Here is a 68,765-nt window from a genome sequence, read left to right on the forward strand (position 1 = left end):
TGATTTAATTTAGTTATCATTTTTGTTTATCTTATTTAATGTATTTAATTTTTACCTACGTGACTTTATCGAAAGAACCAAAGAGTATGGACCCTTGCAGTCACGAAAACTTCAAATCAAGAAGAATTACAATGAGTTAAAAAAAACCGCGCTAAATCGCTCATGTAGCTTAATACTGTACACATGTGCAGCCGTGAATAGTTTGTAAATGAGGCCAACCCCAGAGAGAAATGCTAACATTACATATTCCTGGGCATTCTCTCTGCCGCAATGACTCTAAAAACAACCTGTAAATAACGTTTATCCTGAGCTATCTCTCCCTGCCCAAAAACTGAAAAACTAAAATCTGATCACAACACACATGAACCCGTACTGTACCTTTACAATAAATCTCATCAGAAATCACTTAACCAAGACGCACCTGTTTATTTTGGAAAACACCATAACCTGTTCACCAATTTTTCAAAGTTACTAAATACCACTCATGTAAAACTAACTTCATCCTGAAGTGTCTGAAAACATTAATATACTTATTTAAGGACTATGATCCGGATGCATGGCTCATGTGTGCCCTCCTGCATAACGCAACAAAGACATATATAAAAAATACTCCTGTGCCCGTACGTTTCCCTCTCAAACGACTCAACACTCGAAAACGTTTGTTTGGGGGGCTGCTATGTAAAACTACACCACCCACCCCCTACCACCCCCCCCCCCATCACCACCCTCCCCACCTCCCCCTCCCGTATACCAGGCGAGGTCGTTGACATATCCTACGTGGTGTTGCATCTGTGTTGGTCCCAGGAAGCGTGCTGCTCGCTGACGCCGGTGTGTCTACATGTTTGCGATGCTCTCTACAAGCTACCAACACCGGAGCACACTACGGTACTGAGAATGTGGAACGGGAAGCGGCGGTGTGGGCCCATTGGGGGCCCTGAGCAGATACATTTTATTTTGGGTGCATCACGTGACTACAAGCGTTATGCGCTGGAGCAGTTGAAATTTACTTTCTCTTCCCCACATTCAGGACCTCCTTCAGACATTGAATCAAGATCATTAAAATTCTCAGACTGTGCATTGCTCATTGTCCCATGGTCTAGGCGTCACACTTTGGTGGTGACGGTGCCTTGGCAATTGCGGCACCTAAACTCTGGAACTCGTTCCTTCGAGATCAGGACTTCCAAGACAAAACATTTCAAATTTGGACTAAAAACGCATCTGTTTAAAATGTCTTTCTCACTTTTCCTTGGTTGACATTAAACTATGTTCCAGCTTCCCATGCATAGCGCCCTGAGAACGATTGTTTAAGGGCGCTTTATAAATTTAAATTATTAATAACTCAGTTTACAGGATAGTACAAAGTTTCACGAAACAAATGCTTAAATACGTTGTGACTTGTTTTGCACAGTGCCATTGTAATGGTGAGCTTTTGAATTGTTATCAGGATGTGAATTGAGATATTTGGCACAGCTCTGCTATTATTTTTTTTCCATATGCATCCAGGACCCCTTGAGCTGTTTGGAGCCATACACTTTTTAGTTGCTGAACCCTCATCACAATCCTACGCTGTGAACGCATGTAAATTAAATGTTTCTGAAAATTGTTTTCCTGATGATCTGTCCTGACAATTCTGTCAATAAACACGTTTTCAGAAACGCGATGTAATAAACGGACCAATGGAACACTTTGTGGCACTGTTGACCAGAAATGTTGGCCTGATTAAATTCTGCGACAAAGCGTTCATAACGGAATTAGTACATTTTACAAGTTTGACGCGAATACGTTACATTTTAAGTTAAATAAACAAGGCGTAGGCCTGGTACATGTGTAGCGTGGTGACACCCACTTTTATTAGGTTTTACGGAGGAAGGTACTCGTACAGGCTACAATTATGATTGCGAAGATAATATGAATCATGAAACATGTCTCACAGCGTGAAAAACAAAACTGTAAGATGGTTTTAGCAGTGACAGCTGTGGTGACGACATGTCAACTACCTCGTATGCTATGCAAGGAGGTCGTGGATTTTATCACAACCCTGATCTGTTGCTCCACCCAAAGCTTCGGGTCTTTTCAGCCATAGTCATGCCCTCCCTTCTCTATGCTTGTGAAACATGGACCCCTCTAATGGAACATCTGCGCCGATTTTGAAACATTCAGGCCTGCTTGCCTACGATCCCAAATGGGCTTAACCAGGCATCTATTCACAGGATAAAGGGGGCTAAACAGGCGTGGTACGGGTTAGAGAAGAGATGGAATGATGCGGTACAGGAGGTTATGGAGCTGGGTTGACTTGCCAAAGACTGGTACGAGTGGTGTCAAGATCGGCCTCTATGGAGACTCGTGAAGGATGCCACTGGGCAGTTGGAGGTCGTCGCCTTCCAACAACAACAGAGGGAAAAGGAGCGACGCTTACGACGAACGGAGAGCCAGGCGGCTAAAACACAGCAAGATGGCACAGCAGGGGGCACAGGAGGTGCATCTGTCAGTCATCTCAGTCAACCCATTGCACCTGGGTCTATCCCTTGACCCACTGTCAGTGAGCCTTCGATACTCCACGTGGACTCAATGCACCTGGCCTACCATAGGTGGCGTGGTGACATCACCTCACTCAGTGGCGAATGGCGGGTATTTGTACCCGCGTGCCTCGTCTATGTCTTTGTGTGTCTGTGTGCATGCCTGCCCCGTGTGTAGAATTGTGTTGACTGATTGCACCCCTTCCAACAATAAAGCCAGCATCAGGACTCGCGGTGAGTCATAATCAGAATATTTATTGTCATTCGCAGCACGCAGTACCTCAATAAAAATGTACATTAAAATCTTAACTCTTGATACATTACGAAAAATACTTACCAATCAGATTTACATTTCCGATGCGAACAGGTCTCTGGAAAAATTATATTTATCAGCGGAAGAATGTCCTAGGTCGCTTCCAGAGGCCTTTCTTCTTATGGATCTTCGCTGCGACTGGCTCCTGTGCCGGCTCCTGTGCCGACTGCTGTCTCAAAACGCTGCGCTGAATATGCTGCTGCTGATGATGACAATGCTCTGGTGCATATTCTTTGATCTTCTCCTGTTGCTCCAGGACTGCACGGCTGCTCTTGTACAGTCGGTGGCTTTGGGGAGTCCACCTGGAGGTCGGCGTGTGCAGCTTCCGAGGGGACACTGTGGGAGACAGCAGAGAGGGATGAAACGGACAGTGGTCAGTATTAAAAACACGAGGACAGGGCGATGATTGCATCGATGTTCAAAATTTATTTTGGTAAACGTTGGAATTTTCATTGGTAAGGTCACCGAATTCCTGCCCCCAACCCTGCTCAATGCGTTCCACCACGAAGCACTTTGTTTGATTGATGCTGCGATGCTCATTGATTCCGACCAGCCATCCTGTCATTCATTGGCTTCCCCATCACTAATGTATAGTATTACCACGGCCATAGTTCTTATAAATTTAATATCTTGATACCTCTACTAATGCCAAGGACTCAATTTACTAGGTTGACCGTTTCCTGAGCTCTACCATGCACACACATTATATTAGAGGACAAACTATTTATGTTCCTCCTTTCCATACTCTGACTATCTTATGATCTTGTGTTTAAGTGTTGAGATAATAACAAATATACAGCCCTTTGTCAATCTATTACTAAGTGGAAAATGCCTCCGCCCTGCCACGAAAGTCATGGGAAGTGTTTTACCATTCGTCACTGTTCTTGTCACTACGGGTGGGTGCACAAGGCTACCTGGGATCTGTTCTAAATATCACTCGCCACTCATGTTAGCCGTGGCAGAAAATTCACAGTGCAGCAAAGAAACAATTGTGTGACTGGTTCCGTCATATAAGTGTTTAAAACGTTTCATCATTGAATTCTGGCTGCCACCTCCTCCCCCGTGTTGGCAATGCCGTCTGCTACTTTTCATCAGCGAGTCGTGGAACTCCCTGGGCTGTGGGCACGTGCTTGCTCTGGTGGCGAGGTCATTATCCGGAGCAGCGGCGGTGACATTTGTGGTGGTGGCTGTGCTCACGGCAGTCATGGTGGCATCTTCCTTGCTGTGAACACAAGAAACAAAAAGCGGCAAAATGTCAAAAGGCTGAACTCTGCAATAGAATGCAGAATAAGGGGCAAGTAGCTAGTCGTAATCAACTATTTATCACAGTTGATTATAGTGGAATAAATTATGTTCACCATAATTTGTGTTTACAATGTGAGAAAGGCTATCGCAATTGTTACAGCAAAGAACCATAGCTAGCCACAACCACTCAATAACCTCCACTATCCACAACAACCATGCCACAACCATACAGCCCTTTCACGATTGTTTATCCCTGTGTTGTGTTCATCACTCGTTACTTAACTTGCACTTCGGCCTGACTCCAGGGTTTCTGGCAACGTCATGGCTCACCAACCACCCCCTTTTGATCAAGGGTTTAAGCCGTTATTGTGCCGATCATGTCGGATCTTCACCAATTTCTCTCTTCTCTGAGAAAACCAGACCATTATCGCTCGCTCGACGGGCTACGGATGAAAACTCAATGGGAGGGTTGGTCTGATTCCGGGATGACGTCTCAAATCGCCTCTGTCTTAGGTGAGCACAGCCTTGGTGTCAAAAGGGATACGTCAATCCCAGCTCACTCTCAGCACCATTCATGTCCCTGTCGCTGCTGCTGGAACGGCTGTCCGAGTTGTCCCAGCTCACGGCATCCCACGGTGGACCAACGGCCAGCTCGTCCGTTTGGACAGCGGCGTCGACCTACCCCTTGATTGTGCCGTGCTAGCATCCCGCTCCGCTAGCCGCGTGTCTGCTGATTGTGCGTTTGTGCAGCTACAGTGACAACTCATCTGCAGATTGTTCACTGCGCTTGCTTTTACTCACTCCGAGAGGACTTTCTTCTTCCGGGACTGCACCGTGACCGCCTCCTTTTCCACCTCCTGTCCCAAGCAGGTGCCCTGAGTCGACCCCGCCCTGGACTCTGGTATGTCAATTTCCAGAGTCCGTTCGTAGCCAATGCGCATGAATTTAAGTTTAATTGTTTTTTGCTGATGTGGCTGCTGCACCTGCAAGTCTTTAACTGCTCCTTTTTATTGTCGTCTACACAGGTTTTCCTGTGAAGTACCGCGTTGCTGTGAGTTCGACGATCCAATGGTCGCATGTACAGCTTCCTAGGGGACACTGGGATACAGAGGAGAGAGATTAAACGGACAGTGGTCAGTATTGGAAACATAAGCAAAGCGATGATTGCATCGATGTTCAAAATACCTTTTGTTAAACGTTAGAATTTTCTTTGTTATGGTCACCTAATTCCTGCCCCAAACCCAGCTCAATGGACCCACCACGAAGCAATTTATTTGATTGCTGCGACGATCATTGATTCATTCCAGCCATCCTGTTGTTCATTGGCTTCCTCATCAATAATGGATAGTTATTACCACGGCCATAGTTCTAATAAATTTTATATCTTGATACCTCTGCTAATGTCAAGGACTCAATTCACTAGGTTGACCGTTACGTACATGTTATGTATATCGTTTATTGTTAAATTTGAATCGCAGTTCCTTTGATTACTGTTGTTAGATTGTTTTTACAGCTTTATTTTGGTGTTTTTGAAAACATGGTTAAGCCATGTTTCTTGCGGAAGTGCGGAGTTGGCCTGATAACTTTAATCTAAATTGTCTTATGGTTGTTATTGTTTGACTTGCATCACACTGGGATTTTTGCACACAGCGTTGTAATACAGTGGGTTTTTTTTCTGGAAGATTTGCTGGTTTATCAAGGATGTTTCTGTTGCGTGTCGTCGCTTTTAGATGTTCTCTTCATATTTTGTTTGTTGCGGTTGCACCCGACTCAAGAGCCGCATGGCTCACAGGGCTATACCTAAAAAATGAAACTTGAACCTGAGCTCTACCACACACACTCATATTACACGACAAACTATGCATCTTCCTCCTTTCCACACTCTGACTATCTCATGATCTTGTGTTTAAGTCTGTTGTAAGATTATAAATAATAAGGAATATACAGCCCTTTGTCAATCCATTGATGAATAAAAAACCGTCATACCCGGAAGTCATGGGAAGTGTTTTACCATTTGTGACCGTGCTCGACACTACGGATTGATTCACGAGGCGACCTGGAATCTATTCTAAATATCACTCACCACTCATGTTAGCTGCGGCTGATAATTCACAGTGTAGCAGACAAACGACTGTGCGACTGTTTCCGTCATATAATTGTTTCCAACGTTTAATGAATACTTGTTGGCTACCCCCTCCTCCCCCGAGTTGGCAATGCCGTCTGTTACTTACCCTTCGCCAGCGGGTCTTGGGACTCCCTGGACCCGCGGGCACGTTGTTGCCCTGGTCGCACGGGCCAGCATCCGGAGCATCAGCAGCAGTGGCAATGGTGGTGCTATGAACACAAGAAACAAAAGTGACATAATTTTTAAAAGGCTAAACTTTGCAATAGAATGGAGAAAACAGGCACTTAGATAAATAAAATAATGAAGTGAATGAAAACACTAATGTAGACTGTAGCTTGGTTCTTAATTGGAGTGAGTGTACTGGTAGTCTATAATGTAGACTGTAGCAATGGTTAAGCTGGGTGAGTGTACTGGTAGTCTATAATGTAGACTGTAGCCTGGTTCTTAACCTGAGTGAGCGTACTGGCAGTCTATAATGTAGACTTATTATTGGTTCTTTCAGTAATATAAATAAATAAACTATGACATTTCGATCGCAACACAAAAGGTCATCGGTAAAACGGGTTAGCCTCTAAAGGCAAACTTTATATAAGGGTTTAAAGCTTTCGTGACTGCAATGATTCATCTTCTTTGGTTCTTTCGGTAAAGTCACGTAGAATGAGAATAAAATAATAAATTGTTATTTTATTTTATCAATTTATTATTTTATTCTCATTCTACGTGACTTTACCGAAAGAACCAAAGAAGGTTTATATAAGGGTTTAGAGATGGGCGTAGCCCAAGTGTGCCAGCAGCATGGGTGGGGCAGCTAATGTTAATGTAGGAAAAGACAAGCAACTACACCAATCAAAGGCCCACCAGGCAATTATTGGTGTAGCGTTTTGATGAGGGAATTCTTTTGGAATGGATGGTGCTGAGAATCAAGTTTTAGGTAGGCGTCAGGATGGGTTATTTTCCTGTAGACAATGACTCATTGAGCCATCTGTTCTGTTTTTGAATAGGACATCCAAGAAAGGTAGCATGCCATCCTTTTCTACCTCCATGGTGAATTTGATGGATGGGTGTATGGAATTGATGTGGTTGAGGAATTGGTTCAGAGCTGGTCAGCCATGTGGCCAGATGACAAACGTGTCATCCACGTACCTCATCCACAAGGACGGGTGTAGAGTGGATGCCTGGATGGCGTCCGTCTCATTTCTTAAAATGAAAATATTGGCTACAACCGGAGATAAGGGAGAACCCATTGAGGTGCCTTCAGTTTGTAGGATGTTTCATTTCAGGTGAAGTATGTATTGGTGAGGCAGTGTCTCACCAGGGCCGGTACATCAGCATTCAATACTTGTTGGACCAAATCTTCAATTATTGCAATGGTATCGGACACAGGAACTCTGGTGAACAAAGAAACTACATCGAAACTAACAAGCACATCACCTGGGGACAGTGAGATGTCTTTTATTGACGATACCAGGTGATAAGAATAGGGTTTTTCCCCTTTTTTCTGGCAACAAAACTGAAACCTTTTTACAAGGATTCATGTCTGCATTAACCACAATACCTGCAGTCAAAATGCAAACAAAAACATACTATGATAATATATGCATTGTCCTTGAAACTGATTGGTCCACACCAAGGGACGACTTTCTTTTGAGCCTCGACCCTTATGGTGCTCGACCAGATGACGCCAAAAGGCGTACAGCTCAAAGACAATGCACTATCAAAGTAATGAGGGCTCGGGGTGAGCATCTACATTTTTAGACCTTTGCCAGTACCAAAATATAATAATAGAGTTTTTCCCCTTTTTTCTGGCAACAATACTGAAATCTTTTTACAAGCATTCATGTCTGCATTAACCAGACATAATTATATAATTATAATACCCCCCTCCGCCTCAAATCACTGCACCTGAAATGAGTTGAATGATGACGTCACCCTGCTGCTCTATTTAAGACCGGGAGCAAGCGAGGGCTTTACCATTCTGGCGAATTGCCCAATGATGCTGGATGTAATTACCAGCGAAACGTCGTACTCAAATTGTAAATGTTGTGGATTCACTCTTCAACACACCGGTGGGCTAAAGTAGTGAACTATTTGTCTTTTGTCAACGTGACACTTTTTTGCTGATTGGCTGTGTCGGGTGGTGGAGGGTTACGACACATTTATAAATAACGCGATCTAACCCAAAAACCTTTATTATGAATAATATTGGTCGCGAAAGCCTACGTGTTTAACTATATTCCGTTTATATAACCTTGCAAACACCAAGGAATACGAATTCCCAGGATCAAGAAACTTACCTCTTAACCCAGGATATCGGAAATAAAATGATAAAGCATACACACGTATGACGAAAATTAATAAAAACTGAGGAAGGGCCAGGATAACGGGGTGAATCACAATCTTGTTGAACATAAAACAAATGATATTTTAGCGATGGTAAACCGAGGGCAACGGAGAGAGAGCCTCCCGGCCGTCTTTGTCTTCCCGCAGAACGTGATAAGAATATGCATACGCTCAAGAGAGCACTTTCCCTTGAAATAAAATGAAAATCCACGATGGAAAACTAACACAACAGACCTTGAGTCACATACAGAATCATAACTGCAAGTGGTACGATACCAAACTATGATGGAATAAAATGTTAACTTTAAAAACCTTAACCCAACCTTTGTGTGTAGGAAAAGGTCATACAGGGGGGGAACTGGCCCTCCCTCTCGCACAGGCAGACAGAGAGACGCCTTCGAGACGACTTGTAACATCTGTTTTTTTATGGTTTATGGAAAGAGGAGGGCAACAGAACCATGCCATAAATGACACACACACTGACACATACGGACACACACACTCCAGACCACGACACACAGCTAAATCACGGAGCTCCGCCCTTGTAAGGAGGAGCCATCAGCCAGCGGACAAGCTCAGCAACCAGCCGACCAGCTCAACTCATCCCTGCAGAAGAAGATCAACCATCAGAAGATCAACCACCACCGACGCAGAAGTAGTCTCTACAGCTCACCATAATGGCGAGCCTCGCTGTTTAGCGACAGGCTACGCGGTGCGAGTCAGCACCATCAAAAGGAGCATCGCAACGAACGTGTATCGCCAGCGCCAGACAGCGCAACCAGTAATCATCACGTCAACGACACAACCGTGAGCCAGCCACAATGCCGACGGCGCACAACCGCCACTACGAGCAAGCTGTGATCGCCATCTACCGACGACCATCGCAACTACAGAGGGAAAAAAGTATTTGATCCCCTGCTGATTTTGTACGTTTGCCCACTGACAAACAAATGATCAGTCTATAATTTTAATGGTAGGTTTATTTGAACAGTGAGAGACAGAATAACAACAACAAAATCCAGAAAAACGCATGTCAAAAATATTATAAATTGATTTGCATTTTAATGAGGGAAATAAGTATTTGACCCCCTCTCAATAGAGAGATTTCTGGCTCCCAGGTGTCTTTTATACAGGTAACAAGCTGAGATTAGGAGCACTCCCTTTAAGAGTGTGCTCCTAATCTCAGCTTGTTACCTGTATAAAAGACACCTATCCACAGAAGCAATCAATCAGATTCCAAACTCTCCACCATGGCCAAGACCAAAGAGCTCTCCAAGGATGTCAGGGACAAGATTGTAGACCTACACAAGGCTGGAATGGGCTACAAGACCATTGCCAAGCAGCTTGGTGAGAAGGTGGCAACAGTTGGTGCGATTATTCGCAAATGGAAGAAACACAAAAGAACTGTCAATCTCCCTCGGCCTGGAGCTCCATGCAAGATCTCACCTCGTGGAGTTGCAATGATCATGAGAACGGTGAGGAATCAGCCCAGAACGACACGGGAGGATCTTGTCAATGATCTCAAGGCAGCTGGGACCATAGTCACCAAGAAAACAATTGGTAACACACTACGCTATGAAGGACTGAAATCCTGCAGTGCCCGCAAGGTCCCCCTGCTCAAGAAAGCAAGTATACATGCCCGTCTGAAGTTTGCCAATGAACATCTGAATGATTCAGAGGACAACTGGGTGAAAGTGTTGTGGTCAGATGAGACCAAAATGGAGCTCTTTGGCATCAACTCAACTCGCCGTGTTTGGAGGAGGAGGAATGCTGCTTATGACCCCAAGAACACCATCACCACCGTCAAACATGGAGGTGGAAACATTATGCTTTGGGGTGTTTTTCTACTAAGGGGACAGGACAACTTCACCGCATCAAAGGGACGATGGACGGGGCCATGTACCGTCAAATCTTGCGTGAGAACCCCCTTGCCTCAGCCAGGGCATTGAAAATGGGTCGTGGATGGGTATTCCAGCATGACAATGACCCAAAACACACGGCCAAGGCAACAAAGGAGTGGCTCAAGAACGAGCACATTAAGGTCCTGGAGTGGCCTAGCAAGTCTCCAGACCTTAATCCCATAGAAAATCTGTGGAGGGAGCTGAAGGTTCGAGTTGCCAAACGTCATCCTCGAAACCTTAATGACTTGGAGAAGATCTGCAAAGAGAAGACAAAATCCCTCCTGAGATGTGTGCAAACCTGGTGGCCAACTACAAGAAACGTCTGACCTCTGTGATTGCCAACAAGGGTTTTGCCACCAAGTACTAAGTCATGTTTTGCAGAGGGGTCAAATACTTATTTCCCTCATTAAAATGCAAATCAATTTCCAACATTTTGATATGCGTTTTTCTGGATTTTGTTGTTGTTATTCTGTCTCTCACTGTTCAAATAAACCTACCATTAAAATTATAGATTGATCATTTCTTTGTCAGTGGGCAAACGTACAAAATCAGCAGGGGATCAAGTACTTTTTTCCCTCACTGTACAACAACGTGTTAACTCGTCAACCTACGTCAGCCGAACCCGAACCGACTACTGTGAGAGAAGAATCAACTAAAACGTATGACGCACACTGCCCCCCACCACACAGCAAACCAGGCGTCTGCTTGACGCAAAGAATCAACTCCAAACACTGACTACTCATCACAATCCATATCCCTCACACATACACGAGTCAGGAACAAAAAGCCTAATCCTCAAGACGTGAACCATCAGTGGCCTTGAAAACATCGCGACAGATCAAGTGATAACAATCCGTCGTTATAAGTATATTCATAATTTTTCCCTCAAATCTTTTGTTTGGGTTGTACTTCTAATCGCATAAATTACCAATAGATCCATCAATACGAATTAATCCTTGACACCTTCACCACGGAGCTACGCTCACGGGGGGGGGGGGGGGGGTGGAATAGCGTGTCCAACCAGGTTTCCTTATCAGGCGATTTGGTCCACAATTAATTAAAATTTGGCCCAAGATAAGGATCTCAGGGGAGGACGCGCACCCCATCGCCCACCCTCACTCCAAGCCATATCTGTAATCATATAATCTTGCCGATGGATCTATCAATATATTTGTGCCTTTGGGAATAATAGCTGTCTTTGACTGCCTTTTCCTATGAATACCGTCGCATAATATTAAGGACATATTTTCCACATGCTCGTGTAGTAATAATTAATTGCTCTGCTACAAAGTGAAACAACGTGATAAGAATTGCCTGGAGGGTTGCTTATGGATCTATGAATGAACCCGGTACTGTGTGTGCAAATTCCAGTATAATCATTCATAATAGAGTATTCAGGTTTTGTTTAGAATAGCGTATGCATGTTTTTTAAACGACTCTCTCTCACCAACTGAGCTCGCGTTACGCGGTGAAATTAATAATATGTGCCGTTGCCAAAGGGAAACAATGCAATCGTGATGGTTACTGCGATGGTACTGTATTGATAATCCCAAGTCGAGAGTTGCATCTTCTAGAGTTAAGGTTTAGTTAGAAAATAAAATTGATTAATGCAGAAGTGATTGTGTGTTCTTTCCGGAATTCTGCATAAGAACTGTTCTGCATTGAGATATGAACTTGGAGACCTTACATAACACACTAATACACTCAGTAATTGTTAAAGTGAGAATAATTGTATTACCGATCGATAATACGAAGTTAAACAACGAAGTGGAGCTTACTCTGGCATACATGCATCACACTAGCATAACTTCATATGATTAATTGTCTCATCCCGATTGAAAACTGACCCTCATCAACGAGGTGGGGCTTGATTATCATAACGGCTGGCATTAGCATAATCACCACCACTCGCATACATTAATACGATTATCTCTCGAATTAGCATAATTTATACGCATAATTATATCAATTAACATAATTTAGGATAATTACGCATTGTCAAAAATTTCATTTAATTTTTATTATTTTCATCAAATTTTCATAACCTACATATATAACACTCGATCGAGGTGCTCGTCAAAAGTCTGGCTAAAGACGATAATATTGTCTAGATAGATCAGGCAAGCATCCCACTGGAGCTCAGCGAGGACCAGCTCCATCAAGCACTGGAAAGTCGCTGGGGCCGAGTGAAGACCCATAGGCAGCCGGTTAAATTCGAAGAGGCCCTGCGGTGTGCGGAAGGCGGTCTTAGACTTGGACGCTTTGTCAAGAGGCAATTGCCAGAATCCTGACAAAACGTCCAGCATTAAAAAATAACGCGCACCTGCCAGGGCATCGAGCGACTCGTCCATCCTGGGGAGCGGATATGCATTGGCCATGGAGATTTTATTTAGCTGCCGAAAATCCACGCAAAATCGGAGGCTGCCGTCATGTTTTTTAACGAGGACAATCGGTGCCCCCCAATTATGCCCAACGAATTCCCGTTAGTGGCGAAACACGGTACATCAACTGGCCGCAATGAACGACAGTTTCTGGGTAGAATGTAAAAAATGAGGTCCGAGATGATGGTTGCCGATGCGCCGGTGTTGACCATCATCCGGACCTCAACCCCCTCTATGAAGCCAATTACAGTGGAGAAACCTGCAGCCGCGACAACCACCCTGTGGGTCAACTGGGACCACTGACCCGGTCCAAGCACCCGATCGTTACCCCAATTACTCAGCTCCTCACCGCCTGACGCATGCCCGTCCCGAAGAAAGTGATGGTGTGCGTGTGTGGTGCGTGAGGTGCCACGACTTGCCTGAGCCTGAGGGCGATCGCTATTCTTGTGTCCGTGGTCCGAGGTTGCCGCGACGGGGAGCTTGGCAGCCGGATGATACGTGGCCCCACAGGTCGCATTTGTAGCAGGTGAAAGACGACCCGGCAAAGCGTGGAGTCGTCCGTTCCTGCTGGTGTGGGTCCCTCCGAGGTCGGCGGTCATTGGACCTCCAGGCACTTGCCGAGGATGAAGCGAAGGCGTGGTCGGGAAGTTGCCCCTCCTCGGAGCTGCAGGCGTCGGCCGGGCCAATATCGTCGGCCGACGGCATAACAATGCAAAGCTCCTAAGCCAAGCTCAGGAGCTTCTGCAGCACCAGCAAGTCGATGGCCTCTTGGTCCATGTGAGGGTAAGCGGCCCTTCCCAGAGCCAGCAGCGCGCTGCGGAACGCCAGCGCCGACTCTGAGTCTGCTCTCCTCCGGATGTCGAAATGGTAGCGGGAGTCGGATGGCAGTCCGTAAATCGCCTGCATGTGCCGGAGGGTGCCTTGCAACGTAGACCAGTCTGCTGGCGGGATTGTGATGAACGTGGTGAGGGGGTCATCGTCCAGCGTGGCCATGAGGGCGCGGAGCGCCTCTGCCTCCGACCAGCCGGTCATCTCCAGGTGGGAGGTGAACCGGCGCTGAAAGGCCGACCAGTCGCAGCAGCTGAAAAGACTTGGAGTGGCGGCAGGCGTTGCTGCACGGGCTGCAGCCGACCTCCCAGCAGCGCTCTGGGCCCCGTTGGTGTGGTTGCGGCATCACCGGCGGCGGCCAAGATGGCACCCTTGGACGGCAGTTGTTCCGATGATGACGGGGTGGCTGCTGATGGCCACCCCCTTCGGGCAGGACATGACATCCGTCCCATGGTGCACCGCGAGGCCGGTGGAAGCTCTGAACCAATTTCTCAACCACATAAATTCCATACACCCATCCATCAAATTCACCATGGAGGTAGAAAAGGATGGCATGCTACCTTTCTTGGATGTCCTAATCAAAAAGAGACCAGATGGCTCAATGAGCCATTCTGTCTACAGCAAAGTAACCTATACTGACGCCTACCTAAAACTGATTCCCACCACCATCCAACCAAGAAAAATTCCTTCATCAAAAAGCTACACCATAGAGCTCAATGTATCTCCGACCATGAACACCTAACCAGTGAACTCAAACACGTACACCAAGCTCTCAGGGCGAATGGATATTATGACTACACAATCCGCAAAGCCATCACCCGAACCGTGAGGAAGGAGCCATCTGAGGATCCAATCAAAACCACCACCTTGCCATACATAGGGGTAACCAAAAAGATTTCCAAAATCATGAACAAACACAAGATCCAGGTCCGATTTAACACAGTACATTACATTTGTGATCTGATCCCATCTGTCAAGGACAAGATTCCTAACATGCAATATCCCGGCGTCTACAAACTAAGCTGTATCTGTGGCAGCAGTTACATTGGGGAAGCTAAACGACATGTCTCCGACCGTGTTCGTGAGCATAAGGCAGATTTGAAACACGGTAGGACCAATACTTCTGCCGTGGCTGATCATTATTTTAATGCAGCTGGCTCAGACGATTTCTCTAAGATGATGGTACTTTGCAAGCCTACTGGCTATCGACAAAGATTTGTTCATGAAGCCATCCATATGTAGTGGGTTCAAGGAGACTTGAGACGGCTTGTAGAGGGAACACGTTTATTCCAATAACAGTAACGATCCCTAACACAAAGGGGTAGTGGCCCCACCACCTGATACCTGGGGAGGTATAGCCTCTGAGCTAGCGTGCCCTATAAACTGGGGCTACGTACTCTCAGCCCTCCGGCTAAGGGGTCCTAGAGGAGGCTAGCTGACCCGACCCAGCCAAGGTCCTCGGGTCCCAACCACTGGCCCACTCGGTCCCGGCCCTTAGAAGGACGTCGGGTTCGGGGGTTCCCAGGGTCCTCGCCTAAGCAGGTCTTCAGTCTTTAGCTTGACGATGACTGCCGGACCTGTCCAGAGGTCCGGCTTTTATACCCGTTTCAGGGTCTCTCCGCCCCTAGCCACGCCTTCTTTTTGGAACTCTCTAGGGGGCTCTGGAATACCCCCCCCCAGCCCCTCTCATTGGGTCTGGGAGCCCTATTTTCCCAATGGGCCGACTCATCTTACCCATTCAGTATACCACCCCCTATTGACACATGCCTGCTACTACAGGTAAGGATGAATGGGAAATGTACACAGTGCCCAACCATGCTACTACACATACATACAGACACAATTTCAACCGAGAGGATGGTTATGAACTCAGCAATCATTGGAAAGATGTCGTCAACCACTTTGGGTCATGACTTGATTTGTGTTTTCTTGTAAACCTCCACAGTCAGCAGTATGAGTGTGTGGAGTGAGGTGCAATGATTGCCTGGCGGCCCTTTGATTGGTGTAGTTGCTTGTCGTCTTCTACATTAACATTAACTGCCCCCGCCCATGCTGCCGACACACTTGGGCTATGCCCATTTCTAAACCTTTATAGACAGTTTGCCTTTAGAGGCTAACCCCCCTTTTCCTGATTACGACCGCTTGTGTTGTGATCAAAACGTTGTGGTTTTTGTTTTTATTTTATTTTTATTACTGAACTAATAATAAATCTACATTATAGACTGTCAGGATGCTCAATCAGGTTTAGAACCAGGCTACAGTCTACATTATAAACTGCCAAGTACGCTCACCGAGGTTAAGAACCAGGCTATAGTCTACATTATAGACTACCAGTACACTCACCAAACTTAATAACCAGACTAGTCTACATTATAGATTTCCAGTACACTCACTCCAATTAAGAACCAGGCTACAGTCTAAATTAGTGTTATTTTTGTTTTATTATTATTATTTTTTAAAATCATTTTTTCACTTTATTTTTGCTTATTGTTTTTCTACGTGATTTCACTGAAAGAACCAAAGAATATAAAAATAGACAGGCGGTATGAGACCTCCCAATACGCTACCTTTAATCCCAACCCTACCTTTAATCCCAACCGCACCTTTGGTACTTGGCTATGTCCGCTTTTCAGGAAATGCCCACCTTTCAGTTTTGGTGCTCATGGTGCAAGGGAGGATTATCTTGGATGGACAATCAAGAGACAAGGATTTTACATCTATGCCAAATATTAAAAAACCTCCACTGGGCAGTGCTACGATTATTTCAAATTCAAATATACTAAACAGGTGAGCATGGGAAGGAAATGCACGAGTTAGTGTTTATTTGCAAAAAGATGAAGAGAAACATTCTAAGGGTAAGGCAAAAACACCACTGACATCATCTGAAATCACAAGCCAATTGTGGATGGTGAAATCCCATGCTACTGCAGTTAATGTGCAATTCAATACTGGGGCTGCTAGGTGCATAACATGTCTGCATAGCGTGGTGATACAGTTAAAAGGCGACTATGTCTTTCCCACAATGCTCATTTGTTAAAATTTGGGAGTGGGTTTCCTTTTTCTTGGTATATCTGTATCCTTGTTATTTCAAGAAAATACAAATATAACGGACACAGGGTTCTGTCTGATGTCATGGATCATACGTACCATTCCCCCAGCATTGGGATGAGGTTCCTGTACATAGTGACGGGTATAACAGTACCAGTCTTTATCGAGTTCAGCATGGACGAAATTTGGAAGAGTTTGTAGCCCAGCAATTTGGCCTTCCCCACCTTGAACAGCACATCTGTAGTGACTGTACTTGTCACTGTGTGGTGTCGGGACTTGCGAAGTCACGGCCGGTAATGTTGTCATTTGCGGGCAGCCCGGATTGCGGGCTGCAGTACCAACACTAGCGGTGGTTGTGTGAGCGCTGGTTAGCATGAAGGCACCGTGAGCAGTGTGGGGTGCCGGCTCCCAGCGAGGGAGCTAGAGCGAGCGTCAGCCAGCCAGGCTTACTCTGGGGCCCCAGCCCAGTAGGATATAACAGGAGCTCCGTGAGGAGCTCGGGGTTCTTTAAGTGTTGGTGTTCGAAGATCCACATCCGCCGCCTTAGTCTCCCCAGTGGCGATGTTCACACAACACAGCAGTTACTCGTTTGATGCTGAGTCGACCTAGGGGAGGACCGGTAAAAATAATCGTCACCGGTGGTGGCCGTGAGCGGTAATCGAACTTTGGTCGCCGGGTTCGTAGCACGGTGCGCTAACCACTACACTACAATGCGTTACGCTTTCACATGCGTGGGTCACATGACAGATTTGACTGCACAGCTCACTTGCCGTGCAAAAAATATAAATGCATTATTGAGCCCCCCCCCCCCCCAAAAAGTTTATTTTTATAATGTTTGCATGGTGTACAGTCTGTAAAGTACCCACATGGCAAATTTCAAGTTTGTTGCATGTCGGGAAGTGCGCTAAACATTTTGAACAGACACACATTCACAACTGTGCCTTTTATATATATGGAGATTTGTAATGCAATTAGTCATTACTGATATCTGTGAAAACTACTGGACATCTGTAAAAATGAGCTTCATAGCTCATCGGATTCCTCCAGTATAAATAGATATTCTGATTATTAACAAGCAGATTACAGTCCTTTTGTCTATCCACTGCTTGATTGACACCCTCCCCATCCTATGTTGATCATGGAGGCTTATTAGACCATACAATGCCACGCTGGTCAGTACAGATTGCTGAATGGGAGGTGGGGAGGGGATTGATTTAGACCGGCTCAGATGTCATTCACCACTGATGTTAACCGTGGCCAGGAATTGGACTCGGGTGACTAGGTTCATAGCACAGAGCCACTACCGCCGTTCTCCTTTGCACTTGCCAACTTGATAACCAGATTATGTGTTTGGGAAGTCTGCCTGCCTGCAACTGAGATGTATGCATCACATTTGTTAAAATCTGATACATTTTCACGTGAGGCCCATATGCTTATGAGCTCAGTCCGTTAAACCTGTTTACGACGCATAAACAAAATATCACATGACGCCAGGTCGTTATGGGGGCAACTTAATAATCTAAGTCAGCTGAACGCAATGAAAGTGCTGTGGGTGCAGCAGTCCATCCAAGCGTCGGTATCACCTCTGGGTTCGGAGGTCGTCACTCAGTGCAGCACCTTCACTCCGCCACAATCTCTCATAATGTTCCCCGTGCCCAGCTGGGTTTGCCACCTCAACGCAGTGATGTCATCCCACCAGCAGTGGGAAGGGAAGCTGCAGCTAATGGCAATAATTGCACACATGCCTCACTCACGTGGACGGGCAGGAATGTTGACATGCAGGTGTGTTTTGTTGTCCCAAAGGGGAGCAGATAGATTACTGTGGCTATGCCGTGCTGCCCATGGCCATTGAGCAAGACATCGTGACAGCGGTGGCTGAAAATACCTCTGGAATTGTCAACCTGGCCAACAAAAACTCTGTCTATCCGTAAGCTGCATGACATTGCTTTAGACTCGCGGTGGGGAACCCTTTCTTTACTGTGGGCCAAATCGGACTTTCAAATACCTGTGGCGAGCAACACATGAACACACCGTCTCAGTTAATTGCAGACGCTCTTGAAGTGACTGAACATATTCTTGGGTCTTTCTTTCTTCTTGGGTCAGCTTTCCCGCTATTTTTAACTCCTGATGGCGATTGCTTGTGTTGCGATCAAAACGTCGTAGTTGTTTTGTTATTTTTGGTTTTTTTCTTTGAACCTATCTACGTGGCCTTACCGAAATACCCAAGAATATGAATTCCTGCAGTCCCCGAAAGCTTTAAGTCAAGTTTGAGTGAATGTGCAAAAATTATCCGAGTCAAACACATGGCCCTCTAGTTCTAGATCAATGCAGCTAAGATGCTTGCTATGGTGGATAGATATAATTTCGAAATTGTAGGCCCCAAGTGGCAGTGGCCTATGAATGTTAAGTCGTAAACTGGATACGTTCCCCACCGAAGTTTGTACACGTGGTCACGTGCTAACCCCCGAAATAAATCATGCAGTGCCACCTTGTGTTAAAAAAAGTTTTTATTGTATTTTTGTAACCACTAGATGACAGTGCAGATTAAGAAATGTGAAAACTATGAAAGTGATATTTTTTGCTTCAGTAAATTTCAGTCGAATAGAATCATTACTTTAACTTTCAAGTAAGAATTACCAAGGCAAAAAGCCATTTACTTTGTTAAAGGTGATTATAGGAGTCAAAGGAACCCCCCCTCCGAATGTGTATATATAAATACATCATAGCAGTCCACCAGAGTGGACATGTGCAAAAAGCTGAAGCAGATACCGAAGTGTTGGGTGCAATTAACGTTGATGCGCCTTCTTTCTTGCAGCGATTACAATGTTGCTGTGGATAAAGTTGTGATAGACATAAGCCAGCCACATTGGTACTACTATTTCCTCTGCGGATTTCTGGGATTGAAGGTACGACGCGCATCGCATTGCTGGTTTAAATAATGCACTGCCCCTTGGCGAATCCACTGCCAGATTAATGCCTCCACGTGACACATGGGTCTTGGTGGTTGTTTTGACCACACTCCACCTCACCAGTCAGTGCTGGTGAACAGGGGAGAGCGTGCAGGAACCAAGTCAGATATCATTCACCAATGATATTAACCCTGGCTCGCAATTGAGCTCTGACGCAAGTTTCATAATGCAAGGCGCGCTAACCACTGCTTTCCCCAGTTAGACTATAACACAATATCGGGTTTTTCTACGTGACTTCACTGAAAGAACCAAAGAATATAAAAATAGACAGGCGGTATAAGACCTCCCAATACCCTACCTTTAATCCCAACCCTACCTTTAATCCCAACCGCACCTTTGGTACTTGGCTATGCCCGCTTTTCAGGAAATGCCCACCTTTCAGTTTTGATGCTCATGGTGCAAGGGAGGATTCTCTTGGATGGACAATCAAGAGATAAGAATTTTATATCTATGCCAAATATTTTAAAAACCTCCTCTGGGTAGTGCTAGGATTATTTCAAATTCAAATATACTAAACAGGTGAGCATGGGAACGAAATGCACGAGTTAGTGTTTATTTGCAAAAAGATGAAGAGAAACATTCTAAGGGTAAGGCAAAAACACCACTGACATCATCTGAAATCACAAGCCAATTGTGGATGGTGAAATTCCATACTACTGCAGTTAATGTGCAATTCAATACTGGGGCTGCTTGGTGCATAACATGTCTGCATAGCGTGGTGATACAGTTAAAAGGCGAGTATGTCTTCCCGCAATGCTCATTTGTTAAAATTTGGGAGTGGGTTTCCTTTTCTTGGTATATCTGTATCCTTGTTATTTCAAGAAAATACAAATATAACGGACACAGGGTTCTGTCTGTTGGCATGGATCATACGTACCATTCCCCCAGCATTGGGATGAGGTTCCTGTACATATTGACGGGTATAACAGTACCAGTCTTTATCGAGTTCAGCATGGACGAAATTTGGAAGAGTTTGTAGCCCAGCAATTTGGCCTTCCCCACCTTGAACAGCACATCTGTAGTGACTGTACTTGTCACTGTGTGGTGTCGGGACTTGCGAAGTCACGGCCGGTAATGTTGTCATTTGCGGGCAGCCCGGATTGCGGGCTGCAGTACCAACACTAGCGGTGGTTGGGTGAGCGCTGGTTAGCATGAAGGCCCGTGAGCAGTGTGGTGTGCCGGCTCCCAGCGAGGGAGCTAGAGCGAGCGTCAGCCAGCCAGGCTTACTCTGGGGCATGAAACGCTGACTGACCTGTTGTCACGTGACCGGACGATACTGGAGGGGAGGGGGGGGGCACCGGTGGACAGGGGCCAAGGAGTGGTCACGTGGTCCCGGAGAGCTCTCAGGAACATTCGAGAAGGGGCCCAAGAAGCCTGGAAGGTGGGCGGGGCTAAGGGCGGAGCCAGCCCCAGCCCAGGAGGATATAACAGGAGCTCCGTGAGGAGCTCGGGGTTCTTTAAATGTTGGTGTTCGAAGATGCACATCCACGTCGGGGAGAAGAAGCCTCTAGCCACGCGGTCCGGAACCCAGCTTGTGGTCCGAACCGGGATAGCAAACCGTGTCTAGTTCTGCCGTAACAAGGCTAGATGGGCATTCAAGACCTGAGCGTAGGTTATGTTATGTTGCTGCTGTTGTGTTGAATAAACAGTGTTTCTCCCAAGTTAATGTCTGCGACTCAGTTGGACCCACTATACATCTACTGTAGGGTGAAACGGACACAACGGTCATCTGCTATTAGCTCATTTTTTTGCATGCGCTTGTATGTACGTCTTTGTACACATCTACTGTAGGGTGAAACGGACACAACGTTCATCTGCTAATTAGCTCATGTTTGTGAATGGACTTGTATGTACGTCTTTGTATGGACATGTGTGTGCGAGGGGCTGCTAACCGTTCCACCTGGCACTTGTTCTACCAAGCACCACGGTGGAAACGCTGAAATAAGCTCATGCTGGTGGCCCCAGAGGACAAGTGTTTATGACGCCTACTGGCCAAACTCCATTTAGCAGAGACGGAATGAACCCCCCATTTTGGGGTTCCTGCAGGAATAGGTTATTGCTGCGATTGGCTGCATGAAATGTACAAACTCTCGTTGTGGAGGAGAGGCTGCAACTCCTCTGTCAGGATATGGACGGGTACCACCTGGACCTCTATGGAATACAGGAGGTCCAGTGGATCGGTTCTGGCTCCAGTCATGAGGAGTGAACACTTCTCCACTCGGGGCAGTAAACTGCCAAACAACAAGGAGTGGCACTTCCTTTGAACAAAAGAATGAAGGCGGTGGGGGAGTGTGGTGGTGAGGTATGGGAAGCTCTTAAGTTCCAGGCTGTCGTGGGTAATTGCTGCTCACTCAGAGGAGGAGTTGGAGGCACTGCTGCTGTACCTGGAGTGCGCCACTAAGAGGTGGCGTCTTACCATCAGTCTCACCAAAACTAAGCATCTGCCTGGGTATTTTGTTCCATCTAACAATCCACTCCATCAACTCCCCACTGGTGATGGAGTAGTTTTGGAGAGAGTGGAGAGTTTTCCAGACCTGGGCAGTATGCTTATGACTAGCTCTGGTTTGACAGGTGAGGTCTCACTCCGAATCAGTTAGGTGGCATTCTCTTCTCATTGTCTGCATACTGCTGTGTGGAAGTGTCCTGGTCTATCGCTCTACACAAAGCTTCACGTCTTCTCTTCTAGTCATGCCCTCCCTTACCTATGCTGCTTGTGAAACATGGATCCCTCTAATGGAACATCTATGCCAGGTAGAAAATTCAGACTGGCCTGGCTATGATCCATCCTGCGTGTAACCAAGTTGTATTGTGTGAGGATCTCATAAATCCACGAAAGATCTGGAAACATTCCCATCAGTGAGCTCCTGTGGCAAGCAAGGCTGCGTTAGCTGGGTCACGTAGCCGGCATGTCCAGCCACTGTATGCCTAAGCATCTTCCGTTTGGTCAGGTAGAGGGGGCTAAACGGGCACAATACTGGCTGGAAAATAGATGGGCTGATGTGTTACAGGAGGGTGTGGAGCTGAGTGGATTCGCCAAAGACTTGTACCAGCGGTGTCAAAAGGAGCGACGCTCACAATGACGAGCGGAATGCCGAGCGGCTAAAATACAGCAAGTTGGCACAGCAGGGGGGATCAGCTGGTGCATCTGCCAGTCATCTCAGTCAAACCATGGCACCTGGTTGTGTCAGGTGACCTGTCAGCGAACCTTCGACACTTTACATGGCCTCAAAGTGCACCTGGTCTGGCACAGGCGCCGTGGTTATGTCACTCCACATAGTGGCGAATAGCGAGTGATGTGTGGCTTTTTGACACATCACGTGACCTTGAAATACCTATAGCCTCACACAAGTGCCGTGGTGAATGGCAATTGCCACGTGTTTGGAGCAGTGGTGCAGGGATTTCCGCACTGCACTATGAATCCAGTGACCTCATCTGTAATGAATGATATCTGAACGGTATCTTGGGCCTTTCCTATGTCGATTCCACCTTAAATGAGCACCTGGTGCATTGTGTAAACATCAGTATTTAGAATACAAATGTGGCTGGTTGAGGCGCTCACCACGCCAATATACAACTCTTCATAAGTGCCCACTATAGGTGCCCACCCACACCCCCACACCCATCCATTTATCCCACCCACCCCACCGCCTCCCCCACCCCACTCACCCCCTATCTCCCCCTGTAGAAGATGCCCACCCCCCTTGTAGAAGATGGAGCGCCATCCCTCCTCACCCCTCCTTTCGCGTTTTTTTCCTTCTCTATCAATCTCTCGGCAGTCCGGCGTCAAGTTTCTCGATGCACCAGCAGCACCCAATGAGGGTGCATGGTTAGAGGCACCCGCCTCCTTGTGTTCCACAGCCACACCACGCTGCTCCACGCCGGCTTCTATCTCCCTCCTGGCTCCCTCCTGTCACTCAACAGGGGGGCTCCTTTCCCCTCCTGTCAATCTCCCCATCCTCTCACGAGGTCACCCCCCCCCCGGCATTATACAGTGCCGAACTGGGGGGAGGGGCTGAACGAAAGGGTGGGGGTGAGAACGAGGGGCGACTCACAATGGCCACTCGCTACAACGTCGATCTGCACGATTGCTGCAGATGCAGACTTAAGCTTTGGTTCTTTCGGTAAAGTCACGTAGATAGAAAATTAATAGATCACGACGTTTCGATAGCAACACAAGCAACCGTCATCAGGTGAGACAAAAACAGCAGGAGAACTGTGGTGCCGCCGCAGCGGAGCAGCTCCGTCGGGGGCCGTACCCACCGCAGTGACACCACCACCGGGGGGTGACAACGCCGACGCGGCGCACCCTCGCCGCCCCCCCCCCCCCCGCACGAACGCACACACACCCCACGTAGAGCCGGGAGGGAAGGTCACCTGGCCGACGGGTTTTTATCCAGAAGCCCCTAATGGGATCAAGCTTCATGGTTTTCTGCGGCCAGGAAATTGGGCGACCTGCCACCGATGCTGGCCCGCACCGCGGCACCGTGACCCAATATTATAATGACATGGTTACGGCAGGGTCAGTAAAGCCACCGCGGATGAAATCACACACACGGCACGGGGCGTGGGAACAGCGATACGCCTTTGTTATAGGTAGAATTAGGACCCCAATAACAACGGGACAGGAGCATTCCGAAATCTGAATGGACAAGGCAGCACGGGGTGTGGGAACAGCGGAACGCTTTTGTTACAGGTAAGATTTCGGATCCGAATGTGAAAGAGACGAGAATAACTCGGCCTCTGAATGGACAGGGCAGGCATGGGTGCGGAAGCATCTGAATGCCTTTTGTTCTAGGTAAGGTCATGAATCCGAATATTAAAGAGCACGGGTGGGCAAGCGCGAGAGCAACGGAATGCCTTAAGGGTGGATAAATGCGCGGAGGCTTAGGGTAGCGGGACCAGAGTTCTTCAAAAATCATCGCGGTCCACGGAGCATTGGAGTCAGCCGTTCGAGTCGTCTGTGTGACGAGCTTCAGCGCAGCCAGGCTCAATCCTCTACGGATCGCCCTTCTACAGCTTCCAGCGCAGCAGAGTGGAAGTAAGCGTGAGTAAGAGAGAGAGAGGTAAGTTTGGGTTATTTATTCGAGGGTAGAAAGTGGAGCTATAGGCAGGGTGAATTGAGCCTAGGTTTCCCGAAGGATAGGCTAGGGGGGCCTGCTGACTCACAATCACGCGTAGTTAAACGGGTTACTCGCGGTAAATAAAATGACTAGTAGGGGGATAAACTGTGTCGTATGGTCTTTGTGAGTGTGAAGAGGAGGGGGGAGCGTGCTTGGTGTTCGCGTGCATGCGCGGTTGTTTACTACGAGGCGGAGTGTTCAGCGTGCGCGCGCCTACGCGACTGTTTTTGGTGGTGCTTAACGCTCGCGTACCTGTGCGACTATTTTGCGGTCACGTGCATGCGCGGCTGCTGTCTATAGCGAGGTAGAGAGCTAAGCGCCGGGTGTGCGCGTATATGCGCGGCTGTTTAAAGGCCCCTTTAAATCAGAGCGGAGTCACGCGTCGGCGTACCCGGTTGTTCACGTGCGGGACGGAGTCGTGCTTCGCGAGCACGCTCACCGCAGCACGCCGCCAGTGAACCCGCGTAGCGCCTGGGTACGTAGAGTGTGCATAAACGTAAAGCCGTCGGCCCTACCGGTTGAGGCATGCCTACGCAAGCATCCACAAAGGCGGGAGCACAGGGGGACGAGGAGTCAGGAGGCGTTAGCCCAAACCCGACAGAGCAGTCGGGTAGCAGTATGAATGATACGGAGGAGGCAGGGGGCAGCAGCCCCCGCAGAACTGCTGACGCATGAGAAAGAGCTGCTGCAACAAGAGGTTATATAGGCTCTAGGTGGGCTTCACCCAAGGGTGCGTGGCCGGAGCTAGAGATGGAATTTGTATGTAAATGTAGGTGATTAGCATGTCAATGTGAGACGGCTCCAGCAACCGGGGGTTGTGCCAATGAGAAGATTAGCATGTCAATGTCAGAGCCGGGCAGGAGCAACTACGAGGAGAGACCAGCATATCAACGAGAGAGATACACATGGAGAGAGACACACACAGAGAGATACACACAGAGGGACAACCCACAAACAGAGAGAGACATCCACATAGAGAGAGACACACACAAAGATACACAGAGAGGGAGACACACATAAAGAGACACAAACACATAGAGAGGGACAGAGAGAGTGACCCACTTAGAGAGAGAGACCCACACAGAGAGAGAAACATACGGAGACACACACAGAGACACACACAGAGAGACACACACACAGAGAGACAACCCCCACAGAGAGATACTCACACAGAGACACACAGAGAGAGAGATACACACACAGAGACACAGAGAGAGAGACACACATAGAGACACATACAGAGAGAGAGAGACACAGAGAGACACAAACAGAGAGACACAAAAAGAGAGACACACAGAGAGACAGACAACCACAGAGAGAGACACACAGAGACAACCCCCACACAGAGAGACACACAGAGACGCAGAGGGAGAGACAGAGAGACACAAAGAGAGATACACAGAGACGCAATAAAGAGAGAGATACACACAGAGAGACAAACAGAGAGACACAAACATAGAGAGAGACACATACACGGATACATAACAGCCAGTTATAGTCTGTTAAAAAACGAGAGCTCCCGCCACATCGAGGGAGAGGGGCAATGGTAGCTGTGTTAGTGAAACACTTAGCCCGTTAATGTGAAGACATTTAACCTGGTGATGTACTCAGAGAGTCTGAAATAACAGCTGACATCGGCAGGTAGGATGGAAACATCACAGTCAGTTAAGACTTTACCTGGTTAATAATGTCCTTCCAATGATTGCTCAGTTTATAACCATCTTACCGGTTGAAGTTCTGTCTGTGTTTATATATGGTGAGGGAAAAACGTATTTGATCCCCTGCTGATTTTGTACGTTGCCCACTGACAAAGAAATGATCAGTCTATAATTTTAATGGTAGGTTTATTTGAACAGTGAAAGACAGAATAGCAACAACAAAAAATAAAAAACGCATGTCAAAAATGTTATAAATTGATTTGCATTTTAATGAGCGAAATAAGTATTTGACCCCTCTGCAAAACATGACTTAGTACTTGGTGGCAAAACCCTTGTTGGCAATCACAGAGGTCAGACGTTTCTTGTAGTTGGCCACCAGGTTTGCACACATCTCAGGAGGGATTTTGTCCCACTCATTTTTGCAGATCTTCTCCAAGCCATTAAGGTTTCGAGGCTGACGTTTGGCAACTCGAACCTTCAGCTCCCTCCACAGATTTTCTATGGGATTAAGGTCTGGAGACTGGCTTGGCCACTCCAGGACCTTAATGTGCTTCTTCTTGAGCCACTCCTTGCTTGCCTTGGCCGTGTGTTTTGGGTCATTGTCATGCTGGAATACCCATCCACGACCCATTTTCAATGACCTGGCTGAGGGAAGGAGGTTCTCACCCAAGATTTGACGGTACATGGCCCCGTTCATCGTCCCGTTGATGCGGTGAAGTTGCCCTGTCCCCTTAGCAGAAAAACACCCCCAAAGCATGATGTTTCCACCTCCATGTTTGACGGTGGTGATGGTGTTCTTGGGGTCATAGGCAGCATTCCTTCTCCTCCAAACACGGCGAGTTGAGTTGATGCCAAAGAGCTCCATTTTGGTCTCATCTGACCACAACACTTTCACCGAGTTGTCCTCTGAATCATTCAGATGTTCATTTGCAAACTTCAGACAGGCATGTATATGTGCTTTCTTGAGCAGGGGGACCTTGCGGGCGCTGCAGGATTTCAGTCCTTCACGACATAGTGTGTTACCAATTGTTTTCTTGGTGACTATGGTCCTAGCTGCCTTGAGATCATTGACAAGATCCTCCCGTGTAGTTCTGGGCTGATTCCTCACCGTTCTCATGACCATTGCAACTCCACGAGGTGAGATCTTGCATGGAGCCCCAGGCCGAGGGAGATTGACAGTTCTTTTGTGTTTCTTCCATTTGCGAATAATCGTACCAACTGTTGTCACCTTCTCACCAAGCTGCTTGGCAATGTTCTTGTAGCCCATTGCAGCCTTGTGTATGTCTACAATCTTGTCCCTGACATCCTTGGATAGCTCTTTGGTCTTGGCCATGGTGGAGAGTTTGGAATCTGATTGATTGCTTCTGTGGACAGGTGTCTTTTATACAGGTAACGAGCTGAGATTAGGAGCACACTCTTAAAGGGAGTGCTCCTAATCTCAGCTTGTTACCTGTATAAAAGACACCTGGGAGCCAGAAATCTTTTTGATTGAGAGGGGGTCAAATACTTATTTCCCTCATTAAAATGCAAATCAATTTATAATATTTTTGACATGCGTTTTTCTGGATTTTGTTGTTGTTATTCTGTCTCTCACTGTTCAAATAAACTTAGCATTAAAATTATAGACTGATCATTTCTTTGTCAGTGGGCAAACGTACAAAATCAGCAGGGGATCAAATACTTTTTTCCCTCACTGTATCTGGATGGCTTCATGAACAAATCTCTGATGATAGCCGGTGGGTTTGCAGAGTACCTTCGTTTTGGAAAAATCAATTTCGTGTGAGCCCACAGCGTTAAAACAATGATCAGCAACGGCAGATGTATTGGTCCTACCGTGTTTCAGATCTGCCTTATGTTCATGAACGCGGTCCGAGACATGTCGTTTCGTTTCCCCAATGTCACTGCTGCCACAACCACAACTCAGTTTGTAGACACCAGGGTATTGCATGTCAGGAATCACATCCTTTAGAGGTGTGATTAAATCACGGATTTTGTGTACTGTGTTGAAACGAACCTGGATCTTACGTTTGTTTAAGATTTTGGAAATATTTTTGGTAACCCCTGCTATGTATGGTAAAGTGATGGTTTTGGTTGGATCCTCAGAAGGTTGTCTCCCCATGGCTGGGGAGGCAGCTTTGCGGATTGTAGGGTCCGAGTATCCATTCATCCTAAGGGCTTGGTGTGCGTGCTCCAACTCACTAGCTAGGTGGTGCTGGTCGGAGATGCAACGGGCCCTATGGTGTAGTGTTTTGATGAGGGAATTCTTCTGGGCTTGATGGTGGTGGGAGTCAGGCTTTAGATAGGCATCCGTGTGGGTGGCTTTCCTATAGACCGAATGTCCCAAAGAGCCATCAGGTCTCTTCTCGATCAAAACATCCAGGAATGGTAGCTTGCCATCCTTTTCCACTTCCATGGTGAATTTGATAGACGGGTGTATGGAATTAATGTGGTTGAGAAATTGGTTCAGTGCTGGCAGGCCATGTGGCCAGATGACGAACGTGTCATTTACGCATCTCTTCCACAAGGAAGGACGTAGGGTGGATGTCTGGATGGCATCTGTCTCACATTTCTCCATGAAAACATTCGCTACCACTGGCGATAAGGGAGAACCCATTGGGGTACCCTCATTTTGTTTGTAGAATGTTTGTTTGAGGGGTTCCTATGTAAAACTACACTCTCGACCATCACCAAAAACCTCAGCAGACTCGCGTGATGCCGACATCCCCAGATGGCGCATCTGTGGGGGCTACCGTCCCCCGCCATCACCGAATTGTCGGGGACGTTGGCCCCCGACTCCCCCGTTAAAGTCATACCACTACCACAACTGCAACACCCGGTGTATGATTATGCCCGTGGGTGCCCGTGTACCTCACGGCGCAGCTCTACTCACGCGGTAACCACCGCCAGCAGCATCGCGTGCTTGAATTGTGTAATCTTGCTTCATTTACCGTCGCAGGCGTTCGGAAGCAACTAATTAGGCTGCGCTGCGGAATACCCGCTCCCCAATTTATCTCTACGCGCTACACGCGTGGCGAGTGCCGTGAGCGCCGCTGCTTCTGCACGCCCCCGTACTGGCGCGGGCGAACTACAATCAGTACCACACGATGCATAGGCTCACCACACCACGCACTAGTGAATTTAATGATCGAAGGACCCGTACTTTAATTCCCAGGGTAATAGCACATTACTGCTGCCCCGGCATGCGCGTCAAGCCCCGAGTGAAAACACCCGTGCGAGCGTAAACACGTGGGTAAAATTATTCACTCACGCGCAAACAAAAGAATCACCGCGGGCAGGCTCGCCACACCACGAACCGCCCCTCCGTACTCACAGAGACAACACGACGCGGTTTATACCCTACTGACGGTTTATTCCCCACGAATAAACGAACTAGACTGCGCGTGTCAGTACGGACCAGCAGGACAGGTCTAACCTATCTGTCTACTGCCTGATACTTAATCGACCTGTCTGTCCTCTATTTTTTCTCCGAATTTCGTCCCTTTGTCTTACCTCTCTCCCTCGTACTTACGGTCCGACCTCGCAGCGATGGAGGTCGCAGATAGATGATCCTGTAAACAGAATCTGGCTGTTCTCTGCCCCGTCTCACAGACGTGCGAGTAACAGTGAGGTGACGGCTCCTCGATCCTCCCTCCTGTTGATCTCCAGTAGAAAAAAAGTGGCCCTGTGCTTCCCCAAAGCGTCCATTTTTATGCTCCTTTCACAGCCCTCGCACCGCCCATCCGCGGTGCATCACGGTTGGGGCCGTTAATCCGCAGTGCATCATGGGTAGGGCCGTTAATTCGCGGTGCATCATGGGTAGGGCCGTTAATCTGCAGTGCATCAAGGGTAGAGACGCTAACCCGCGGTGCACCATAGGTAGAGACGCTTAACCCGCGCTGCCCCGCTCCCCACCTGTCTGCTGGTCCGCGTGTGTCCTGGGCATCTCCTCACTGTGGTTCTCAGTGAGTTCGCCGTGGTCATTTAATTCTAAGTTAAGCCACGGCGCCGCAGTGCCATTTGGCCTGGGGGGCGGGGCTGCCAATTCCCTGACCCTGAGAAACCGTGGAGCACCCCCACGAAGAGGCTTCTCGGGTAAAAACTCAGGGCAGTTGCCCCCCCCTCCCCATGAGGCCCTACTTGAGTGTGTGTGTGTTTAGGGGGGGGGGAGGGTGGCGGGGGAAGTGCTGTGACGGGAGGCAGGTGGCTTCTTGGTCGCAGCAGCACAGCGGCGGCCCCGGTTTCGACGGAGCGGCTTCGCTGTTGTGGCACCACACATCCCCACTGTAGATGGCGCTCCCCCACCACTCACCCACCCCCCACCAACCACGAATCACCCCCCCCACCACCTACCCACCACCCATGATGCATCCAGGACCCCTTGAGCTGTTTGGGGCCATACACTTTTTAGTTACTGAACCCTCATCACAATCCTGCGCTGTGAAGACATAAAATAAATGTTTCTTAACAATGTTTTCCTTATGATCTGTCCTGACAATTCTGTCAATAAACACGTTTTCAGAAACGCGATGTAATAAACGGACCAATGGAACACTTTGTGGCACTGTTGACCAGAAATGTTGGCCCAATAAACTCCGCGACAAAGCGTTCATAACGAAATTGGTGCATTTTACAAGTTTGATGCGAATACGTTACATTTTAAGTAAAATAAACAAGCCGTAGGCCTGGTACACGTGTAGCGTGGTTACACCCACTTTTAATAGTTTTACAGATGCAGGTACTCGTACAGGCAACAACTATGTTTGCGAAGATAACATTAATCATGAAACATGTCTCACAGCATGAAAAACAAAACCGTAAAATGGTGTTTAGCAGTTCCAGCTGTGGTGACGACATGTCAACTACCTCGTCTGCTATGCAAAAAGGTCGTGGGTTTGATCCCAACCCTGATCTGTCGCTGCACACGAAGCTTTGGGTCTTCTCTGCCACAGTCATTCCATCCCTTCTCTATGCTTGTGAAACGTGGACCCCTCTAATAGAACATCTGCGCTGATTAGAAAGATTCAGGATGGCCTGCCTATGATCCATCATGGGCTTAACCAGGCTTCTTTTTGCTGGATAAAGGGGGATTAACGGTCATGGTACGGGTTAGAGAAGAGATGGACCGATGTAGTACAGGAAGTTTTGGAGCTGAGTGGACTTGTCAAGATCGGCCTCTGGAGGAGGCTCGTGAAGGACGCCACTGGGCAGTTGGATGCAGTCGCCTTCCAACAACAAGAGAGGGAAAAGGAGCGACGCTCACGACGAGTGGAGAGCCAGGCGGCTAAAACACAGAAAGATGGCACAGCAGGGGGCACAGGTGGTGCATCTGCCAGTCATCTCAGTCAACCCATTGTACCTGAGTCTATACCATGACCCACTTGTCAGTGAGCCTTCGACACTTCACGTGGACTCAAAATGCACCTGGCATACCACAGGCAGCGTGGTGACATCACCGTCACTTAGTGGCGAATGGCGGGTATTTGTACGCGCGTGCCCCGTGTATCTCTTTATGTGTGCGTGTGCATGCCTGCCCCGTGTGTACAATTGTGTTGACTGATTGCACCCTTTCCGACAATAAAGCCAGCATCAGGACTCACGGTAAGTCAGAATCAGAATATTTATTTACATTCGCAACAAACAGTACCTCAATAAAAAAATGTACATTATAATCTTAACTCTTGATACATTATGAAAAATATTTACAAATCACATCGACAAATGTGGCTGTATCCACATCCATTTCAGATGCGAAGAGGTCTCTGTAAAAAATTATATTCAACAGCAGAAGAATGTCCTAAGTCGCTTCCAGAGGCCTCTCTTCTTGTGGATCTTGGCGGCGATCGGCTCCTGTGCCCGCTCCTGCGCCGGCTCCTGCGCCCGCTCCTGTGTCCGCTCCTGTGTCCGCTCCTGCGACGGCTCCTGCGCCGGCTCCTGCGATGGCTCCTGTGTCCGCTCCTGCGATGGCTCCTGCGCCCGCTCCTGCGCCCGCTCCTGTGCCCGCTCCTGCGCCCGCTTCTGCGCCCGCTCCTGCGCCCGCTCCTGTGCCCGCTCCTGTCTCAAAGAGCTGCGCTGAATATGCTCCTGCTGCTGCTGATATTGCCACTGTGCATATTCTTTGAGATCCTGTTGCTCGAGGACTGCACGGCTGCTCTTGTACAGTAGGTGGCTTTGGAGAGTCCACCTGCTGGTTGGTGCGTACAGCTTCACAGCGGGCACTGTGGTAGACAGAGCAGAGAGGGAAGAAACCGACAGGGGTCAATATTGGAAACACAAGCGCCGAGCGTTGATTGCATCGATGTTCAAAATAGCTTTTGGTAAACGTTGGAATTTTCTTTGGTAAAGTTACCTAATTCCTACACAACCCTGCTCAATGGATCCACCATGAAGCACTTTGATTGAGTGATTGATGCTGCGGCGCTCATTGATTCATGCAAGCCATCCTGTCATTCATTGGCTTCCTCATCACTAATGCATAGTTATTACCATGGCCATAGTTGTCATAAATGTTACATCTGGATACATCTGCTAATGTCAAGGACTCAATTTACTTGGTTGACCGTTTCCTGAGCTCGACCATACACACTCATCATATTAGAGGACAAACTACCTTCATCCTTCTTTGCACACTCTGTTGCACTATCTTATGATCTTGTGCTTAAGTGTTGTAAGATAAGTAATAAGAAATATACAGCCCTTTGTCAATCCATTACTTATTGAAAAATACCTCCCCCATGCCACGAAAGTCATGGGAAGGGTTATACTCTTCGTCACTGTGCTTTTCACTGCAGGTGGGTGCACAACGCAACCCAGGATCTGTCCTAAATATCACTCACCACTCATGTTAGCTGTGGCTCAATTCACAGTGCAGCACAGAAACAACTTTGCAACTGTTTCCATCATATTGTTTCAAACGATTAATTAATTCAGTCTGGCTGCCCCCTCCCCCCCCCCCCGAGTTGGCAATGCCGACTGCTACTTACTCTCTATCAGCGAGTCGTGAAACTCCCTGGGATGTGGGCACGTGCATGCCCTGATGGCGGGGTCATTATCACGAGCAGCGGCGGTGACATTGGTGGTGGTGGTGGCGGCGCTCACGGCAGTCGTGGTGGCATCTTCCTTGCTGTGAACACAAGAAACAACAAGCGGCAAGAATGTCAAAAGGCTGAACTCTGCAATAGAATGCAGAATAAGGGGCAAGTAGCTAGTCGTAATAAACTATTAGTTTATCATAGTTGATTATAGTGGAATAAATAATGTTTACCATAAATTATGTTTACCATGTGAGAAAGGCTATCGCAATTCTAACAACAAAGAAGCATAGCTACAACCACTCAATAACCTCCACTATCCACAACAACCATGCCACAACCGTACACAACTGTTATTCATATGTAGCTGGAGGTCTTCCCAAGCTGTAATCATGACGCAAGTGGACCTCTGTTCCTCAAAACACTTTGCAGCAGCCCTTTAACCATTGTTTATCCTTGCGTTGTGTTCATCACTCATTACTTCACCTACACTGCGGCCTGACTCTCCAGGGTATCTGGCAATGTCATGGCTCACCAACCACCCCCTTTTGATCAAGGGTTTAAGGTGTTATTGTGCCCATCATGTCAGATCTTCACCAATTTCTCTCTCCTCTGAGAAAACCCAGACCATTATCACTCGCTCGAAGGGCTAGGGATGAAAACTCAATAGGAGGGTTGGTCTGATTCCGGCATGACGTCTCAAATTCGCCTCTGTGTCTGCTGAGGTGAGCACAGCCTTGCTTTCAAAAGATACGTCAATCCCAGCTCACTCTCAGCACCATTATGTCCCTGTCACTGCTGCTGGAACGGCTGTCCGAGTTCTCCCAGCTCACGGCATCCCACGGTGGATCAATGGCCAACTCGTCCGTTTGGACAGCGGCGTCGACCTGCCCCTTGATTGTGCCGTGCTAGCATCCCGCTCCGCTAGCCGTGTGTCTGCTGATTGTGCGTTTGTTCAGCTGCAGTGGCAAAGCATCTGCAGATTTTTCACTGTGCTTGCTTTTACTCACTGCGAGAGGACTTCCTTCTTCCGGGACTGCACCGTGACCGCCTCCTTTTCCATCTTCTGTCCCTGAGTTGACCCCACCATGGACTCTGGAATGTCAATTTCCACAGTCCGCTCGTAGCCAACGCGCATGAATTCAAGCTGAATTGTTTTTTTCTGCTTTAGCTGATGCGGCTGCTGCTGCTCCTGCAAGTCTTTCCCAGGGGACACTGTGGGAGACAGAGCAGAGAGAGATTAAACGGACAGTGGTCAGTATTGGAAACACAAGCACAGAGCGATGATTACATCGATGTTCAAAATACCTTTTGGCAAACGTTGAAATTTTCTTTGGTAAGGTCACCTAATTCCTGCCCCCAACCCTGCTCAAAAGATCCACGACGAAGCACTTTGATTGATTGATGCTGTGACGATCATTGATTCATGCCAGCCATCCTGTTGTTCATTGGCTTCCTCATCAATAATGGATAGTTATTACCACAGCCATAGTCATAAATTTAATATCTTGATACCTCTGCTAATGTCAAGGACTCAATTTACTAGGTTGACCGTTTTCTGAGCTCTACCATACACACACACTATATTAGAGGACAAACTACGTATCTTCCTCCTTCTTTCCACACTCTGCTTGACTATCTTTTGATCTTGTGTTTAAGTGTTGTAAGATCATAAATAATAACAAATATATATAAAATTGTTTCAGACGATTAATTAATTCATTCTGGCTGCCCCCTTTTCCCCTCAGTTGGCAAAGCCGTCTGCTTCTTACTCTTTATCAGCGAGTCGTGGAACTTCCTGGGCTGTTGGCACGTGCATGCTCTGATGGCGGGGTCATTATCCCGAGCAGCGGCGGTGACATTGGTGGTGGTGGTGGTGGCGGTGCTCACGGCAGTCGTGGTGGTATCTTCCTTGCTGTGAACACAAGAAACAACAAGCGGCAAGAATGTCAAAAGGCTGAACTCTGCATTAGAATGCAGAATAAGGGGCAAGTAGCTAGTCGTAATCAACTATTAGTTTATCATAGTTGATTATAGTGGAATAAATTATATTCACCATAAATTATGTTTACCATGTGAGAAAGGCTATCGCAATTCTTACAACAAAGAACCATAGCCACAACCACTCAATAACCTTCACTATCCACAAGAACCATGCCACAACCGTACACAACTGTTATTCATATGTAGCTGAATGTCTTCCCAAGCTGTAATCACGATGCAAGTGGACTGCTATTCCTCAAAACACTTTGCAGCAGCCCTTTAACGATTGCTTATCCCTGCGTTGTGTTCATCACTCGTTACTTAACCTGCACTGCGGCCTGACTCCAGGGTTTCTGGCAATGTCATGGCTCACCAACCACCCCCGTTTGATTAAGGGTTTAAGGCGTTATTGTGCCCATCATGCCAGATCTTCACCAATTTCTCTCTCCTCTGAGAAAACCCAGACCATTATCACTCGCTAGACAGGCTAGGGATGAAAACTCAATGAGAGGGTTGGTCTGATTCCGGGATGACATCTCGAATTCGCCTCTGTGTCTGCTGAGGTGAGCACAGCCTAGCTTTCAAAAGAGATACGTCAATCCCAGCTCACTCTCAGCACCATTCATGTCCCTGTCACTGCTGCTGGAACGGCTGTCTGAGTTGTCCCAGCTCACGGCATCCCACGGTGGATCACCGGCCAGCTCGTCCGTTTGGACAGCGGCGTCGACCTGCCCCTTGATTGTGCCGTGCTAGCATCCCGCTCCGCTAGCCGTGTGTCTGCTGATTGTGCGTTTGTTCAGCTGCAGTGGCAAAGCATCTGCAGATTTTTCACTGTGCTTGCTTTTACTCACTGCGAGAGGACTTCCTTCTTCCGGGACTGCACCGTGACCGCCTCCTTTTCCACCTTCTGTCCCTGAGTCGACCCCACCATGGACTCTGGAATGTCAATTTCCACAGTCCGCTCGTAGCCAACGCGCATGAATTCAAGCTGAATTGTTTTTTTCTGCTTGAGCTGATGCGGCTGCTGCTGCTCCTGCAAGTCTTTCCCAGGGGACACTGTGGGAGACAGAGCAGAGAGAGATTAAACGGACAGTGGTCAGTATTGGAAACAAGCACAGAGCGATGAATGCATCGATGTTCAAAATACCTTTTGGCAAACGTTGAAATTTTCTTTGGTAAGGTCACCTAATTCCTGCCCCCAACCCTGCTCAATAGATCCACGACGAAGCACTTTGATTGATAGATGTTGCGGCGCTCATTGATTTTTGCCAGCAATCCTGTCGTTCATTGGCTTCCTCATCAATAATGGATAGTTATTACCATGGCCATAGTTATCATAAATTTAATATCTTGATCTATCTGCTAATGTCAAGGACTCAATTTACTAGGTTGACCCTTTCCTGAACTCTACCATGCACACACATTATATTAGAGGACAAACTATCTTCCTCTTTCTTTCCACACTCTGTTTGACTATCTTATGATCTTGTGTTTAAGTCTGTTGTAAGATCATAAATAATTAGAAATATATAGCCCTTTGTCAATCCATTACCAACACCTCCCCCATGCCACGAAAGTCATGGGAAGTATTTTACCATTCGTCACTGTGCTCGTCACTGCAGGTGGGTGCAAAATACAACCTGGAATCTGTTCTAAATATAACTCACCACTCATGTTAGCCGCAGCTCATAATTCGCAGTGCAGCACAGAAACAACTTTGAAACTGTTTCAGTCAAATCATTGTTTCAAACGTTTAATCAATTAATTCTGGCTGCCCCATCCTCCCCCGAGTTGGCAATGCCGTTTGCTACTTACTCTTCATCAGCGAGTTATGGGACTCCCTGGCCTGTGGGGATGTGCTTGCTCTGGTGGTGAGGCCATTATCCGGAGCAGCAGCAGTGACATTGGTGGTGGTGCTCACGGCTGTCATGGTAGCATGTTCCTTGCTGTGAACACAAGAAACAATAAGCGGCAAGAATGTCAAAAGGCTGAACTCCACAATAGAATACAGAATAAGGGCAAAGTAGCTAGTTGTAATCAACTATCAGTTTATCATAGTTTAATAGAGTGTAATAAATTATGTTCACCATAAATTACGTTTACTATGTGAGAAAGGCTATCGCAATTCTTACAGTAAAGAACCATAGCTAGCCACAACCACTCAATAACCTACACTATCCACAACAACCATGACACAACCGTACACAACTGCTATTCATATGGAGCTGGAGGTTTTCCCAAGTTATAATCACTATGCAAGCTAACCTATTCCTCAAAACACTTTGTAGCAGCCCTTTGACGATTTTTTATCCCTACGTTGTGTTCATCACTCGTTACTTCACCTACAATGCGGCCTGACTCTCCAGGGTTTCTGGCAATGTCATGGCTCACCAACCACCCCCTTTTGATCAAGGGTTTAAGGTGTTATTGTGCCCATCATGTCAGATCTTCACCAATTTCTCTCTCCTCTGAGAAAACCAACCATTATCGCTCGCTAGATGGGCTAGGGATGAAAACTCAATGGGAGGGTTGGTCTGATTCTGGCATGACGTCTCGAATTTTCCTCTGTGTCTGCTGGAACGGCTGTCCGAGTTGTCCCAGCTCACGGCATCCCACAGTGGATCAACGGCCAGCTCGTCCGTTTGGACAGCGGCGTCGACCTGCCCCTTGATTGTGCCGTGCTAGAATCCCTCTCCGCTAGCCGTGTGTCTGCTGATTGTGCGTTTGTGCAGCTGCAGTGGCAACGCATCTGCAGACTGTTTACTGTGCTTGCTTTTACTCACTTTTTCTGCTTTTGCTGATGTGGCTGCTGCTCCTCCTGTAAGTCTTTTTTAAACTGTTCCTTTTTATTATGGTCTGCACAAGTGTTCCCGTGAAGTACCACTTTGCTGTGAGCAGACGGTCCAGTGGTCTGCATGGACAGTTTCCGTGGGGACACTGTGGGGGAAAGAGTGGAGAGATATTAAACGGACAGTGGTCAGTATTGGAAACACAAGCACAGAGCAATGATTGCATCGATGTTCAAAATACCTTTTGGTAAAAGTTGGAATTTTCTTTGGGAAGGTCACCTAATTCCTGCCCCCAACCCTGCTCAATGGATCCACCACGAAGCACTTTGATTGATTGATGTTGCGGCGCTCATTTATTCATGCCAGCAATCCTCTGTCATTCATTCGTTTCCTCATTATTAATGTATAGGTACTACCACGGCCATAGTTCTCATAAATTTCACATCTTGATACTTGTGCTCATATCAAGGACTCAATTCACAAGGTTGACCGTTACCTGAGCTCTACCATCCACACTCATCATATTACAAGACAAACTATGTATCTTCCTCCTTCTTTCCGCACTATGATTGACTATATTTTGATATTGTGTTTAAGTGAGGTAAGATAATAAATAATAATAAGAAATATATTAAATTGTTTCCAACGTTTAATGAATACATTTTGGCTACCCCCTCCTCCCCCGAGTGGGCAATGCTGTCTGCTACTTACCCTTCCCCAGCGGGTAGTGGGACGCCCTGCACCGCGAGCACGTTGTTGCCCTGGTCGCATGGCCAGCATCCGGAGCAGCAACAGCAGCAGTGGTATTGGTGGTGCTGTGAACACACGACAAAAAAAAGTGGCAAGAATGTCAAAAGGCTGAACTTTGCAATAGAATGGAGAAAACGGGCAAGTAGCTAGTCACAATCAACTAGCCAAGCAGCCACGAGGACTTGTCTACCCAATGAACCTAACCAATTTCCTAAATCGACAGGAGGTATGAGACCTCCCAATACCCTACCTTTAATCCAAACCACACATTTGGCACTTGGCTATGCCCGCTTTTCAGGAAATGCCCACCTTTCAGTTTTGGTGTTCATGGTGCAAGGGAGGATTATCTTGCGTGGAAAATCAACAGAAAAGGATTTTATATCTATGCCAAATAATATTTAAAAACCTCCACTAGTGCTACGATAATTTCAAATTCAAATATACTAAACAGGTGAGCATGGGAATGAAATGCATAAGTTAGTGATTATATGCATCGAACGTACCATTGCCCCAGCAGTGGGATGAAGTTCCTGTACACAGTGACGCGTATAGCAGTACCAGTCTTTATCGCGTTCACCATGGATGAGATGTGTAAGAGTCTGAAGCCAAGCAATTTTGCCTTCCCCACCTTGAACAGCACATCTCCTGTGGAGTGAAACAGACACAACGTTCATCTGCTAATTAGCTCATGTTTGTGCATGTGCTTGTATGTACGTCTTTGTATGGACATGTGTGTGCGAGGGGCTGCACTTGTTCTACCAAGCACCACGGTGGAAACACTGAAATAAGCTCATGCTGGAGGCCCCAGAGGACAAGTGTTTATGACGCCTACTGGCCAAACTTCATTTGGCAGAGATGGAATGAACCCCACCCCCCCCCCCCCCCCATCTTGGGGTTCCTCCAGGAACAGGTTATTGCTGCGATTGGCCACGTGGAATGTTCAAATTATCATTGCAGAGGTGAGGCTGCAACTCCTTTGGCAGGATATGGACGGGTACCACCTGGACCTCTGTGGAATACACGAGGTCCAGTATATCGGTTCTGGCTCCAGTTATCATGAGTGAACTGTTTTCCACTCGGGGCAGTAAACTGCCAAACCACAAGGAGTGGCACTTTCTTTGAACAAAATAATGAAGGCGGTGGGGGAGTGTGGCGGTGAGGTATGGGAAGCTCTTAAGTTCCAGGCTGTCGTGGGTAATTGCTGTTCACTCAGAGGAGTTGGAGACACTGCTGCTATATCTGGAGTGTGCCACTAAGAGGTGACGTCTTACCATCAGCCTCACCGAAACTAAGCATCTGCCTGGGTATTTTGTGCCATCAAACAATTCAGCCCATCAACTTCCCACTGGTGATGGAGTAGTTGTGGAGAGAGTGGAGAGTTTTCCATACCTGGGAAGTATGCTTATGACTAGCTCTGGTTTGACAGGTGAGGTCTCACTCCGAATCAGTTAGGCGGCATTATCTTTTAATTGCCTGCATACTGTTGTGTGGAAGTGTCCTGGTCTATCGCTCTACACAAAGCTTGACGGCTAGTCATGCCCTCCCTTATCTATGCTTGTGAAACGTGGATCCCTCTAATGGAACATCTATGCCAGGTAGAAAATTCAGGCTGGCCTGCCTATGATCCATCCTGCGTTTAACCAAGCTGTATTGCGTGAGGAGCTTACAAATTCTATCAGTGAGCTCCTCTGGAAGGTAAGGCTGCGTTAGCTGGGTCATGTAGCTGACATGTCCAGCCACTGTATGCCTAAGCATCTTCTGTTTGGCCAGATAGAGGGGGCTAAACGGGCACAACACGGGCTGGAAAATAGATGGGCTGATGTGGAGCTGAGTGGATTCGCCAAAGACTGGTACCAGCGGTGTCAAGATCGTCCTCTTTGGAGGAAGCTCATGAAGGACGCTACCCAGGCAGTTGGAGGCAGTCGCCCTCCAACAACAACGGAGGGCAGAGGAGCGACGCTCACAATGACTAGCAGAGTGCCAGGCAGCTAAAATGCGGTAAGTTGGCACAGGAGGGAGGTCAGCTGGTGCATCTGCCAGGTATCTCAGTCAAACCATGGCACCTGGTTGTGTCAGGTGACCTCCAGTCAGCGAACCTTCGACACTTTACATGGCCTCAAAGTGCATCTGGCCTGGCACAGGCGCCGTGGTGATGTCACTGCCACTTAGTGGTGAATACCGGGTGATGTTGTGTGGACACAACAACGACCTTGAAATATATATAGCCTCACACAAGTGTCGTGGTGAATGGAAATTGCCACGTGTTTGGAGCAGTGGTGCAGGGATTTACGCACTGCACCATAAATCCAGTGACATCAACTGTAATGAATGATATCTAAATGGTGTCCTGGGCCTTTCCGAGATCAATTCCATCTTAAATGAGCACCTGGTGCATTGTGTAAACATCAGCATTGGGAATACAAATGTGGCTGGGTGAGGTGCTCACCACGCCAATGTACAACTCTTCATAGGTGCCCACTATTAGAACTTGCCTCATCAGTCTCTGTGCTCGAATTTCATCAGAATAATTTTAACACCAAATTTCACGTGATGTTACCAAACATGTCATCATTGTTGACCGAGCTGAGACCAAACCTGTTTTAGTCACAGGCAGCTGAAACCCAGATCTGAATTCAGGATCTCAAAGGCTCTCAGTTCAGTGTTCTGACCTCTGAACCACTTGGCCACGTCTGATGTACTGTTGTTTTAAAAAAACATCAAAAACATAATGGGCATCCCTACACCTCATATCGCAGTACTTGCTTGGCCCGTGCATGTGTGCAGTGTCTTACCTGGCTGCAGTATTCCGTTTCGTTGAGCATAACTTCCAGGAGTAAGTGAAACCAGTTGTATATATTCTCCGCGCTGTACGAAATGCAGCCCCCAGCCGATATATTGCTCCATAATTACATATGTCTTAACAATGTGCACATTCTTTGGTTCCAGTTCCCTGCTAAGCGGGAATCCTGCAGCCATAAAGAAGGAAAGGATAGGGTTAGTTATAAAAAAGTGGTGAGTAGCATAAATACAGCAGTTTTTTTTGCGACATAGTTTTTAGGTGGTTATTTTTCAAAATAACATCTCTGAGAATGAGAAATGTTGGGCCAAACTGAGTTCCTGCTAAAATGAGAATTGGGGCAGTGATCATCTCCCGTTTACAGCCCTGAGCCAAAGGAGGCTATTACACATTCTTATGACGAGATGGTTTATATTTTCTCCATTAATAAAAACAATAGAAGCCCTCTTAACGACGGTAATTGGTTCTATGAAACCGGTTGTTAAGTGATTTGGTCGTGAAGCGAGTATAGGAAAATAAAGTACACCAAGAATTCAAAAGATATGTTTCCACTTCAAAGGCAGCCAACACCAAATGTAAACAATTCCCAATGCTCATGAATAGACATCACTGATTGGCCGAGGCCTGGTCAGATCACTTTGAAGCTTGCCGATTGGCCGAAATGAGCAGTCGCGTGCTCGTCGTACGCCCATCGTTGACATAGGAATGGTCGGTAAGCGAACACATTGGGCTCTATGGAGGCCCTACACTACTATACACTCCGCTACTATACACTACACTATACAATACACAATGGGCTCTATGGAGGTCCGTTGTTAGTTGTCAACCGGGGTGGTCGTTAAGTGGGGTTCTACTGTATGTGTATGTTTCTCCAATTAAATTATATTTTCCTAATTTCACTGTGAATAATTCTGGGAAAAGTGTCAGCTTGTCTGATTTCCCTCCGAATATGCATATTGATATTTCTGAGTAGAATGCCTTTTCATAGTCTAAAAACGTCAGGTTCATGGGTAATTGAAATTAATTGGTATTTTCCAGAATGTGATTACTGATATGCATAGGGTCGGGCACCCATATGCAACTAATTACAACAATTTGGTGGGCTTTGGCAGGACCTGTCACCATAAGAAATTACGGAAGGTCGAAAATATTAGTGGTGTAGCAGCCAAGGAATGGAAGGAATCCAAGAGTACATCGTATTATGTAACCCTATTATCCGTAAATTTTGCGGATAAGAGTCACGTGAAACATACATCATATTATCCAGATACACAAACATGGACACACGCGGAAATACGTAAAGACACAAAAACAGACAGAACATACCCACTGAAACATGCATAATAAACACACGACATGGATACACGGAGAAATATAGAGACACACAGAAACATGGAGACATTCAGAGACACACACAAGCACACCAATACAGAGATCGAGAGACACAAACAGACACCGAGATGCAGGTACTGGACTTAGAGACACACATAGAGATAAGTAGAGAAAGGTAAAGTACAAAGACAGAGATGGCGAGAGACATATAGACAGAAGCACTGAGACACCTAAGAGATATATGGTTGAGCAACATGCAGGTACTAGACTTAGAAACACACGTAGAAATAAGGAGAGGAAGGTAAAGTACAAAGACAGAGATGTAGAGAGACACATATAGACGGAAGCACTGAGACACACGAGAGATATATGGTTGAGCAACATTGAGTGTGTGCAGACACTCTGTTATGTTGTAGGTAACGCAACATTATCAGTGGTTTTCATGGCCAGACACTTGTGCACACACAAACACACGCGCGCCGGTATCTGTGTAGGCCCTGAGAAACCCCTTAATAAACCCCTCAACACGCAACAGGCTCCCGTTTTGTCAACCAGGAATAACGTGGACTAGCAGCGTGCGTGATTACGATATTGCGTGTCGTCACCGTGAAGTGAGATCACGTGCGAGGGGCGGGGCTTAATTATGTGACGTCACATACCCGCAGGCCACGCCCATTATCTAGGATTATCTGCGGATTATTCTATACATTTTTGTGGAATGGAACCTTATTATCCGTGAATTTTGAGGAAAAGAGGAGTCATGTGAAAAAACATTATCCGCGAATAAACATCGACACACAAACATGGAGACACAAATCATCCACATACATAAAGACACAAAAATAAGCATAACACACCCAGAGACATGCATACACACACAAAGACACGGATACACAGATAAATACAGACATGGAGACACTCAGAGACAAACACATGCACACAAATACACTGAGATAGAGAGACACAGACGTCGAAATGCATGTACTGTACTTAGAGAAACACATGAAGATGAGGATAGAAAGTTAGAGAGTACTTAGGTAGGCCCGGAGAAGCCTCATTATTAATCCTTGCTTCATGTTTAAAACTCTTGATCCGCCCTCGACAAGCAACAGGCTTCCGTTTTGTCAACCAGCAATAACGTGGACGAGCAGCGCGCGCGTGATGATTGCTTGCCGTCACCGTTGAGCTTGATCACGTGTGGGGGGCGGGTGCTAAATTTATGACGTCTCACATCCGCAGGCCACGCCCACTCCACGCTGGCCCCGCCCCCTACATCCTGCCCGCTCACTGCTCTATTAAGTTTTGATTTAAAGCTTTCGCGACTGCAGGAATTAATATTCTTGGTTCTTTCGGTAAAGTCACGTAGAAGGGAAACAATAAAATATTTTTTTTATTTCACAATAAAACAAAAATATATTTGTATTATTTCATTGTTTTCCGTCTACGTGACTTTACCGAAAGAACCAAGAATATGCTCCATTAAGCTTTGGTTTAACACGTAGGCTTTCGCAGCCAATATCTGTAATATAGGTTTTTTGGGTTAGACCTTGTAAATATGAATGTGGCGTTAAAGTCGCAACTATGTGCATGCATAATGTACGCTGATTACCATATGAATAACCCAACCGGCAACGGATAGCCATTATAATTCATGTTTTCATCTCCCCCTCCTTTGCACATCACAAGATATCATCACATCTATCCGTCTATTTAAAGAACAAAATAGAATTTTTTCACAGATCTGGCTGTCGCCTGACGAAGCTAGTTGTAATGACTGGCGAAACGTCGTACTCGGATTGTAAATGTTCTGTATTTGCTCTCCAACACACCGGTGTGCTGTACCAGTAACGAATTGGCCACATTCTGTTTACGTTGCAACCCTTACTAATTTGCTGTGTCGGGTGGTTGCGGGTTTAATATTTACGCGATCTAACCCAAAAAAACCTCTTAAGCCTTGTCTTCACAATCGCTGAACGCGGGTCCACAATGCAAAGCAGTTGGCAACAAAACGGTACGATCTAACTTGCAATATACTGTATGTGTAAATGTCACGGTTGTTAAAATGAGCACGGTTGTAAGAGCTTTGCCTGTCAGTCACAATTTAAAACATTTCGCTCTCTTCATAGATGTTCTAAATGAGTCAAACTTAGGAAGACGATATCCGTTGAATTGTTTAGTGCTGCAAGATTAACGTCCCAAGCGGCTGTTCGGTGTGCAGAATAATGGTGTGATGTATAGATGTCTTTAAAATAGTTTTTTGTTGTTTTGCAAATACACGCTTTCGTTCGCTTTAGATAGTTTCTGATACTTTACATAAAGGGGAGTGTCTGGACTGAAAAGAGGCCACTGACTTCGGCTAAACGGGACATTTCACGAGTGGATCACAATTTACATCGTCCACTGTGTACTCTCTGCCTTCCCCGTCGTCTCCTGCCCCTAGTCACGACTCCTCGCTACTCTCCCAATCTTACTGGCCGTCTATCTTAGTCCTCTATATAGCCTCCCATATCACCCCTTCTCTCATCATCATCATCACGGTGGCTAGGTGATGTTAACTACCTCGCCTGGTGTGCAGGAGGTCGTGGGTTCGATCCCGACCCTGACGCCTGCTGCTGTATATTAGGGGGGCCCCCTCCTGTCAATCTCCCCATCCTCCCACGTCGTCACCCCTCCCCCCACTGTAGATTACGGCCCCCCACCGTAAATTGCCCCCCCCCCCCCACTGTAGATGACGGCCCCCCACCACTCAATAGGGGACCTCCCTCCCCCTCCTGTCAATCTCCCCATCCTCCCACGAGGTCACCCCCCCCCCCCCCGCAATGGACAGTGCCGAACCGGGGGGAGGGACGGAACGATAGAGCTCAGTCGGCCCTAGCTGGTAAAATAAAATAAACACTAGTTTAGTTAATCTGTTCCTCATTATCATCTCTTCTAACTCTTAATCCCCTCCTCATCTCCCTTTCTCTTCCTCCTATCTCTCTCTATTCGTCCCTCGTTCATCATATTTCTGTCATCTATTATATTTTCTTTATACCCTCTTTCGTTTCCCATTACTACTCTACTAACACTACCCCAATCCTCATAACTGTCCACAGACAGAATTACAATGATCCATACTCTTTGGTTCTTTCGGTAAAGTCACCTGATGAAGGAAGCTTGCGTTGCCTCCGAAACGTCGTGATTTAATTTAGTTTTCATTTTTGTTTTATTTTATTTAATGTATTTAATTTTTACCTACGTGACTTTGCCGAAAGAACCAAAGAGTATGGATCCTTGCAGTCACGAAAACTTCAAATCTAGAATTACAATGAGTTTAAAAAACCGCGCCAAATCGCTCACGCAGTTGAATACTGTACACGTGCAGCCGTGAATAGTTTGTAAATGAGGCCAACCCCACAGAGAAATGCTAACATTACATATTCCTGGGCATTCTCTCTGCCTCAAGGACTCTAAAAACAACCTGTAAATAGCGTTTATCCTGAGCTATCTCTCCCTGCTCAAAATCTGATAAACTAAAATCTGATCACAACACACATGAACCCGTACTGTACCTTTACAATAAATCTCATCAGAAATGACTTAACCAAGACTCACCTATATTCATATTCTTAGCTCTTTCTGTAAAGTCACGTTGAAGGGAAATAATAAAATAATATAATATATAAAACAATAAAAATTCTCACGACGTTTCGACCATAATACAAACGGGCATTATCAGGTGTGAAAACCAACGGCAAGAAAAATTTGAAAGAAGTGGCGGTTTGCATAAATTATTTATTTATAAACGGTGTTTTTATTTATTTATTAAAAACCGTTTGCACCACGGGCAGCGATTTGACAATTTGTTTAGAAGGACGAGTCCATCTATGTTCTGAAAAGAGGAGGGGGGAGACGAAAAATTAATGTGTGCTGTCCGAAAGCCACCGTAAGCGTAAACAATCAATTAAGACCTGAAATGGTTGATCAAATCCTAGCAATGATTGCTAAGCCAGAATCCATCTTCTCAGTTGAAATTGTCTCTGTGCTTGTATATGTGGATAGCCTCATGAACGAATCTCTCATGGTAGCCAGATGGCTTACATTTGTTCACCAAATTATCTAAAACACTAAATACCACTAATGTAAAACTAACTTCATCCTGAAGTCTCTAAAAACATTCATATACGTATTTAAGGACTATTTCCCGGATGCATGGCTTGTGTGTGCCCTGCTGCATAACGCAACAAAGATAAATAAATATAAAAAATAGTCCTCCTGTGCCCGTACGTTTCCCTCTCTCGAACTACTCAACACTTCAAAACGTTTGTTTGAGGGGCTCCGAAGTAAAACTACACTCACGACCATCACTCACCACACACCTCAGCAGACTCGCGTGAAGCCGACATCCCCCGATGCCCCCCCCCCCCCACTGTAGATGACGGCCCCCCACTGTAGATGACGGCCCCCCACCACTCAATAGGGGGGCTCCCTCCCCCCCGCCTGTCAATCTCCCCATCCTCCCACGAGGTCACCCCCCCCCCCCCCGCAATGGACAGTGCCGACCCGGGGGGGGAGGGGCGGAACGAAGGGGGCGGGGACTCGCAATGGCCGCTCGCTACGAAGTCGATCTGAACGATCGTTACAGATGCATATTTGTTAATCCCTTATCAGTGCCCTACCTTATTACAGAGCAATTCAGACCTTATTGGTCACCCCGTGCCCTTTTAAATCTCAGCGTTCATCCCACAAAGGTCTCATCACAAGGAAGAAACACAACATTTTTTAAACTCAATTTCCCTGTACAAGAATACGCGCGAACCGTATGGGTTGACAGGTAAGCAGATGCACACACACACACTCGAACGTGATTGTGTTTTGCCGATATCGCTGATGCTCCTGTGCGTCTTTTTATCGTGGAAATGTCGTGGGTTTACTCACCAAACGCACCGGTGTTGCTGTTTCCGTGACAAACCTCACTAATTATCTGTGTAGGGTGAGGCGGCTTTAACGACATTAATATTTACGCGATAGAACCCAAAAAAATTATGGATAATGTTTGCATGTCCGTATTCAGGCAAGATTTGGTTTAATTTTGCCAACGGGTAAAACTCATTGAGCCAATATATGTTCCATTTTTATTGGGGACCTCGTTACAGAAACCTGGTTACAACAAAATAAACATGCACAAAGCAATACACGGTCAAGTTCCGAATGGCAAGGTCGTGCATCAACATGATAACACGTGTGCAATGCGAGGAGAACACATCACATACACACGAAAAAATATAACCTTACTAAACTCTGCAAAGCAGAGCGATCGTTTGCGCAGGGATATTTTTTCCCCGTGATAAATGCACTGAATAGGCGAGGGGAAACTTATTTTAAGTTGACGGAGGACCACAGATTACAGGTGTGTGTACAACTGCTTGTGCGTGAATTTTAATCTCCCGCCGTGTAATGGTTGGCAGCGCACCGCGGGCTGACAATCCAGAGGCCGATTCTGTAGCCCGGCGCGGCAGCTGAAACGTTGGACAACTTTCTTCAATGCTTAAATTCCCACCACCCAGCAGCCCACCTCGCCGTCCCCGTCCACCCACCACGGTGGCGATGTGTTAACAACTCCTGACCCTGACGCCTGCTGCTTTAGATTTGAAATCTGCGTCTCTCATTACCACGGTGACTGAGATGTTGACTACCTCGCCCGGTGTACAGGAGGTCATTGGTTCGATCCCGACCCTGACGCCTGCTGCTGTATATTTGGAATCTGCGTCTCTCATCACCACGGTGGCTATGAGATGTTGACTACCTCGCCTGGTGTACAGGAGGTCATGGGTTCGATCCCGACCCTGACGCCTGCTGCTTTAGATTTGAAATCTGCGTCTCTCATTACCACGGTGACTATGAGATGTTGACTACCTCGCCCGGTGTACAGGAGGTAATTGGTTCGATTCCGACCCTGACGCCTGCTGCTGTATGTTTGGAATCTGCGTCTCTCATCACCACGGTGGCTATGAGATGTTGACTACCTCGCCTGGTGTACAGGAGGTCATGGGTTCGATCTCGACCCTGACGCCTGCTGCTGTATATTTGGAATCTGCGTCTCTCATCACCACGGTGGCTATGAGATGTTGACTACCTCGCCTGGTGTACAGGAGGTCATGGGTTCGATCCCGACCCTGACGCCTGCTGCTGTATATTTGAAATCTGCGTCTCTCATCACCACGGTGGCTATGAGTTGTTGACTACCTCGCCTGGTGTACAGGAGGTCATGGGTTCGATCCCGACCCTGACTCCTGCTGCTGTATATTTGGAGTTTGCGGTGTCTCTTTCCCCGTGGTCGGATGGATTCTTCTCCAGTTTTCCCCTCCACATTTAGAAACAGGCGTTTAGAGTATTTGACTTCTATACATTTCCACATAAGCCACCTCGTTGAGGTATCATTTGTGACCAGGAGGCTTCTGGAAAAAATAGCTAATAGCTCAGTCGGCCTTAGCTGGTAAAATAAAAAAAATACTAGTTTAGTTAATCTGTTCCTCATTATCATCTCTTCTAACTCTTAATCCCCTCCTAATCTCCCTTTCTCTTCCTCCTATCTCTCTCTATTCGTCCATCGTTCATCATATTTCTGTCATCTATTATATATTCTTTATACCCTCTTTCGTTTCCCATTACTACTCTACTAACACTACCCCAATTCTCATAACTGTGGACAGACAGAATTACAATGATCTATACTCTTTGGTTCTTTCAGTAAAGTCACCTGATGAAGGAAGCTTGCATTGCCTCCGAAACGTCGTGATTTAATTTAGTTTTCATTTTTGTTTTATCTTATTTAACGTATTAAAATTTTACCTACGTGACTTTATCGAAAGAACCAAAGAGTATGGACCCTTGCAGTCACGAAAACTTCAAATCAAGAAGAATTACAATGAGTTAAAAAACCGCGCTAAATCGCTCATGCAGCTTAATACTGTACACATGTGCAGCCGTGAATAGTTTGTAAATGAGGCCAACCCCAGAGAGAAATGCTAACATTACATATTCCTGGGCATTCTCTCTGCCGCAAGGACTCTAAAAACAACCTGTAAATAACGTTTATCCTGAGCTATCTCTCCCTGCCCAAAAACTGAAAAACTAAAATCTGATCACAACACACATGAACCCGTACTGTACCTTTACAATAAATCTCATCAGAAATCACTTAACCAAGACGCACCTGTTTATTTTGGAAAACACCATAACCTGTTCATCAATTTTTCAAAGTTACTAAATACCACTCATGTAAAACTAACTTCATCCTGAAGTGTCTGAAAACATTAATATACTTATTTAAGGACTATGATCCGGATGCATGGCTCATGTGTGCCCTCCTGCATAAAGCAACAAGGACATATGTATATAAAAATACTCCTGTGCCCGTACGTTTCCCTCTCAAACGACTCAACACTCGAAAACTTTTGTTTGGGGGGCTGCTATGTAAAACTACACCACCCACCCCCCACCACCACCCTCCCCACCACCACCCTCCCAACACCCCCCCCCCCATCACCACCCTCCCCACCTCCCCCTCCCGTATACCAGGCGAGGTCGTTGACATATCCTACATGGTGTTGCATCTGTGTTGGTCCCAGGAAGCGTGCTGCTCGCTGACGCCGGTGTGTCTACATGTTTGCGATGCTCTCTACAAGCTACCAACACCGGAGCACACTACGGTACTGAGAATGTGGAACGGGAAGCGGCGGTGTGGGCCCATTGGGGGCCCTGAGCAGATACATTTTATTTTGGGTGCATCACGTGACTACAAGCGTTATGCGCTGGAGCAGTTGAAATTTACTTTCTCTTCCCCACATTCAGGACCTCCTTCAGACATTTAATCAAGATCATTAAAATTCTTAGACTGTGCATTGCTCATTGTCCTATGGTCTAGGCGTCACACTTGGGTGGTGATGGTGCCTTGGCAATTGCGGCACCTAAACTCTGGAACTCGTTGCTCCTTCGAGATCAGGACTTCCAAGACAAAACATTTCAAATTTGGACTAAAAACGCATCTGTTTAAAATGTCTTTCTCACTTTTCCTTGGTTGACATTAAACTATGTTCCAGCTTCCCATGCATAGCGCCCTGAGAACGATTGTTTAAGGGCGCTTTATAAATTTAAATTATTATTAACTCAGTTTACAGAATAGTACAACGTTTCACAAAACAAATGATTAAATACGTTGTGACTTGTTTTGCACAGTGCCATTGTAATGGTGAGCTTTTGAATTGTTATCAGGATGTGAATTGAGATATTTGGCACAGCTCTGCTGTTATTTTTTTTCCATATGCATCCAGGACCCCTTGAGCTGTTTGGAGCCATACACTTTTTAGTTGCTGAACCCTCATCACAATCCTACGCTGTGAACGCATGTAAATTAAATGTTTCTGAACAATGTTTTCCTGATGATCTGTTCTGACAATTCTGTCAATAAATACGTTTTCAGAAACGCGATGTAATAAACGGACCAATGGAACACTTTGTGGCACCGTTGACCAGAAATGCGGCCTGATTAAATTCTGCGACAAAGCGTTCATAACGGAATTAGTACATTTTACAAGTTTGACGCGAATACGTTACATTTTAAGTAAAATAAACAAGGCGTAGGCCTGGTACATGTGTAGCGTGGTGACACCCACTTTTATTAGGTTTTACGGAGGAAGGTACTCGTACAGGCTACAATTATGATTGCGAAGATAACATGAATCATGAAACATGTCTCACAGCGTGAAAAACACAACTGTAAAATGGTTTAAGCAGTGACAGCTGTGGTGACGACATGTCAACTACCTCGTATGCTATGCAAGGAGGTCGTGGATTTTATCACAACCCTGATCTGTTGCTCCACCCAAAGCTTCTGGTCTTTTCAGCCATAGTCATGCCCTCCCTTCTCTATGCTTGTGAAACATGGACCCCTCTAATGGAACATCTGCGCCGATTTAGAAACATTCAGGCCTGCTTGCCTACGATCCAAAATGGGCTTAACCAGGCATCTATTCACCGGATAAAGGGGGCTAAACAGGCGTGGTACGGGTTAGAGAAGAGATGGAATGATGCGGTACAGGAGGTTATGGAGCTGGGTTGACTTGCCAAAGACTGGTACGAGTAGTGTCAAGATCGGCCTCTATGGAGACTCGTGAAGGATGCCACTGGGCAGTTGGAGGCCGTCGCCTTCCAACAACAACAGAGGGAAAAGGAGCGACGCTTACGACGAACGGAGAGCCAGGCGGCTAAAACACAGCAAGATGGCACAGCAGGGGGCACAGGAGGTGCATCTGTCAGTCATCTCAGTCAACCCATTGCACCTGGGTCTATCCCTTGACCCACTGTCAGTGAGCCTTCGATACTCCACGTGGACTCAATGCACCTGGCCTACCATAGGTGGCGTGGTGACATCACCTCACTCAGTGGCGAATGGCGGGTATTTGTACGCGCGTGCCTCGTCTATGTCTTTGTGTGTCTGTGTGCATGCCTGCCCCGTGTGTAGAATTGTGTTGACTGATTGCACCCCTTCCAACAATAAAGCCAGCATCAGGACTCGCGGTAAGTCAAAATCAGAATATTTATTGTCATTCGCAGCACGCAGTACCTCAATAAAAATGTACATTAAAATCTTAACTCTTGATACATTACGAAAAATACTTACCAATCACATTTACATTTCCGATGCGAACAGGTCTCTGGAAAAATTATATTTATCAGCGGAAGAATGTCCTAGGTCGCTTCCAGAGGCCTTTCTTCTTATGGATCTTCGCTGCGATTGGCTCCTGTGCCGGCTCCTGTGCCGATTGCTGTCTCAAAACGCTGCGCTGAATATGCTGTTGCTGATGATGACAATGCTCTGGTGCATATTCTTTGATCTTCTCCTGTTGCTCCAGGACTGCACGGCTGCTCTTGTACAGTCGGTGGCTTTGGGGAGTCCACCTGGAGGTCGGCGTGTGCAGCTTCCGAGGGGACACTGTGGGAGACAGCAGAGAGGGATGAAACGGACAGTGGTCAGTATTAAAAACACGAGGACAGGGCGATGATTGCATCGATGTTCAAAATTTATTTTGGTAAACGTTGGAATTTTCATTGGTAAGGTCACCGAATTCCTGCCCCCAACCCTGCTCAATGCGTTCCACCACGAAGCACTTTGTTTGATTGATGCTGCGATGCTCATTGATTCCGACCAGCCATCCTGTCATTCATTGGCTTCCCCATCACTAATGTATAGTATTACCACGGCCATAGTTCTTATAAATTTAATATCTTGATACCTCTACTAATGTCAAGGACTCAATTTACTAGGTTGACCGTTTCCTGAGCTCTACCATGCACACGCATTATATTAGAGGACAAACTATTTATGTTCCTCCTTTCCATACTCTATCTTATGATCTTGTGTTTAAGTGTTGAGATAATAACAAATATACAGCCCTTTGTCAATCTATTACTAAGTGGAAAATGCCTCCGCCTTGCCACGAAAGTCATGGGAAGTGTTTTACCATTCGTCACTGTTCTTGTCACTACGGGTGGGTGCACAAGGCTACCTGGGATCTGTTCTAAATATCACTCGCCACTCATGTTAGCCGTGGCTGAAAATTCACAGTGCAGCAAAGAAACAATTGTGTGACTGGTTCCGTCATATAAGTGTTTAAAACGTTTCATCATTGAATTCTGGCTGCCACCTCCTCCCCCGTGTTGGCAATGCCGTCTGCTACTTTTCATCAGCGAGTCGTGGAACTCCCTGGGCTGTGGGCACGTGCCTGCTCTGGTGGCGAGGTCATCCGGAGCAGCGGCGGTGACATTTGTGGTGGTGGCTGTGCTCACGGCAGTCATGGTGGCATCTTTCTTGCTGTGAACACAAGAAACAAAAAGCGGCAAAATGTCAAAAGGCTGAACTCTGCAATAGAATGCAGAATAAGGGGCAATGTGGCTAGTCGTAATCAACTATTTATCACAGTTGATTATAGTGGAATAAATTATGTTCACCATAATTTGTGTTTACAATGTGAGAAAGGCTATCGCAATTGTTACAGCAAAGAACCATAGCTAGCCACAACCACTCAATAACCTCCACTATCCACAACAACCATGCCACAACCATACAGCCCTTTCACGATTGTTTATCCCTGTGTTGTGTTCATCACTCGTTACTTAACTTGCACTTCGGCCTGACTCCAGGGTTTCTGGCAACGTCATGGCTCACCAACCACCCCCTTTTGATCAAGGGTTTAAGCCGTTATTGTGCCGATCATGTCAGATCTTCACCAATTTCTCACTTCTCTGAGAAAACCAGACCATTATCGCTCGCTCGACGGGCTATGGATGAAAACTCAATGGGAGGGTTGGTCTGATTCCGGGATGACGTCTCAAATCGCCTCTGTCTTAGGTGAGCACAGCCTTGGTGTCAAAAGGGATACGTCAATCCCAGCTCACTCTCAGCACCATTCATGTCCCTGTCACTGCTGCTGGAACGGCTGTCCGAGTTGTCCCAGCTCACGGCATCCCACGGTGGACCAACGGCCAGCTCGTCCGTTTGGACAGCGGCGTCGACCTGCCCCTTGATTGTGCCGTGCTAGCATCCCGCTCCGCTAGCCGCGTGTCTGCTGATTGTGCGTTTGTGCAGCTACAGTGGCAACTCATCTGCAGATTGTTCACTGCGCTTGCTTTTACTCACTCCGAGAGGACTTTCTTCTTCCGGGACTACACCGTGACCGCCTCCTTTTCCACCTCCTGTCCCAAGCAGGTGCCCTGAGTCGACCCCGCCCTGGACTCTGGTATGTCAATTTCCAGAGTCCGTTCGTAGCCAATGCGCATGAATTTAAGTTGAATTGTTTTTTGCTGATGTGGCTGCTGCACCTGCACGTCTTTAACTGCTCCTTTTTATTGTCGTCTACACAGGTTTTCCTGTGAAGTACCGCGTTGCTGTGAGTTCGACGATCCAATGGTCCGCATGTACAGCTTCCTAGGGGACACTGGGATACAGCGGAGAGAGATTAAACGGACAGTGGTCAGTATTGGAAACATAAGCAAAGCGATGATTGCATCGATGTTCAAAATACCTTTTGGTAAACGTTAGAATTTTCTTTGTTATGGTCACCTAATTCCTGCCCCAAACCCAGCTCAATGGACCCACCACGAAGCAATTTAATTGATTGCTGCGACAATCATTGATTCATTCCAGCCATCCTGTTGTTCATTGGCTTCCTCATCAATAATGGATAGTTATTACCACGGCCATAGTTCTAATACATTTTATATCTTGATACCTCTGCTAATGTCAAGGACTCAATTCACTAGGTTGACCGTTACGTACATATTCTTAGTTTTTTCGGTAAAGTCACGTTGAAGAGAAACAACAGAATAACAAAATATATATAAAACAATAAAAAATTCTCACGACATTTCGACCATAACTCAAACGGTCATCATCAGGTGTGTCGGTTTGCATAAATTTATTTTGAAAACGGCATATTTATTTATATATAAAAAAAATAACGTTTGCGTCACGTGCAGCGATTGGCAGTTTGCCCAGGACTAGTCCATCTATTTTTTGAAAAGAGGAGGGGGGAGACGAAATTTGTTTTTATGTATGCTGTCTGAAAGCCACTGTAAGCGTGAACAATCAATCAAGAACTGAAATGATTTATCAAATCTTTCCAATGATTGCTAAGATAGAATCCATCTTCTCGGTTGAAATTGTCTCTGTGCTTGTATATGTGGATAGCCTCATGAACGAATCTCTAATGGAAGCCAGATGGCTTACAAAGAACCTCCGTCTTGGAAAAGTCAATGGCATGTGAGCCTACTGAATTAGAACAATGATCTGCTACGGCCGAGGTGTTGGTCCTACCGTGTTTAAGGTCTGCTTTATGTTCACGAATGCGGTCCGAGATATGGCGTTTGGTTTCTCCAATGTAACTACTACCACAGAGGCAACTTAGTTTGTAGACACCAGGGTATTGTATGTCCGGAATCACATCTTTTACAGACGGAACCAGATCACGGATTTTACGTAATGTGTTGAAACGGACCTGGATCTTGTGTTTATTCAAGATTTTGGAGATCTTTTTTGTGATCCCAGCAATGTAGGGTAAAGTGATGGTTTTGAAAGGCTCCTCAAGAGGGTTCTTCTTCATGGTTTGAGTGATAGCTTTGCGGATTGTATAGTCGGAGTAACCATTAGCCCTAAGAGCTTGGTGTACGTGCTTGAGTTCACTGCTTATGTGTTCCTGGTCGGATATGCATTGGGCTCTATGATACAGAGTCTTGATGAGAGAATTCTTCTGTGATGGATGGTGGTGGGAATCCGGTTTCAGATAAGCATCCGTATGGGTAGCTTTCCTGTAGACAGAGTGGCTCATTGAACCATCAGCTTTATTTTGGTGTTTTTGAAAACATGGTTAAGCCATGTTTCTTGCGGAAGTGCGGAGTTGGCCTGATAACTTTAATCTAAATTGTCTTATGGTTGTTATTGTTTGACTTGCATCACACTGGGATTTTTGCACACAGCGTTGTAATGCAGTGGGTTTTTTTTCTGGAAGATTTGCTGGTTTATCAAGGATGTTTCTGTTGCGTGTCGTCGCTTTTAGATGTTCTCTTCATATTTTGTTTGTTGCGGTTGCACCCGACTCAAGAGCCGCATGGCTCACAGGGCTATACCTAAAAAATGAAACTTGAACCTGAGCTCTACCACACACACTCATATTACACGACAAACTATGCATCTTCCTCCTTTCCACACTCTGACTATCTCATGATCTTGTGTTTAAGTCTGTTGTAAGATTATAAATAATAAGGAATATACAGCCCTTTGTCAATCCATTGATGAATAAAAAACCGTCATACCCGGAAGTCATGGGAAGTGTTTTACCATTTGTGACCGTGCTCGACACTACGGATTGATTCACGAGGCGACCTGGAATCTATTCTAAATATCACTCACCACTCATGTTAGCTGTGGCTGATAATTCACAGTGTAGCAGACAAACGACTGTGCGACTGTTTCCGTCATATAATTGTTTCCAACGTTTAATGAATACTTGTTGGCTACCCCCTCCTCCCCCGAGTTGGCAATGCCGTCTGTTACTTACCCTTCGCCAGCGGGTCTTGGGACTCCCTGGACCCGCGGGCACGTTGTTGCCCTGGTCGCACGGGCCAGCATCCGGAGCATCAGCAGCAGTGGCAATGGTGGTGCTATGAACACAAGAAACAAAAGTGACATAATTTTTAAAAGGCTGAACTTTGCAATAGAATGGAGAATACAGGCACTTAGATAAATAAAATAATGAAGTGAATGAAAACACTAATGTAGACTGTAGCTTGGTTCTTAATTGGAGTGAGTGTACTGGTAGTCTATAATGTAGACTGTAGCAATGGTTAAGCTGGGTGAGTGTACTGGTAGTCTATAATGTAGACTGTAGCCTGGTTCTTAACCTGAGTGAGCGTACTGGCAGTCTATAATGTAGACTTATTATTGGTTCTTTCAGTAAAATAAATAAATAAACTATGACGTTTCGATCGCAACACAAAAGGTCATCGTTAAAACGGGTTAGCCTCTAAAGGCAAACTTTATATAAGGGTTTAAAGCTTTCGTGACTGCAATGATTCATCTTTTTTGGTTCTTTCGGTAAAGTCACGTAGAATGAGAATAAAATAATAAATTGTTATTTTATTTTATCAATTTATTATTTTATTCTCATTCTACGTGACTTTACCGAAAGAACCAAAGAAGGTTTATATAAGGGTTTAGAGATGGGCGTAGCCCAAGTGTGCCAGCAGCATGGGTGGGGCAGCTAATGTTAATGTAGGAAAAGACAAGCAACTACACCAATCAAAGGCCCACCCGGCAATTATTGGTGTAGCGTTTTGATGAGGGAATTCTTTTGGAATGGATGGTGCTGAGAATCAAGTTTTAGGTAGGCGTCAGGATGGGTTATTTTCCTGTAGACAATGACTCATTGAGCCATCTGTTCTGTTTTTGAATAGGACATCCAAGAAAGGTAGCATGCCATCCTTTTCTACCTCCATGGTGAATTTGATGGATGGGTGTATGGAATTGATGTGGTTGAGGAATTGGTTCAGAGCTGGTCAGCCATGTGGCCAGATGACAAACGTGTCATCCACCTACCTCATCCACAAGGACGGGTGTAGAGTGGATGCCTGGATGGCGTCCGTCTCATTTCTTAAAATGAAAATATTGGCTACAACCGGAGATAAGGGAGAACCCATTGATGTGCCTTCAGTTTGTAGGATGTTTCATTTTAGGTGAAGTATGTATTGGTGAGGCAGTGTCTCACCAGGGCCGGTACATCAGCATTCAATACTTGTTGGACCAAATCTTCAATTATTGCAATGGTATCGGACACAGGAACTCTGGTGAACAAAGAAACTACATCGAAACTAACAAGCACATCACCTGGGGACAGTGAGATGTCTTTTATTGACGATACCAGGTGATAAGAATAGGGTTTTTCCCCTTTTTTCTGGCAACAAAACTGAAACCTTTTTACAAGGATTCATGTCTGCATTAACCACAATACCTGCAGTCAAAATGCAAACAAAAACATACTATGATAATATATGCATTGTCCTTGAAACTGATTGGTCCACACCAAGGGACGACTTTCTTTTGAGCCTCGACCCTTATGGTGCTCGACCAGATGACGCCAAAAGGCGTACAGCTCAAAGACAATGCACTATCAAAGTAATGAGGGCTCGGGGTGAGCATCTACATTTTAGACCTTTGCCAGTACCAAAATATAATAATAGAGTTTTTCCCCTTTTTTCTGGCAACAATACTGAAATCTTTTTACAAGGATTCATGTCTGCATTAACCAGACATAATTATATAATTATAATACCCCCCTCCGCCTCAAATCACTGCACCTGAAATGAGTTAAATGATGACGTCACCCTGCTGCTCTATTTAAGACCGGGAGCAAGCGAGGGCTTTACCATTCTGGCGAATTGCCCAATGATGCTGGATGTAATTACCAGCGAAACGTCGTACTCAAATTGTAAATGTTGTGGATTCACTCTTCAACACACCGGTGGGCTAAAGTAGTGAACTATTTGTCTTTTGTCAACGTGACACTTTTTTGCTGATTGGCTGTGTCGGGTGGTGGAGGGTTACGACACATTTATAAATAACGCGATCTAAACCAAAAAACCTTTATTATGAATAATATTGGTCGCGAAAGCCTGCGTGTTTAACTATATTCCGTTTGTATAACCTTGCAAACACCAAGGAATACGAATTCCCAGGATCAAGAAACTTACCTCTTAACCCAGGATATCGGAAATAAAATGATAAAGCATACACACGTATGACGAAAATTAATAAAAACTGAGGAAGGGCCAGGATAACGGGGTGAATCACAATCTTGTTGAACATAAAACAAATGATATTTTAGCGATGGTAAACCGAGGGCAACGGAGAGAGAGCCTCCCGGCCGTCTTTGTCTTCCCGCAGAACGTGATAAGAATATGCATACGCTCAAGAGAGCACTTTCCCTTGAAATAAAATAAAAAACCACGATGGAAAACTAACACAACAGACCTTGAGTCACATACAGAATCATAACTGCAAGTGGTACGATACCAAACTATGATGGAATAAAATGTTAACTTTCAAAACCTTAACCCAACCTTTGTGCGTAGGAAAAGGTCATACAGGGGGGGAACTGGCCCTCCCTTTCGCACAGGCAGACAGAGAGACGCCTTCGAGACGACTTGTAACATCTGTTTTTTATGGTTTATGGAAAGAGGAGGGCAACAGAACCATGCCATAAATGACACACACACTGACACATACGGACACACACACTCCAGACCACGACACACAGCTAAATCACGGAGCTCCGCCCTTGTAAGGAGGAGCCATCAGCCAGCGGACAAGCTCAGCAACCAGCCGACCAGCTCAACTCATCCCTGCAGAAGAAGATCAACCATCAGAAGATCAACCACCACCGACGCAGAAGTAGTCTCTACAGCTCACCATAATGGCGAGACTCGCTGTTTAGCGACAGGCTACGCGGTGCGAGTCAGCACCATCAAAAGGAGCATCGCAACGAACGTGTATCGCCAGCGCCAGATAGCGCAACCAGTAATCATCACGTCAACGACACAACCGTGAGCCAGCCACCATGCCGACGGCGCACAACCGCCACTACGAGCGAGCTGTGATCGCCATCTACCGACGACCATCGCAACTACAGAGGGAAAAAAGTATTTGATCCCCTGCTGATTTTGTACGTTTGCCCACTGACAAACAAATGATCAGTCTGTAATTTTAATGGTAGGTTTATTTGAACAGTGAGAGACAGAATAACAACAACAAAATCCAGAAAAACGCATGTAAAATTTTTTATAAATTTATTTGCATTGTAATGAGGGAAATAAGTATTTGACCCCCTCTCAATCAGAGAGATTTCTGGCTCCCAGGAGTCTTTTAAACAGGTAACGAGCTGAGATTAGGAGCACATTCTTAAAGGGAGTGCTCCTAATCTCAGCTTGTTACCTGTATAAAAGACACCTGTCCACAAGCAATCAATCAGATTCCAAACTCTCCACCATGGCCAAGACCAAAGAGCTCTCCAAGGATGTCAGGGACAAGATTGTAGACCTACACAAGGCTGGAATGGGCTACAAGACCATTGCCAAGCAGCTTGGTGAGAAGGTGGCAACAGTTGGTGCGATTATTCGCAAATGGAAGAAACACAAAAGAACTGTCAATCTCCCTCGGCCTGGAGCTCCATGCAAGATCTCACCTCGTGGAGTTGCAATGATCATGAGAACGGTGAGGAATCAGCCCAGAACGACACGGGAGGATCTTGTCAATGATCTCAAGGCAGCTGGGACCATAGTCACCAAGAAAACAATTGGTAACACACTACGCCATGAAGGACTGAAATCCTGCAGTGCCCGCAAGGTCCCCCTGCTCAAGAAAGCAAGTATACATGCCCGTCTGAAGTTTGCCAATGAACATCTGAATGATTCAGAGGACAACTGGGTGAAAGTGTTGTGGTCAGATGAGACCAAAATGGAGCTCTTTGGCATCAACTCAACTCGCCGTGTTTGGAGGAGGAGGAATGCTGCTTATGACCCCAAGAACACCATCACCACCGTCAAACATGGAGGTGGAAACATTATGCTTTGGGGTGTTTTTCTACTAAGGGGACAGGACAACTTCACCGCATCAAAGGGACGATGGACGGGGCCATGTACCGTCAAATCTTGCGTGAGAACCCCCTTGCCTCAGCCAGGGCATTGAAAATGGGTCGTGGATGGGTATTCCAGGATGACAATGACCCAAAACACACGGCCAAGGCAACAAAGGAGTGGCTCAAGAAGAAGCACATTAAGGTCCTGGAGTGGCCTAGCCAGTCTCCAGACCTTAATCCCATAGAAAATCTGTGGAGGGAGCTGAAGGTTCGAGTTGCCAAACGTCATCCTCGAAACCTTAATGACTTGGAGAAGATCTGCAAAGAGAAGACAAAATCCCTCCTGAGATGTGTGCAAACCAGGTGGCCAACTACAAGAAACGTCTGACCTCTGTGATTGCCAACAAGGGTTTTGCCACCAAGTACAAAGTCATGTTTTGCAGAGGGGTCAAATACTTATTTCCCTCATTAAAATGCAAATCAATTTCCAACATTTTGACATGCGTTTTTCTGGATTTTGTTGTTGTTATTCTGTCTCTCACTGTTCAAATAAACCTACCATTAAAATTATAGATTGATCATTTCTTTGTCAGTGGGCAAACGTACAAAATCAGCAGGGGATCAAATACTTTTTTCCCTCACTGTACAACAACGTGTTAACTCGTCAACCTACGTCAGCCGAACCCGAACCGACTACTGTGAGAGAAGAATCAACTAAAACGTATGACGCACACTGCCCCCCACCACACAGCAAACCAGGCGTCTGCTTGACGCAAAGAATCAACTCCAAACACTGACTACTCATCACAATCCATATCCCTCACACATACACGAGTCAGGAACAAAAAGCCTAATCCTCAAGACGTGAGCCATCAGTGGCCTTGAAAACATCGCGACAGATCAAGTGATAACAATCCGTCGTTATAAGTATATTCATAATTTTTCCCTCAAATCTTTTGTTTGGGTTGTACTTCTAATCGCATAAATTACCAATAGATCCATCAATACGAATTAATCCTTGACACCTTCACCACGGAGCTACGCTCACGGGGGGGGGGGGGGGGGGGGGGGGGTGGGGTGGAATAGCGTGTCCAACCAGGTTTCCTTATCAGGCGATTTGGTCCACAATTAATTAAAATTTGGCCCAAGATAAGGATCTCAGGGGAGGACGCGCACCCCATCGCCCACCCTCACTCCAAGACATATCTGTAATCATATAATCTTGCCGATGGATCTATCGATATATTTGTCCCTTTGGGAATAATATCTGTCTTTGACTGCCTTTTCCTATGAATACCGTCGCATAATATTAAGGACATATTTTCCACATGCTCGTGTAGTAATAATTAATTGCTCTGCTACAAAGTGAAGCAACGTGATAAGAATTGCCTGGAGGGTTGCTTATGGATCTATGAATGAACCCGGTACTGTGTGTGCAAATTCCAGTATAATCATTTATAATAGAGTATTCAGGTTTTGTTTAGAATAGCGTATGCATGTTTTTTTAACGACTCTCTCTCACCAACTGAGCTCACGTTACGCGGTGAAATTAATAATATGTGCCGTTGCCAAAGGGAAACAACGCAATCGTGATGGTTACTGCGATGGTACTGTATTGATAATCCCAAGTCGAGAGTTGCATCTTCTAGAGTTAAGGTTTAATTAGAAAATAAAATTGATTAATGCAGAAGTGATTGTGTGTTTCTTTCCGGAATTCTGCATAAGAACTGTTCTGCATTGAGATATGAACTTGGAGACCTTACATAACACACTAATACACTCAGTAATTGTTAAAGCGAGAATAACTGTATTACCGATCGATAATACGAAGTTAACCAACGAAGTGGAGCTTACTCTGGCATACATGCATCACACTAGCATAACTTCATATGATTAATTGTCTCATCCCGATTGAAAACTGACCCTCGTCAACGAGGCGGGGCTTGATTATCATAACGGCTTGCATTAGCATAATCACCACCACTTGCATACATTAATACGATTATCTCTCGAATTAGCATAATTTATACGCATAATTACATCAATTAACATAATTTAGGATAATTACGCATTGTCAAAAATTTCATTTAATTTTTATTATTTTCATCAAATTTTCATAACCTACATATATAACACTCGATCGAGGTGCTCGTCAAAAGTCTGGCTAAAGACGATAATATTGTCTAGATAGATCAGGCAAGCATCCCACTGGAGCTCAGCGAGGACCAGCTCCATCAAGCACTGGAAAGTCACTGGGGCCGAGTGAAGACCCATAGGCAGCCGGTTAAATTCGAAGAGGCCCTGCGGTGTGCGGAAGGCCGTCTTAGACTTGGACGCTTTGTCAAGAGGCAATTGCCAGAATCCTGACAAAACGTCCAGCATTAAAAAATAACGCGCACCTGCCAGGGCATCGAGCGACTCGTCCATCCTGGGGAGCGGATATGCATTGGCCATGGAGATTTTATTTAGCTGCTGAAAATTCACGCAAAATCGGAGGCTGCCGTCATGTTTTTTAACGAGGACAATCGGTGCCCCCCAATTATGCCCAACGAATTCCCGTTAGTGGCGAAACACGGTACATCAACTGGCCGCAATGAACGACAGTTTCTGGGTAGAATGTAAAAAAAGAGGTCCGAGATGATGGTTGCCGATGCGCCGGTGTTGACCATCATCCGGACCTCAACCCCCTCTATGAAGCCAATTACAGTGGAGAAACCTGCAGCCGCGACAACCACCCTGTGAGCCAACTGGGACCACTGACCCGGTCCAAGCACCCGATCGTTACCCCAATTACTCAGCTCCTCACCGCCTGACGCATGCCCGTCCCGAAGAAAGTGATGGTGTGCGTGTGTGGTGCGTGAGGTGCCGCGACTTGCCTGAGCCTGAGGGCGATCGCTATTCTTGTGTCCGTGGTCCGAGGTTGCCGCGACGGGGAACTTGGCAGCCGGATGATACGTGGCCACACAGGTCGCATTTGTAGCAGGTGAAAGACGACCTGGCAAAGCGTGGAGTCGTCCGTTCCTGCTGGTGTGGGTCCCTCCGAGGTCGGCGGTCTTTGGACCTCCAGGCACTTGCCGAGGATGAAGCGAAGGCGTGGTCGGGAAGTTGCCCCTCCTCGGAGCTGCAGGCGTCGGCCAGGCCAATATCGTCGGCCGACGGCATAACAATGCAAAGCTCCTAAGCCAAGCTCAGGAGCTTCTGCAGCACCAGCAAGTCGATGGCCTCTTGGTCCATGTGAGGTTAAGCGGCCCTTGCCAGAGCCAGCATCGCGCTGCGGAACGCCAGCGCCGACTCTGAGTCTGCTCTCCTCCGGATGTCGAAATGGTAGCGGGAGTCGGATGGCAGTCCGTAAATCGCCTGCATGTGCCGGAGGGTGCCTTGCAATGTAGACCAGTCTGCTGGCAGGATTGTGATGAACGTGGCGAGGGGGTCATCGTCCAGCGTGGCCATGAGGGCGCGGAGCGCCTCTGCCTCCGACCAGCCGGTCATCTCCAGGTGGGAGGTGAACCGGCGCTGAAAGGCCGACCAGTCGCAGCAGCTGAAAAGACTTGGAGTGGCGGCAGGCGTTGCTGCACGGGCTGCAGCCGACCTCCCAGCAGCGCTCTGGGCCCCGTTGGTGTGGTTGCGGCATCACCGGCGGCGGCCAAGATGGCACCCTTGGACGGCAGTCGTTCCGATGATGACGGGGTGGCTGCTTATGGCCACCCCCCGGGCAGGACATGACATCCGTCCCATGGTGCACCGCGAGGCCGGCGGAAGCTCTGAACCAATTTCTCAACCACATAAATTCCATACACCCATCCATCAAATTCACCATGGAGGTAGAAAAGGATGGCATGCTACCTTTCTTGGATGTCCTAATCAAAAAGAGACCAGATGGCTCAATGAGCCATTCTGTCTAGAGCAAAGTAACCTATACTGACGCCTACCTAAAACCTGATTCCCACCACCATCCAACCAAGAAAAATTCCTTCATCAAAACGCTACACCATAGAGCTCAATGTATCTCCGACCATGAACACCTAACCAGTGAACTCAAACACGTACACCAAGCTCTCAGGGCGAATGGATATTATGATTACACAATCCGCAAAGCCATCACCCGAACCGTGAGGAAGGAGCCATCTGAGGATCCAATCAAAAACCACCACCTTGCCATACATAGGGGTAACCAAAAAGATTTCCAAAATCATGAACAAACACAAGATCCAGGTCCGATTTAACACAGTACATTACATTTGTGATCTGATCCCATCTGTCAAGGACAAGATTCCTAACATGCAATATCCCGGCGTCTACAAACTAAGCTGTATCTGTGGCAGCAGTTACATTGGGGAAGCTAAACGACATGTCTCGGACCGTGTTCGTGAGCATAAGGCAGATTTGAAACACGGTAGGACCAATACTTCTGCCGTGGCTGATCATTATTTTAATGCAGCTGGCTCAGACGAAATTGATTTCTCTAAGATGATGGTACTTTGCAAGCCTACTGGCTATCGACAAAGATTTGTTCATGAAGCCATCCATATGTAGTGGGTTCAAGGAGACTTGAGACGGCTTGTAGAGGGAACACGTTTATTCCAATAACAGTAACGATCCCTAACACAAAGGGGTAGTGGCCCCACCACCTGATACCTGGGGAGGTATAGCCTCTGAGCTAGCGTGCCCTATAAACTGGGGCTACGTACTCTCAGCCCTCCGGCTAAGGGGTCCTAGAGGAGGCTAGCTGACCCGACCCAGCCAAGGTCCTCGGGTCCCAACCACTGGCCCACTCGGTCCCGGCCCTTAGAAGGACGTCGGGTTCGGGGGTTCCCAGGGTCCTCGCCTAAGCAGGTCTTCAGTCTTCAGCTTGACGATGACTGCCGGACCTGTCCAGAGGTCCGGCTTTTATACCCGTTTCAGGGTCTCTCCGCCCCTAGCCACGCCTTCTTTCTGGAACTCTCTAGGGGGCTCTGGAATACCCCCCCCCCAGCCCCTCTCATTGGGTCTGGGAGCCCTATTTGCCCAATGGGCCGACTCATCTTACCCATTCAGTATACCACCCCCTATTGACACATGCCTGCTACTACAGGTAAGGATGAATGGGAAATGTACACAGTGCCCAACCATGCTACTACACATACATACAGACACAATTTCAACCGAGAGGATGGTTATAAACTCAGCAATCATTGGAAAGATGTCGTCAACCACTTTGGGTCATGACTTGATTTGTGTTTTCTTGTAAACCTCCACAGTCAGCAGTATGAGTGTGTGGAGTGAGGTGCAATGATTGCCTGGCGGCCCTTTGATTGGTGTAGTTGCTTGTCGTCTTCTACATTAACATTAACTGCCCCCGCCCATGCTGCCGACACACTTGGGCTATGCCCATTTCTAAACCTTTATAGACAGTTTGCCTTTAGAGGCTAACCCCCCTTTTCCTGATTACGACCGCTTGTGTTGTGATCGAAACGTTGTGGTTTTTGTTTTTATTTTATTTTTATTACTGAACCAATAATAAATCTACATTATAGACTGCCAGGATGCTCAATCAGGTTTAGAACCAGGCTACAGTCTACATTATAGACTACCAGTACACTCACCAAACTTAATAACCAGACTAGTCTACATTATAGATTTCCAGTACACTCACTCCAATTAAGAACCAGGCTACAGTCTAAATTAGTGTTATTTTCGTTTTATTATTATTTTATTTTTTATATCATTTTTTCACTTTATTTTTCTTATTGTTTTTCTACGTGATTTCACTGAAAGAACCAAAGAATATAAAAATAGACAGGCGGTATGAGACCTCCCAATACGCTACCTTTAATCCCAACTCTACCTTTAATCCCAACCGCACCTTTGGCACTTGGCTATGTCCGCTTTTCAGGAAATGCCCACCTTTCAGTTTTGGTGCTCATGGCGCAAGGGAGGATTATTTTGGATGGACAATCAAGAGACAAGGATTTTATATCTATGCCAAATATTAAAAAACCTCCACTGGGCAGTGCAACGATTATTTCAAATTCAAATATACTAAACAGGTGAGCATGGGAAGGAAATGCACGAGTTAGTGTTTATTTGCAAAAATATGAAGAGAAACATTCTAAGGGTAAGGCAAAAACACCACTGACATCATCTGAAATCACAAGCCAATTGTGGATGGTGAAATCCCATTCTACTGCAGTTAATGTGCAATTCAATACTGGGGCTGCTGGGTGCATAACATGTCTGCATAGCGTGGTGATACAGTTAAAAGGCGACTATGTCTTCCCACAATGCTCATTTGTTAAAATTTGGGAGTGGGTTTCCTTTTTCTTGGTATATCTGTATCCTTGTTATTTCAAGAAAATACAAATATAACGGACACAGGGTTCTGTCTGTTGGCATGGATCATACGTACCATTCCCCCAGCATTGGGATGAGGTTCCTGTACATAGTGACGGGTAAAACAGTACCAGTCTTTATCGAGTTCAGCATGGACGAAATTTGGAAGAGTTTGTAGTCCAGCAATTTGGCCTTCCCCACCTTGAACAGCACATCTGTAGTGACTGTACTTGTCACTGTGTGGTGCCGGGACTTGCGAAGTCATGGCCGGTAATGTTGTCATTTGCGGGCAGCCCGGATTGCGGTCTGCAGTACCAACACTAGCGGTGGTTGTGTGAGCGCTGGTTAGCATGAAGGCACCGCGATCAGTGTGGGGTGCCGGCTCCCAGGGAGGGAGCTAGAGCGAGCGTCAGCCAGCCAGCCAGGCTTACTCTGGGGCATGAAACGCTGACTGACCTGTTGTCACGTGACCGGACGATACTGGAGGGGAGGGGGGGCACCGGTGGACAGGGGCCAAGGAGCGGTCACGTGGTCCCGGAGAGCTCTCAGGAACATTCGAGAAGGGGCCCAAGAAGCCTGGAAGGTGGGCGGGGCTAAGGGCGGAGCCAGCCCCAGCCCAGGAGGATATAACAGGAGCTCCATGAGGTGCTCGGGGTTCTTTAAATGTTGGTGTTCGAAGATGCACATCCACGTCGGTGAGAAGAAGCCTCTAGCCACGCGGTCCGGAACCCAGCTTGTGGTCCGAACCGGGATAGCAAACCGTGTCTAGTTCTGCCGTAACAAGGCTAGATGGGCATTCAAGACCTGAGCGTAGGTTCTCTTATGTCGCTGCTGTTGTGTTGAATAAACAGTGTTTCTCCCAAGTTAATGTCTGCGACTCAGTTGGACCCACTACACATCTACTGTAGGGTGAAACGGACACAACGGTCATCTGCTATTAGCTCATTTTTTTGCATGCGCACTGTATGTACGTCTTTGTACACATCTACTGTAGGGTGAAACGGACACAACGTTCATCTGCTAATTAGCTCATGTTTGTGAATGGACTTGTATGTACGTCTTTGTATGGACATGTGTGTGCGAGGGGCTGCTAACCCTTCCACCTGGCACTTGTTCTACCAAGCACCATGGTGGAAACGCAGAAATAAGCTCATGCTGGAGGCCCCAGA

At 46.6% G+C, this 68,765-nt stretch overlaps 1 protein-coding gene and 2 long non-coding RNA genes across 9 annotated transcripts in view; 2 read left to right on the top strand and 1 right to left on the bottom strand.

The window, feature by feature from the left end:
* Positions 1-6,066, top strand: part of LOC116953906 (uncharacterized) — a 9,706-nt gene extending 3,640 nt beyond the window's left edge. For 2 of the 5 annotated variants that reach the window (XR_012929527.1, XR_012929526.1), the window contains exons 2-6: positions 805-885; positions 2,695-2,750; positions 3,086-3,202; positions 4,825-4,975; positions 5,100-6,066. This is a non-coding gene — a long non-coding RNA (uncharacterized LOC116953906). The remainder of the gene's footprint in view (positions 1-804; positions 886-2,694; positions 2,751-3,085; positions 3,203-4,824; positions 4,976-5,099) is intronic. The other 3 variants (XR_012929530.1, XR_012929529.1, XR_012929528.1) reach the window with 3 other exon arrangements.
* Positions 6,067-31,132: 25,066 nt separating this feature from the next.
* On the bottom strand, positions 31,133-46,759 carry LOC142905384 (uncharacterized). Of its 2 annotated transcripts, none has more exons than XM_076051942.1 (11): positions 46,718-46,759; positions 41,787-41,960; positions 39,498-39,639; positions 38,956-39,059; positions 38,239-38,392; positions 37,271-37,401; positions 36,307-36,511; positions 35,245-35,387; positions 34,483-34,687; positions 33,425-33,564; positions 31,133-32,659 (listed from the first exon to the last, which is right to left on the bottom strand). In XM_076051942.1, the coding sequence occupies exons 1-11, from the start codon at positions 46,725-46,727 to the stop codon at positions 32,220-32,222; spliced, it is 1,848 nt and encodes a 615-aa protein (XP_075908057.1). In that variant the 5' UTR covers positions 46,728-46,759; the 3' UTR covers positions 31,133-32,219. The 2 variants fall into 2 exon arrangements, with proteins under 2 accessions (XP_075908057.1, XP_075908056.1); XM_076051941.1 differs by lacking the exon at positions 46,718-46,759 and adding an exon at positions 44,157-44,492.
* LOC142905385 (uncharacterized) lies at positions 45,041-56,977 on the top strand. Of its 2 annotated transcripts, none has more exons than XR_012929532.1 (6): positions 45,041-45,134; positions 50,734-50,814; positions 52,626-52,681; positions 53,017-53,133; positions 54,750-54,900; positions 55,025-56,977. It is a non-coding gene; the product is annotated as an uncharacterized LOC142905385 (long non-coding RNA). The 2 variants fall into 2 exon arrangements; XR_012929531.1 differs by lacking the exon at positions 45,041-45,134 and adding an exon at positions 47,685-47,936.
* Positions 56,978-68,765: the final 11,788 nt, after the last annotated feature.

Source organism: Petromyzon marinus, chromosome 53 (assembly GCF_048934315.1).
Source record: "Petromyzon marinus isolate PM22_M1 ecotype Great Lakes invasive population chromosome 53, UKy_Petmar_22M1.pri1.0, whole genome shotgun sequence".
In the NCBI taxonomy this organism is placed as follows: Eukaryota; Metazoa; Chordata; class Hyperoartia; order Petromyzontiformes; family Petromyzontidae; genus Petromyzon; species Petromyzon marinus.

Coding starts and splice junctions, on each gene's coding strand:
- LOC142905384 (XM_076051941.1), bottom strand. CDS start 44,199: ATGAAGCAAGGATTAATAATGAGGCTTCTCCGGGCCTACCTAA. Junction 41,961..44,156: donor GCTTCTCCGGGCCTACCTAA/GTACTCTCTAAC, acceptor TTATGGCTGCAG/GATTCCCGCTTAGCAGGGAA. Junction 36,512..37,270: donor CCATAACTCGCTGATGAAGA/GTAAGTAGCAAA, acceptor TGTCTCCCACAG/TGTCCCCTGGGAAAGACTTG.